The following is a 72,089-nucleotide window of genomic DNA, read 5'->3' as shown; positions in this document are numbered from 1 at the left end:
GAATGTTGTCCAGTTTACTGTCCACCATCTGCCCTTTGTTTCAAGTTGAAAACTCCTAAACATATTTATAAATTATATAGGGGTTGATTTATTAAAACTTGAGAGTGAAAAATCTGGTGAAGCTCTGATTGGTAGCCAATCAGCTTCTAACTTTAGCTTGTTCCATTAAGCTTTGACAGAAAAAAACTGGAAGCTGATTGGTCTCTATGCAGAGCTGCAACATATTTTGCACTCTCCAGTTTTAGTAAATCAACCCCTTAGAGTTCGGAATTAAAAGTACCATTTCAGTCTTTGCAGATGACACCAAGCTATGCAGTGGAATAACTTCTTTACATGTTTCCAACTTACAAGCCAACGTCAAAGCACTGTTTAATTGGGCAACTATGTGGCAAATGAGGTTTAATTTTGATAAATGTAAAGTTAAGTGCTCCATGGCTTGCATGTATCATACATTCCAGGAAGAGAACAACTAGGAAAGTCGATGGTGGAAAAGAATCTGGGTGTTCTGATGTATCATAGACTTAATATTAGCATTAATTATCGAGCTTCAGTTTCTAAAGCTAGCAAAATTTTGTTTTTTATTAAATGGAAGTCATACTTACCTAGGTGGATGCAGAATCTTCCCCCCGTTGGCTCTAAGACCCCTGTCTAAAGACCAATAATATTGTATCGGCCTAGCCAATCTTGTCAAGCACCACACCCCAAATATGGCATTTGGTAAAAAGAAAAGAGAAACGAGGCTTTTCCGGTGCTTGGCTACCCCACTCAGCAAACAACATTTTTTTTCATGAATCTATATAAAAAAATAAATTTATTGATATCATAAAAGAAAAATAATCATTATTTAAATCAATCAAAATATATATAATCCATACATCATAGTAATACACATAACAATATAATACATAAAAGAATCAACCCCCTCAATAAAAGGCTCAATCTCTCCCGTAGTATCACTGTATGTACAGTGTACCCATGTGCATATCAGAGGGTAGAGCTGTTCCCTCCCCGATGCGTTTTGCCTGAATGGCTTCCTCAGGGGTATTAGGTGAGGAGGGTTCAAAAGGAAGTGAAGAAACTAAATTGCGATTTCAGAGGAGATAACAGATATTTGTCTTATCCCAGGTAGATGGTCTGCCAGCATATCCATGGAAAGAGAATCAAATATGAAGAGGGGAAGACACGGCCAGGTACAATCACATCCAGAGTAGAGAGGGGAAGGGGAAAAATCCACCCAAATCCATGTGTCCAACTAGATCAAGGAGGAAAGGGCTGTAAATATTGCATGTATTGCTTAACTCCAAAACAGTTCCTTGTCCTCATAATCCCAGTATCAGGAAAGCACCGTGCTTCACCCCAACACAAACATAATCCATATACACCTTGTCCTGCTTCAATTCCTTGTCATGCACCAAATCCGCAATCCCAGGACCGGCTAGCACAGATTTGAGCACAATCTCAGCTGAGTCAAGACAAATGTTGTTTGCAGGCAGGGACCGCGGACCCCTATGGCATAGCAAAGATGTAAGTCTTTAGTGCTAGCTGTCCTATCTGTGGCATCTGCTCCCAGTACTACTTTTTCAGGCACTGCCAGCCCTCCTGGCTGCAGCTGCCCCTTTCCACTGCTCGTGCCACCACAGCCCTCTTGGCTGTTCCGTGTTCCTCCTGTAGACTTGCCTGGTAGTGTTCTCCCACTGTCCTCTCCTTGCTCCCATGCCTCCTTGCCAGGACACCTCTGTTTGTCTTTAGGGGGTCCTGTCCAGTATAAAAACATAAACATCTGAACTCATAGCAATGGCCACCGATCCCAACTCAGGACATGGCGGCGTGGTGTCAGCATGCAAGGCTCCTCCCTACGTGTTTTGTGCACACGCACATCATCAGGGGATCTATCTACCTGCCATTCCTTATCACACAGCAGGCTTTGACTTGATGTGCGGCTCCCAGGACACCTATCAGTCTCTACCATTGCCTGGAGCATAGACAAGATCCCTTCCCGGCCAACACTCACAGCAGTGGGCACAGGAGGACCTCATTCCCATACAGCCTGAGTGGCTCACACACATATCTTGGTTCACAGTGTAGACAAGGGGTGACGCAGAAGAAGGGAGTACCTGTACCTATTCCCAGAGAAAAAAAGCCCTGTATATAGCTAATGTTTGAAAAAATATATTTGTTGAAATATGCATACGGTTTTTTTAAAATTTCATATTATTTCTGTGCAAGAACATTTTTTTATTTGTTGATATTTAATAACACAAAGGTTTTATATATAACATGTATGTAGATGTACCTCTAAAAAGCCCCATGGGCACTTCGTTTTGGCTACACCAATATATTACAGCAATGAAGAACAACAACAAATAATATAAAACTTTTTAGGCTGAAAACACAGCAGTGAGGTTTAGGATACAGAAACATGAAAATCCAGTTTGGCTGAGGACACGTCAATTGTTTGCAGTAAGCATACAGAAAAAAAAAAAACATTTCCTTCCTTTAGAATGTCACATAAGACAGGCTCTGCATGTTTTCACCTAGGCTCTGTTCATATCTAGGCGTTCTGGAAGGCGGGTAGAATGCCATGGGAAATTACGGGAGTCCAAGGGCGTTCCGCAATATGCAGAGATTCAAGATCACGGGCAGAATCGTGGGGATTACGCCCATGATCCAGAACGTCTAGATGTGAACGGAGCCTTCAATGTAAATCTGTAGCTATGCCAAATAATCTGTAGTAATGTGATTAATACAAATCATTCTCAAAAACATCTAATATTATCAACTTAAATCATGGGTAATAATTCCCAGTTTAAAATGTTAAAGGTGAATGTAAAAGAGTATGTTGATTCTTTTTTTTTATGTTTTTTAAGATTTATTGTACTATAGGTATACAACGTTTGTTTTACAACTAAACACGTGATAAGGATTTTTAGAGCACTAAAGAGGGATGATACCAGACATTGTCTCCTTTTAGATTCTTTGGAGGAAGTTGTATGGATGGAGAGGAAAGAGTCACTGACCTGATTCTTTTACTTGTGTATGTAAATTTTAGCATGAGCTATTGAGCAAAAACAGTCTTTGTACAGCAGAAGGTACAGTGGAAACTGAAAAATTGATTGGTTAGGGGATTTCACAAAAGAAAAAGAGTTGTGGTGCCGTAAACCCTTCTCACAGGGCTGGTGTCACCACAATAATAACTACTAATACCAAGGAAAGAAACTTGTGAAAAGCAACAGAAACTCAGTTACCTGATCCTTCATTGAAAATAAAACACAAAATGACAAAATTATAAAAAAAAAAAAAAAACGCCCTAAAAACTATAGGCACAGAAGCCCACGAGCCCTCTGCTGCAATACACAGTCCACGTGTACCAGAAAGCTGCTGGGTGACTATACATGCATTATAGCAATATTATATTGCATGGAATAAACTAAATGTCCATCCAGCAGGTCACATATGCCAAGATAAAACTTCCCGATTAAACAGGGATGTAACGGAACTGCAACCCTCACTGTACTTGTGGACTTCCGTCAGTATACGGCTTCCTCCCAGTCCTTAACATAGATATCAGATTTTCCAGCCGCCCCCATACAAAGCTAGCCGACAACATAGCTTGTACTGCAATCTTCTCCTTTATTGAACAGTTTCACACTCAGTTTATTCACACATGAGCACATCCATATGCAGATGAAATTGTATACAGAAATAGAATTAACCTGAACTAAGTATACAGCCATCTGGACAGAACAATATGTGAGTTCATTAACATTTAACAATGGAACAGACAGGCTTAACAGAATCCACAACACATCTCATTCTCCACCACTCCTCTCTTGACCAACAGAAGCCCTAAAACAGCAGCCATTGGCGTGGGGAAAAAAAGCCGAGCTGGGCTGAGCCTGTCATTGTGCCATACTGATACAGGTACTCGTCAACGGCCCTTTGCTGCATGTGCAGCCACTGCAGCATTGCCAAAGTTGAGTTTCACCTGGTAGGCATGTCACAGATCAGGCGTTTTATTGGTAGGTGGAATTCCCGCTGAATTTCAGCCAACTGAGCTTTGACGGTGTATGACCGCCTGAAATGGCTACAGACTCTTCTGGCCTGCTTTAGAAGATCTTCCAACCTTGGGTGCCTGTTTAAGAAACTCTGCACCACCAAATTTAGGACATTAGCCAGGCATGGCACATGTCTCAGGTCAAGAAAAACAAAGAGATTTCCAGTCACAACTTACCAACCAGTCAGTGACCAAACGAATTGACCTGTCTAACAGTATGCGTTAAAAACAGGGGTTTGGTTGCACACATTTGCAAATACATGCGTAAGCTGCAGGCCCCGGCAAGGCACCCTGTTATCTGCAGTGCCTAACTCTACAATTTAAAGAGTCTCCACAATGGGAGCACATGCATTCTAATGGGATAGATGGAGGACAGGTGACTAGAGGGAGCCCACCCCTCCTTAAAGGCACAGGGTCACACTGAACACCCAGCACATCGCACAATGGCAGCAAAGGTGTCAGTGCATTGCCTGGTTCAATATAAATATCAACGATAATGCAAAAAGTGGTCACCACCTCCACCTATAACTGGTCTTAATGGTAAGGAGCACTGGAAGGGCGGATGCAGGTCAAGAAAAACAAAGAGATTTCCAGTCACAACTGACCAACCGAATTGACCTGTCTAACAGTATGCGTTAAAAACAGGGGTTTGGTTGCACACATTTGCAAATACATGCGTAAGCTGCAGGCTCCAGCAAGGCACCCTGTTATCTGCAGTCCCTAATTCTACAATTTAAAGAGTTTCCACAATGGGAGCACATGCATTCTAATGGGATAGATGGAGGACAGGTGACTAGAGGGAGCCCACCCCTCCTTAAAAGCACAGGGTCACACTGAACACCCAGCACATCGCACAATGGCAGCAAAGGTGTCAGTGCGTTGCCTGGCTCAATATAAATATTAACGATAACAACGATAATTTAGTACATTAGCCAGGCATGGCACATGTCTCAACATTCCCTGTCTAAGGGTTGACAGAAAGTTAGTTCCATTATCGCACACCACTATTCCTGGCTCCAGCTGGCGTGGCGTGAACCACCTCTGGGCCTGCCCCTGCAGAGCTGAAATAATCTCTGCTTTGGTGTGGCCCCTGTCCCCTAGACAGACCAACTGAAGCACTGCATGGCATCTTTTAGCCTGACTTATTGAATAGCCCCTTGAACGCTTACGAGGTACTTGTGGTTCATAGGACAATTCAGCAGAGAAAGACGTGGAGGAGGAAGAAGAGGAGGAGGGGATGGAGCTGACAAATCTGGCATCATCACTACAAGCTGCATAAAGTCAGTTGAGGCTGCTGAGAGGTCATGAGATATATCGGGGTAGACCCGAAAGGTAAGGAGTGTAGAGGAGCAGAATTATGTCCCTTTTGTGTGGTTTTTAGGTACTCTTGCCAACAAGCTGCGTGGTGGGAGGTTAAATGCCTTGTCAAGCATGTTGTACCCAAATAGCTGGTGTTTTTGCCATGCTTGAGGCAACGTTTGCCAATTGCAACAGTGCGATCGGCTGCACATGTGCTAAAAAGGCCCAGACAGCTGAGTTGTGGGAAGTAGGTCGGGAAATAAAAGCTCCAAAATGTGATGGAATATGGTGGCTGCTCTCTACTCTTCCGTAATGGCTGCCTCGTTGGGGTTGTTCTCACCCTCACTTTCCTCCTCTGCTCTATCCGGCACCCAAGTCACATCAGAGACCTCATCAGCTTCATCCCCTCCATCCTTATCATACTGTCATAAAAGGGCACTAAGGCACTTCAATATACTGACGTAAAAGTTGCAGTAAGGCACTTCAATATACTGCAGTAAAAGTGCAGGCCTCCAGTAGTGAGTGTACAGCTTGTATAACAGTGTAACCGCTGGCAACAAAAGTGAGTACACCCCTAAGTGACAATGTCCAAATTATGCCTAATTTGCTAATTTCCCTCACCGGTGTCATGTGACTTGCTAGTGTTACAAGGTCTCAGGTGTGAATGGAGAGCAGGTGTGTTAAATTTGGTATTATCGCTCTCACTCTCTTATACTGGTCACTGGAAGTTCAACATGGCACCTCATGGCAAAGAACTCTCTGATGATCTGAAAAAAGAATTGTTACTCTACATAAAAATGGCCTAGGCCATAAGAAGATTGCCAAAACCCTGTAACTAACCTGCAGTACGGTGGCCAAGACCATATAGCAGTTTAACAGGACAGGTTCCACTCAGAACAGGCTTCGCCATGGTCACCCAAAGAAGTTGAGTGCACGTGCTCAGCATCATATCCAGAGGTTGTCTTTGGGAAATAGACATACGAGTGCTTTCAGCATTGCTGCAGAGGTTGAAGGGGGGGTCAGCCTGTCAGTGCTCAGACCATACGCCGCACACTGCATCATATTGGTCGGTATGGCTGTCGTCCCAGAAGGAAGCCTTTTTAAAAGATGATGCACAAGAAAGCTCGCTAACAGTTGAAGACAAGCAGACTAGACATGGATTACTGGAACCATGTCCTGTGGGCTGATGAGACCAAGATAAACTTATTTGGTTCAGATGGTGTCAAGCAAGTGTGGCAGCAACCAGGTGAGGAGTACAAAGAAAGTGTGTCTTACCTACAGTCGAGCATGGTGGTGGGAGTGTCATGGTCTGGGGCTGCATGAGTGCTGCCGGCACTGGGGAGCTACAGTTTATTGAGGGAACCATGTACTGTGACATATTGAAGCAGAGCATGATCCCCTCGCTTCGGGGAGACTGGGCCGCAGGGCAGTATTCCAACATGATAACGACCCCAAACACACCTCCAAGATGACCACTGCTATGCTAAAGATGCTGAGGGTAAAGGTGATGGACTGGCCAAGCATGTCTCTAGACCTAAACCCTATTGAGAATCTGTGGGGCATCCTCAAATGTAATGAGGAGGAGCGCAAGGTCTCTAACATCCACCAGCTCTGTGATGTCGTCATGGAGGAGTGGAAGAGGACTCCAGTGGCAACCTGTGAAGCTCTGGTGAACTCCATGCCTAAGAGGGTTAAGGTAGTGCTGGAAAATAATCGTGGCCACGCAAAATATTGACACTTTGGGCCCAATTTGAATATTTCCACTTAGGGGTGTACTCACTTTCGTTGCCAGCAGTTTAGACATTAATAGCTGTGTGTTGGATTATTTTGAGGGAACAGAAAATGTACACTGTTATACAAGCTTTACACTCACTACTTTACATTGTAGCAGTGTCATATCTTCAGTGTTGTCACATGAAAAGATATGATAAAATGTTTACAAAAATGTGAGGGGTGTACTCACTTTTGTGAGATACTATAGATCTGTGTGGTACTGATCTGAGGCTGTTGTGCTGATGAACAAGTATTGGATTTGGATTAGAAAACTTTTCCTATGTGTCCCTAATTCAGACTGAAGGGTGGTAGGCACTGATTGCATGGATTTATATATTTATATATTATATATTTCTCAATATCAGCTGAGTAATTGAAGTCTATCTATCTATGGATTATCTAGAGACTACTGCCATCTAGTGTCCTAACTTATATATGAACAGCTGAGATAATGAATACGCCCTCTTAAGACCCTATGGTTGGTGCAATTGCACAGGATCAAGCCATACATCTATCTATCATTACATAAGGGATTCCGACACCTGCCCAGGAGTAAAGTTCTCCAGCCTGCCCTAAGCCCTCTGTAGGGCGTTTATCAGGTAGCATATACTAAACACAGGCACTATATACAGCATGGAGCATATGAATTGATTATAATATATGATTGTTTTCTATACTCTTTTAGTGCATTGTCTTTTCGGTCTTTTGGTGCCCTGAGGAAGCTACAAATTGTGAAACGCGTTGGCTTATCGGGGACCACCAGACTGCACTTACATTTAGATCTTGGATAATCCTGGTACTCTGTACTAGCTACCTTGGATGGGAGCAATCGATCTAAACTTTTTATATATGTATTTTGTTTTGTCTTTTTTTTGTACTTTTAAGTTGTTAATAAAGATGTACGTTTTAACAAAGCTGTGAATACTTGTGCACATCCCTTCATTCTAGTGGCCTATATAGTCCCACTTTTCTTTCTTTCTTTTGATTTTTGAATACAAGTACTTGGGACGACGGCCCATTCTATCACAGTATTTTTTGTTAGCTGATAGAATAGTTAAGGAAATCTCAGAGGAATAAGTACGAATTGGAAAATTGTCAAGCCTAACAAACAACCATCCGAGGAATGGGGAAATCCCCCAGGCTACCACACAACCAACGCAGTACATTAGATTCGATGCAACATTTACATTTGCCTGCATGCATCTAGCCAGCTAGATTTTGGGTCTCCTCTTTTGGTGGTTGGTGGAAAGATGCTGTGAGTAGGTGTTTGCACTAACTATGAAAGCAATATTGCATTGTTTAGCAAACCTGTAACTGATAGTGAGAACAGTGTGTGTGGTCTGTGAATCTTGTTTACCAGTCTACTTGAGAGCAGAGTGTACCAACCAGGAGTAAGGTTTCCCACAAGCCTATAATTTCTGAATGTTGGCAGATTAAATATTAGCATGTGCATGCTGTGTTGTTTATAGCTGTTACTATTGTACACATTGGAGGAAGCTTGGGGTTCTGATAATAATTGGCCATTCTGGTTAACTTCCAAACACGAGTAACCAATGCGGCTCCCTCGTCTATTTATTCCCTCTGTAACTCCCTGATCCATGACATGCTTTAATAGACATACAATGTCAATATAGGCAATTGAGAATTTTCAATTTAACCTGCAGTCACGCTCCTTCAGCACCTCATATGATGTTTTTATTGACCACACCTGGATCTCAAGCTCTACTCCATTGTTAATAGAATGAGAAAGATATTAGAAAAAGTTGATTAAAGAAGGTTGTTCCAATAAAAATGAAATGTTCTCCTTCTTCACACCTCCTGGGAACCATCCACAGTGTGCACTTTCTCTTTTGTAGGGTCTATAGTGTGGCTTTGTTTGAGAGCTTGTTAAAGGTTCTCCACCTTGTGCATTCTGTCGGGTCCCTGCTTTGAACTGTTTAGAAAAGAGTTGTCTTCATTAGGGATGATCGAACGGTTCGGGTCGACCATCGGTTCGACCCGAACATTGACTGTTCGAGGTTCGGCCGAATTTAGAACTTTTTGCTGAAAAAGTTCGGAATTCGGCAACCAGAACCGACCAAAATGCAATGGGCCAGGAAATGGGCTTTAAAAGCCCATGATTGGACCAGAACCATTAGTAAAAGTCAATTGAGGGGGCAGGAGAATGCTAGGAATGTGATTGGAGTGACTAGGGGGTCCAGAGGCCAATCATTAGTGAATACGCCCCCCAGTATATAAGATAGCCCCCGCCAAATTCCTAGCATTGTAATACAGGGACATGGAAGAGAGTGGAAGCAGTTCTGTTACTTCTGCTTCAAAAGTGTCATTTAGCAATTATTAGTGTGAGGAAAGGGATATCTAGTGTAGTTAGGGTGCTATTTTCCACTATAGTTAGCTTCAAAAATCAAGTTTCTGTAGGGAAAGTGTTAAGTGCCAGGGTGACCGTACTGTAGTGTAGGGTGAACTGACACTGACTGCTATGGCAGGGTGACCAAACCCTTCCATTTCAGGGTGACCGCTATAGAGAAAAGATCGTTTTCTCTTATGTGACTTACAGAGCAGCGATATGGCTTCTCTCCGGTCAGCCTGCTTTTTGCTGCAGGCGTTTATAGGGCTTTTTTGAGGACATGTTTGGAGTCAGGCATGACATCTGAACTTGTGTATAGGGGTATATATACACTCACATGTATGTATATATACACCTACACATATATAGGTGTGAAAAGAGCAGAACACTATGTTTGCGCTAATGAAATAATTAGCAGGCATATGGCTCCGCTCCTATCACACCTATATGTGTGTATGTGTATAATACATATATGTGTGTGTGTATATATACCCCTATACACAAGTTCAGATGTTTTGCCTGCCTCCAAAGACCCCCAAAAAATGCTGAAAAAAACGCCTGCGCCAAAAAAAAAAAAAAAACGCCCAGGTGTGTTATTGCAGGCGTTTTTTTTGGGCATTTTTTTGGGGTCTTTGGAGTCAGGCATGACATCTGAACTTGTGTATAGGGGTATATATACATACATGTGTGTGTATATATACCCCTATACACAAGTTCAGATGTCATGCCTGTCTCCAAAGACCCCAAAAAAATGCCCCAAAAAAACGCCTGCAATAACACACCTGGGCGTTTTTTTTTTTTTTTGGCGCAGGCGTTTTTTTCAGCATTTTCTGGTTCTGGACATGCTACAGAGCTGAAACTTCACAGGTACACTTTTTAGACCCCCCAGACACTAAATCCAAAGTCAAAATAAAAAAATCTCATTTTTTTTTTTCAATAATTGGCTCTCTAACAAAAATGACAATTTTTAAGAACTTTTTTTTGTGTGATTAATAGTCTCTGGGGCAAAAGACCCCCAAAAAATGCCCCAAAAAAAAGCCTGCAATAACACACCTGGGCGTTTTTTTTTGGCGCAGGCGTTTTTTTGGGCATTTTTTTGGGGTCTTTGGAGTCAGGCATGACATCTGAACTTGTGTATAGGGGTATATATACACACACACTTATATGTATTATACACATACACATATATAGGTGTTATAGGAGCAGAGCCATATGCCTGTTAATTATTTCATTAGCGCAAGCATAGTGTTCTGCTACTTTCACATCATATATGTGTATGTGTATATATACATACATGGGTGTATGTATATATACCCCTACACAGAAGTTCTGATGTTATGCCTGCCTCCAAAGTCCCCCAGAAAATGCCCAAAAAACGCTTGCTACAAAACCGGCAAGGTGTGAAAATAGCGGAGCCATATCCCTGTTCTATAAGTGACCTAATAGATACATTTTTTTTTCTGGTTCTGGACATGCTACAGAGCTGAAACTTCACAGGTACACTTTTTAGACCCCCCAGACACTAAATCCAAAGTCAAAATAAAAAAATCTCATTTTTTTTTTTTCAATAATTTTTTCAATAATTTTTTCAATAATTGGCTCTCTAACAAAAATGACAATTTTTAAGAACTTTTTTTTTGTGTGATTAATAGTCTCTGGGGCATGACCCAGAACCCTAGGCACTTTTTAGGGGCATTTATTGGGTTTTAGGGCTTCAAAATGGGGTTTTTTGATTACCGAATTTCGGGTCCCATTGATTTCAATGGAGTTCTGAAATCCGGGCCGAACATTTTGGAAGTTCTGGTGTTCTGGTCGAACCGAACTTTTGAAAAGTTTGATCATCCCTGGTCTTCATACCACATACCAGTGCCTACCTGGTAATCCCGGGAATCAGAACTGAACATAAACTGTGACTTTTCGTAAATAAAATGGTTTTGTGGAACTAGTTCTGGCAAAGCACAGCTTAGCCAGTTCACCCAAACCTATTTACCTCTTCCATTTGAGGCGTGCTTGGTATGCCCTCAGGTAGGTAGGAAGACTGTATTGTACTGACTGTAGGTTCCCTGCTCCTTACCAGTGATCTTTGATCACCAGTTTGAGGAGGATCCAATAGAAATCCTGCTTATATCAAGACAGGCAATTCTGGCGTAAGTGTACCTACTGTAATTTCAGTGCTATAACTAAAAAATGTTGTATTTATTTATAAGGGTAGAACCTGGTACGGAAGTGGAGACCTTTGTTATAAGGACAGTAATATCTCAGGGTCAGGTATCCCTGTCCTTGAATGCTGTGACCATATTTTTTTACTAGTTCACTAAAAGTTTAACACCATCTTAACTTTCACTCCAAATAGTTAGTTAAGGCCAAGGTGGAGCACACAAGCAATTTAAAGTGAAAGGTAAGATGGAAATAGGCTTTAATTATTAGTTGGAATATAAGCCTCAAATTTAATATTGTTGATGGTGGAGCAAATAACAGCTCACAGGAATACCCTACTCCACATTTCTTTACATAAGCTTGCTGTACCTCCTCATATGCCACGTAGGAATTTTCACTAGCCAATCAGGACTTCCTCAGTAGAACCTACTACCTTCTATGAGACCAGTTTGTCAACAGGCAAGCATGCTTTATGATAAGCAATATTGATTTATCGAGAATATGGAGGTGGAGTGAGACTGGCTTTTACCATTATTATCGGCCCAGTTAGTGAAAAGCTCTGTTTGGCCTTCATATATTACTGAAATCAAAACTTAGAGGTGAGCAGATTTGGTTTGTCACTGGGTGGAGTGCACTTTTCTTTGTACAGTTGGAAATGCAAGAAGAAGATTTTTGAATAAAAACAAAAATTTTTGGATTGGTGTTTAGTGGCTTTATTTACACTTTGGACTTTATTTTCACACTTTTTGGGAAACGTATGTGATCATTGGAATATTGTTACATGTATATGGGGGATTTATAGAAAACTGTATGTTTCACATATATATTTTCATTTGTCTTTTGAGCTTCATTTAGTTTATATATGTGATCTGTTTTATATATTTTTGGGCAGTACTACACTGATTTATTTTGTACATACATCCAATGTACAAACAGGTATTATCAGCAAAAGACCCAACAAAAGTCCTGGTGGATTTGTGCATATATTCCCCGGTATATATAGTTATTATTAAGAATACCTCCAGATCATGAGGTAGCATTCATCTTAGTGTCAGAGACCTGAAGACATCCTTTGTCCAACCAGCCTGGAACATAGCTTCTCACATGCAGAAATGGTGGTATGGCACTGGAAATCAGAGTCAGCCTATCTACTCCGCGCTTTAGTCCTTGGTAGTTTCAAATCTGTCATGCAACCAACTGGACCTTCAACTACCAGATGTGACCGTTGAATGTCTGGCTCTAGCCTATACTGGCTATTGAGCCCGGAGAAAAAAACTAGTTATAGAACCCAAGGACAGAAGGGACATGGGAATTGAATATCGTCACTGACACACACACACACACACACACACACACACACACACATCTGCACAGGTTGAACTGGATGGACTGTTGTCTTTATTCAACCTTAACTACTATGTAACTATGTAATTAGACTAACAGGAGCTGTTTATAAATTGTATTGCAATAAACAAGTTCACCTTCTAATACACTGGAAGGTGACCACTATTCACATACAGTAGCATAGACCTAACTATCACTGTGCATGTGAGATAATAACAATAGGAAAGAGATAAGTCTGTCACAAATATTTAGATACACAGCCAAGAAGCTATGGTCAGCTTCTGTTAAATTATTAGAACATAGCAATACTTGCCTAATAGTCTATATTTCCGGTTTGGGTAAAAATACAGCAGCAGTAGCAGCCCAATGTGACCCAATTCTCTGTCTCTCCCTCTCCACGTCTTTCTCACAGGGTTTCTAAAGTCAGCCTCCAGAGATAGGAAGTGTGCATGAATAATCTCTGTGAACATTAAGCAGCAGAAACACTTAGCGACTGTACAGGGCAGCAGATCCCTACAAAATTTTGTCAGAACTTTAATTTAATTGTGTATTTAATATCTGTTGGGAGTTCAACTTTAAAACATACCTAAACTCAAAAATAAAAAATGATATATTGCAATTTACAAGTCCTTAGATGTGGTGGATGCATTAGGTTCCTTTTTAACCGCTTGCCAACCGCCGCACGACTATTTACTGCGGCGGTCAGCCCCGTACAGGCAAAGTGACGTAGGACTACGTCACTAGCCTTTGAGCCTCTAGGGGGCTAACGCACGGCAGGAGGCGCGCTCCTGCCCCCGCTCGTTCCCTAACAAGTCCGCGCGTGTGACCGGCGGACCCGATGTCCACCGGTCACTCGCGATCGTCGGTTACAGAGGGAGAAAGGCAGGTGGCTAATGTAAACAAAGCCGCCTGTCATTCTCCCTTGTGTAACTGCAGATATTATATGATCCTGCTATGTAGGATCGTATATCTCTGTGGTTACACGAAAAGTCACATCCCTTTACAGTTAGAAACACGCCCCTAGGGACACATTTAACCCCCGCATCTCCAATAAAGTTAACCCCTTCCCTGCCAGTGTCATTTTTACAGTAACAGTGCATATGTATAGCACTGATTACTGTAGTAATGTCACTGGTACCCTCAAAAGTGTCAAAAATGTCAGTCAAGGTTTCGATCTGTCCGCCGCAATGTCGCAGTCCCGGAAAAAGAAACACAGATCGCCGCCATTACTCGTTAGAAAAAAAAACACCAAAAATGACAGAAATCTTTCCCTTAGTAAACGCAATAACTACTTTTGCACAAACCAGTCAAAATACGCTTATTGCGATTTTTTTTTTACCAAACATATGTAGCAGAAAACAAATTGGCCAAAAATGTTAAAAAATTTTTACATTTTTTTGGGGGGAATTTCATATAAAAAAATGTGAAAAATATTATTATTTTTTCAAGTGTCGCTCTTTTTTTGTTTATAGCGCAAAAAGTAAAAATCGCACGGGTGATCAAATACCACCAAAAGAAAGCTCTGTTTGTGGGAAAAAAAGGACGTCAATTTAATTTGGGTACAGCGTCGCACGAGCGCGCAATTGTCCATTAAAGTCACACACTGCCGAATCGCAAAATAGGGCCTTGTCAGGAAGGGGGTAAAATCTTCCGGGGCTTAAGTGGTTAAAGGCTTTTTTTTTTTTTTAGCTGGTGATCCTTCCAGTAGCACATGGAATGACAATGCTCACTACTTGCACTGTGAAAAGCAGTATGGTCTCTCTAGACCACATGTGTCAAACACAAGGCTGGCAGGCCAAATCCGGCCCTCCAGGCCCTTTCATGTGGCCCTCGCCCATCTCCTGCAGCTGCAGGAGATCTCCAGCCCCTGTACTTTTTGCTTTCCAGCAATGCCTACAGCTTCTTCACAGCAGCTGCACAAGATAAGGGTAGTTCACTGTGATGTAAGGGAGGGTGAGGGACTCAGCTTCTGATGGTGGTGTTGTTCTTAACATCTTATGGGTAGGGGGTGCTCTGGACATCTTATCTTACAGATACAACCAGCCCTTTTGAGGGCAATCATAATGCTGATGCGGCCTGCGATTAAATTGAGTTTGACACCCCTGCTCCTAGACTATGCTCCTGATTTGGACTACAAACACCTTCCCCTCTCCTCATCTCATTTTACAAGTTGTGCCAAGATTGCTTGAAAAGCTGATAACATCGTTTGAGATTTAACATTCTTTAGACCCCTTTCACACTTGTGCGACCTGAAAGTTGCGTGACTTTGAACTAACTTTGACGCGACTTGAAGCAATGCCTCTGTAATCTTGAGGTCTATGTATCTCAAGTTGCATCAAAGTCAAGCCAAAGTAGTGCAGGGACTACTTTGAAGTCACTGCGATTTGAAGTTGCACAGATGTGAACATTGGAAATTATGGGGTATGACTTGTCCTGCAACTTTTCTTTTCAAATAGTTTTTATTAGATCATAAAGATACACATTACATAACCATATTTAGGTTCGTGTAGCATAACATATTTGAACAGAACGTATTAGTGAAAGATTTAAAAAAATGTATCTCAACGAACACAAGGCCCACTCAAATAATAATACATTTGTTATTAATAATTTATCTGAAAATACATTAGATGTGAATATTTTTGCAGACAGTTAGAATATAAGGCCAAGATGGCTGAGAGGGCAAAACCCTGGAAACCAAATTTGGATAGTGTAGCTCGAAGCTATCCCTAATGCACCCTATCCAATGCTTTTTCAGCGTCTAACCTGAAAAACACTGTGGAGGTATTTTTGAGTTCAAGAAATCTTAGAAGAATAAATGTCCTCAGGTGCCATCTGCAGCATGTCGACCTCGCACGAAACCCACTTGATCGGCCTTAATCAGTGAAGGTGTGAATTTAGCTATTCTGTTTGCTAGGAGTTTCACATATCTATTCAGATCTGTGTTTAACAATGAGATAGAACGGAAGTTTTGAGGACAATCCAGAGGCTTCCTTGGTTTAGGGAGGGTTACAATAACCGCTTGTAGCATCTCTTTTGGGAAAGAGGCGGAAGATGCAGCATTAGTAAATAGGTCAGTTAGTTGGGTAGATAAAACATCTTGATATGTTTTATAGTATTCAGCTGTGAAGCCATCTGCACCGGGAGTTTTATTGTTCGGTAATGATTTGATGATCAGCTGGATCTCAGCGGAAGTGATAGGAGAGTTTTGTTCTCTCACAGCTTCCTCCGACAGTGAAGGGAGGGATACCGAGCTCAAGAAATCGGTTGAGGAGTCAGAGAGTCCATATTAACCACTTGCCGACCGCTCCACGCAGATTTACTTTGGCAGGGCGGCTTGGCTGCGCATAATGACGTAGATCTACGTGATTATGTGCACTCGGTCTAATTAGACACAGCGGGAGCCAGACCGCAGGAGGAGTGGGCATGATCACCACCGGCCTCCCACAATCTTCGGAGAAACTGACAGGAGAGCCGCCTGCCTATGTAAACAAGGCAGGTGGCTCTCCTGTCAGACAGGCACAATGAGGTTGCGTGTCTCAGCTAAGCTGAAACACGGATCTCTGTGTGCCTGTCACAGAGCCTTCCCCCCTACAGTTAGTAAGCACCATTTAGGCTCACACTTAACCCCTTGATCATCCCCAGTATTAACCCCTCCCTGCCAGTATTATTTATACAGTAACAGTACATATTATTTAGCACTGATCACTGTATTGGTGTCACTGGTCCCCAAAAAGTGCCCTTTAGTGTCAGATTTGTCCACCACAATCTCGCAGTCCCACTAAAAAAATCACTGATCGCCGCCATTATTAATTAAAAACAACAAAAAAAATTAAAAATCCAAAAACCTATCCTATAGTTTGTAAACGATATAACTTTTGCGCAAACCAATTAATATACGCTTTTTGGTATTTTGTTTTACCAGAAATATGTAGCAGAATACAAATTGGCCTAAACTGGTAAAAAAAATGTGTTGATTGTTGTCGTTGCGGAAGCAGTCTGTCCTTCGGGAGGTTCTCTCCTCACACGGCCATTCCCTTCAGCTGCTGGCTCTGCCCCCCATCATGCAACTTTTCAGTCCCAATTTGTCAGACAAGTCGCACAAGTGTGAAAATGGCCTTACTGTATCCAAAATGAAAAATCCTTTTTTTCATATTGGGATCACTCTCCTAATACAGTGGTGCAGTAAAATATTGTCTCGTTGTGTTAATATTTTTAGAAAGGCATACAAAATCCTGGTTTTAACTTTTTAAACATTTTTTTTCTATTTTAGGTTTCATGATGTCAAATCCCGCGAGTCAAGACGTACCTCCTCTCTATGAGACGATAATGAGCAGCGCTCCATCTGCGGTCCCATCTGCGGTCCCAGTGTCGGTCCCAGTGTCGAATGTACCTGTGGCATCTTTCTTACAGAACGTCAGTCCTCCACCCCCCATGTTCTATGTCCCTCCTTCAACCCAGGCCTGGAGTGTCCCCCCTATGGCACCACAATGGCAGCTGACTGCCATCATACCCCAAAATATGGACCCATCTTCACCTTTTTTCCAAGGATTTCTGAAGGGTAAACCAAAGGCTCTGGGAGTAAGTATTAAAGGTGACCAAACAGAACACAGTTTATACAGGGAGCCCAGTAAATTTTGAGAACCACATCTAAAGGTGTACCTGTCCTTTTGCAATAGACAATATGATGCATGGGGGGGGGGGGGAGTAGAGATGGAGATACAGGTATGTAGTACAGTACCCTAAATGGCCTGCAGATTTGTCCCGGGATCTATTCCCAATCAGGTGTGAAGCAGCCAGGCAAACAGCAGCTCCCACAGTCTCACAGCACAATGACCAGGCAGTGAGTATCTTTTTAGGGTTTTATGCTGGTTGAACATGGTTGGGGTGCAGAATAAACCTTGGGATGCTGCAAATTTATTGCACACAGTAGCAGAGGACACTCTCTAGTTTAACTTGACTCTTTAGGTTGAACTCCCTTCTGGACTAGCAATAAGTGAACAAACAACTCTGGGGTCTGCAAACTTCCTAAGCAGTCCTAAGCCAGCAATTCTGGAGCACATGCTCCAAAGGTTAAGAGATAACATTCACTAGGACCTCTCACTCTAGCCTATACTCACAATGTCCCCATGTACTTGAATGGCTTCATCCAATTTCACCCAGACACTTCTCCTGTAATGGCCGGAATACACGATTAGACTTATGAAAAAGTGTTCGTTGGTCGAAAACGTTGCCAACATACACGGGCCGAATATCGCCCGACCGTTGACCGCCGACCATCAAAACAGTGTTCAGCGTGATGATGTTGTACAGATTTCAAATGAACGACCTTAACACCGATGTATAGAATATCGTTTATTCGCAAACGAGACAACAGAATTTTTTTGTTTTTTTCAAACGGTATTTTCCGTTCACAATATCGATATCGGTCATTGATGGCTGGGCATTAACGAGTAGAATATCGGCCGATCGTTCGCTGAATGGAAATTTTCGGGCGATTTTCTTATCGTGTATTCCGGCCATAAGTCAGATCCTCAGTGAACCCTTTTGAATTTTCTCCAGCTCCACTCAAAAAACAGGCTCCCCAGCTCTCCCTGAGCTTGGGCCTTGATGAACTTCTGCAGACTTCATCTTATCTGCCCAGAAGGGCAGCAGCCCCTCCGACTGGGTCTTCTCCTCCAGATCAAAGACCCTGCTGTTTCAGGTCCAGACCATTTATGTACCCCCCAGCCACCTACTAGGTATTTTTTACCCCCCCCAAGGATTGGCTGAGACCACATCAATTTTCAGACCCAGGGTCTGCCTCTTCCAGCCCAATACATTCTAGAATCCATTAGAAGGCAGTAGAAAGTAGTTGAGTCTGCAGCCAACAAGACCTAGAACAGCCGAAAATAATCACACACAATGATTACAGAGGAGCTCAAGAACTAAATTTATCTGAACCTCTCTAACAACCTATTCTAGGAGGGTGATACAGGTAGATCTTAAGAGATACAGGACCCTGTGCCTACGCATGGCATATCTGTAACACAGTAATCAATTTATTAACCACGCTCCTTGCCTGGTTCTTCTGAACTGACTGAAAGCGGCCTCCAGCAGGCACCTCGCTGTCAATCTGTAGCTAACCATAGCCAATACACAGATGGGGAAAGAATTCCCCGCTGTGTGTGAAGTCAGCCCACTTACTATGAGGAATAAGGAAAGTAGGAGGCTGCACCATCACATAACCATGGAAAAAACATAAAAATAAAAGTAATAAACAATGTTTGTTACAAAAGTAATAGTGTTACATTTAAAATTATGTCTGCTTTAATGTAGTTTACTTGTGTAGCATTGTGTTCACAAATACTTTAAGCTTTACTTATAGCAGGGCCGGCCCTACCATGGGTCCCACTGGGTCCATTGGACCCAGGCAGAACTTGGAGAGGGGAAGCAAATTGACTCCCAAGATTTTTTTTCCAGCAGTTTTGTGTGTCATCAGTTTGCGGCGCGTTACGGGTGTCATTTCCCCATCTCATACTGCTGCGCGTAGTGTAAACTGATGAGTATAAGGAGACGGAGCGTCTCCTCCAGGGCATGTCCCTCACGTTATCATGGTGTGCGCAATGACGTCAGACATAAGCGAACTCCATCTCAGGCAGGGCAGGCAGGATCTTCTGGGGGGTTGCCGCGGCAGACACAGGAGTCAAAGGAGGAATGAGGACAGACAGTGGGTGTTTGGTGGACTGGTCTGGTCGAAGAAGATAACAGTATATAATATTTTCTATATTCTTTATTTAGATGTATATTAAAAAAGAATAGCGCACACATGAAAAAGAAATGACTATCAAATATGGAGACAATCCATAAATAAAAATGGGGATTTAGTCCCACCATATGGCCATATCGTGCTCAAGCCCACCACTGCGTCAAAGTACCCCATTATCAGTGGGTCCTACACTATCCATAAAAAAGGGGTGAATCCAGCCTCTCTAACCCTTGGAGACAACACTCCTTGCTGGGAAAGATGTGCAACTGGACTACAAGGGACTCCTCCTATATCTACTTGATAGTGGACACTGATAGAGTACAGGTGTGTGTGGGGGATGGGATGCTCAACCTCAGAAGTCTGGTCAGACCGAATACAAGGGTTAGAGAGGCTGGATTCACCCCTTTTTTATGTTTATTATGTATTCAGTCTGACCAGACTTCTGAGGTTGAGCATCCCATCCCCCACACACACCTGTACTCTATGAGAGTCCACTATCAAGTAGTGCATTAGCACATCTTTCCCAGCAAGGAGTGTTGTCTCCAAGGGTTAGAGAGGCTGGATTCACCCCTTTTTTATGGATAGTGTAGGACCCACTGATAATGGGGTACTTTGACGCAGTGGTGGGCTTGAGCACGATATGGCCATATGGTGGGACTAAATCCCCATTTTTATTTATGGATTGTCTCCATATTTGATAGTCATTTCTTTTTCATGTGTGCGCTATTCTTTTTTAATATACATCTAAATATAGAATATAGAAAATATTATATACTGTTATTTTCCTCGACCAGACCAGTCCACCAAACACCCACTGTCTGTCCTCATTCCTCCTTTCACTCCTGTGTCTGCCGCGGCAACCCCCCAGAAGATCCTGCCTGCCCTGCCTGAGATGGAGTTCGCTTATGTCTGACGTCATTGCGCACACCATGATAACGTGAGGGACATGCCCTGGACATGCCCTGGAGGAGACGCTCCGTCTCCTTATACTCATCAGTTCAAGCTTTCCCAGTCGTGAGTACTGCAAACTGCCCCTGGGGGTCTGCCTAGTGAGAGGGGACCACTCCGGAGAAGGTCAGAGGGATCCAGGAGCAAAGTAAAGGGGGTGCCAGTGTTGACCCTGAAGAGAAAAAGGGGGTGCCAGTGGTTGGGTCCTGAAGTGCAGTGTGTACAGTGTTAAGAGTTGCCGTAGTATTACAAGAGGCTACCTCAGTCAGGAAGGACTGGAGGGAGCAGTGTCAAAGACTTTTGAGCTAACCAGAGCATCAGAAATTAGTCTTCAGCACAGTCAAGGACTTTTGAGCTAAACAGAATGTCAGAAGTCAGTTTTCAATACAGTGCAGCAAGTCAGTGATTTCAAGCGCCAGCAAGCGTTGGTCGGCTTCCAGCCGGCGTCAAGTCAGCGCTGAAAGGAATTTTCCTCAAGTGTCCCAATTTGTACCTAGTTGAGCCAGAGGAGTATCCCACTCATTCCCTTCTCCCATCCCCATATAAAATAAAAAAACAAACCAAAGATGCCGGACTGTTCATTATCTCAGATCTCACACTTGGGCAATCAGCTTAAATGTGCTGTTGGTGTTACCGGTGACCATGGCAGACCCACATCCTGCAACATACTGTTTTATTATTTTTTATTAAAAAAAAGTATATTTGATGTGTTTGTAAGACTGCTTTGCAAATACGGTGTGACAAAGTATTGCAACGATCTCTATTTTATTCTCTAGGGTCTCTGCTAAAAAAAAAAAAATATAATAATAATGTTTGGGAGGGGTTCCAAGTTTCTAGCAAAAAATACTGATTTTAACTTGTAAACAACACATTTCAGAAATAGGCCTGGTCCTTAAGTGGTTAATGCTGAAGCATTACTTTATCATAATCAGCATGTGGAAGGGTTAATATACCTCAGACTACTGGGCCTGGTAGGATAACCTACACTAGGCCGCTGGTCTGCAAAGGTTAAAAACAGAAGACCCAGGCATTAGAGCATTAAACAGTAATCCAAACCTGCAGAACCAGGCATTACTTAGTTAATAGGAAAGATCCAGCTTTGCACAGTAAACACCTGTATACCAGCGATGTCCACGAGTCCCTCTGCAAACTGGGACTCTCCATCCTGATTGGCTGAGACACAGCAGTGGCACCATTGGCTCCCATGGCTGTCAATCAAAGTCAGTGAGCCAGTCAGCAGAGAGAGGGGGCAGGGAGGAATGGCAGCTTCGTGTCTGAATGCACACTTGGAGCTGCAGCTCAGCTTGGGTGCCCCCATAGCAAGCTGCTTCCTGTGGGGGCACTCAGCAGGAGGGAGGGGCCAGGAGCACAGAAGAAGACCCCGAAGAGGAGGATCCGGGCTGCTCTGTGCAAAACCAACTGCACAGAGGAGGTAAGTATAACGTTTGGTATTTAAAAAAAAAAAAAACTTTACAATCACTTTAATTGGAATCATGGGAAGTACTTCCCTTTTGTTCTGTCTTTAACCACTTAAGCCCCGGAAGATTTTACCCCCTTCCTGACCAGGGCCTATTTTGCGATTTGGCACTGTGTGACTTTAACGGACAATTGCGCGGTCGTGCGACGCTGTACCTGAACGAATTTGATGTCCTTTTTTTTCCCACAAACAGAGCTTTCTTTTGGTGGTATTTGATCACCTGTGCGATTTTTTGATCATGCGCTATAGACAAAAAAAGAGCGTCGATTTTGCAAATATAACAATATTTTTCACATTTTTTTATATGAAATTCCCAAAAAAAAATTTAAAAATTAAAATTTTTTAACATTTTCGGCCAATTTGCTTTATGCTACATATGTTTGGTTTAAAAGAAAAAAATCGCAAAAAGCGTATTTTGATTGGTTTGCGCAAAAGTTATCGCGTTTACTAACAAAGGGAAAGATCTGCGATTTTTTTTCGGGACTGCGACATTGTGGCGGACAGATCGGACCCTTGACTGACATTTTTGACACTTTTGGGGTTACCAGTGACATTTCTACAGTAATCAGTGCTATACATATACACTGTTACTGTAAAATTACACTGAGAGTGAAGGGGTTAACTTTTTTTGAGAGGGAGGGGTGGTGTGTGTCCCTAGGGGCGTGATTCTAACTGTGATTGGCTGTGGCTTGAGGTGTAGGAACAGTGATCAACGGTCCTACATAGTAGAACCGTATGATCACTGTTTCTACACAGGGGAGAATGACAGGGGGCTTGTTTACATCAGCCGCCTGCCTTTCTCCCTCTGCACCGACGATCGCCGAGTGATCGGCGGACATCGGGTCTGCCGGTCACACGCACGGGGGGGGGGGGGGGTCCGTGACCGCGCGGGAGCGGCAGCTCGCTCCCCAGAGCCTCACAGGCTAGTGACGTATATATACGTCACTTTGCCTGTGAGGGGCTGACCGCCGCAGTATATGTACTTGCGGCGGTCGGCAAGTGGTTAAAAGGGACATCAGGCCTGGTACCGGTGTGTGACCTCTGACATGAATAGAGAATCACAGAGAGTGCCATATTGGGGAAGCCTGTCTATAACTGGACACAGAGTTCTCTTGAGATTTGGGTGGATTTGCCCTCCACTCCTGTTTAGTGCTTGTCAGAGGTGGGGGACTTGAGTCACATGACTTGACTTAAGTCACCAGTTTGAGGACTTGAGACTTGCTTGACTAAAATTAATAAAAGACTGGACTTGACTTTGACTTGGTATTCATGACTTGAGACTTGACTTTGACTTGAGACATATGACTTTTTTAAGTTCTTAAATATTTGCATTTTCTCAAGATGTGTTAAAGCAAAATTAATGTGCCTGTTATGTTTCTGACACCACAGTCACTTAAAACACTTCAGTGTGTTCCGATTTTTTTAAGAATGGAAATACGTAATATGTTTTTAGTGACTGTGGTGTTGATGACCGGACAAAGGATTTTGAGCTGTTTGGGCATTCAAAGTGTTTCTTTAATATGCCAAGAAAAAAGCACTAAGCAGTTTTGTTAATGTTGAAAATAAAACAAAACCTTTCCTGACCACTGACTTTTAACTGATTCAACCTCCCTGGCAGTATTCCTGAGTGTGGCTCACACTCAGGAATACTGAGAACACACACTTTCAGGGTGAAATTTTAGTGCCAATAGCGGTAACCCCGAGCCACACTCGGGGTACCGCCAGGGAGCATCGCTGGATCCTGGTAGAGGTTACTTACCTTGTCCCGCGATGTGTCCCTTCGGCATACGGCGGCCGGATTTTCCGCCCGATGCTGTGAGCCCCGGCTTCCGTCTCCAGCGACGTGACGCTCGCAGGGGGTTGGAACCGGCGGCAAATTCAAATAGTATAATACACAAACACACTGATATATTGTAATCCTATTGGATTACATTACAAAATAAAATAAATTTACATTAGTTTGCCCCCCCGGCCCTTTCCTGCAGTTTTACTGTACTTTATATATATATATATATATATATATATATATATATATATATATATACACATATACACTTTAACTTATTTATAGTTATTTATTATATTATAATTAAGTGTTTCAAACTTTATCATACCCGAGATGTTATAAAGAAGAACGCACCGTAAGAAAAAATCATATGTAAATAGTTGGTTTGGGCTGCTTGTTCCTTAAAAATTACTAGCAAAATAATGGTACCGCTTTCAGCACCTAAAATTGGAAACAATCATACCTCCAGGGAGGTTAAAGGTGAAAATTGGGGTCGATCTGTATTTTGACTTGATTTGTGACTTGACCAAAATAAATGACTTGACTTGACTTGCTTGACTTCTAGCAGGGACTCGACTTGATTTGCTTGCTTTTCGCCACAGTAACTTGGGACTTGCTTGAGACTTGAAGGTTAAGACTTGAGACTTGCTTGTGACTTGCACATGTGTGACTTACTCCAATGTCTGGTGCTTGTTAGTTTAATTTTAGCTAGACCCTCTCCACTTCTTCTATGTTCCCTCAGTCAGTGTTAGTACTTCTAAGAGACAGGGCTTAGGAGGAAGGTTATGGTCTTTTTACACTTCAAAAGACTGGGAAAACATCCTCTGTACTGCAATTGTCCTACGTTAGGTTGTGTTGGATTCCATGTGTTAGGCTGCCTGTGGTTAGTGCCAAGTCAGCAGGTGACCATACTGGCTGAACAGAATGGGTCTAAATATGTAGGTTAAAGCATTTATGAACAACATAAAAACCCATAGGTTGACACTGAGCTGGATATAAGGCTGTACAGGGATCCCATCAAAGGACACATGAGGGTCAAATTGATTTCTGACTTTTGGTACAGCCAAAAAGAATGAGAAAGTGTTCTTTGAGAAACTTGAACTTGCCTTAAAAGAATCCCCATCTGGATTGAATCATCAACTAGGCAAATCTATTAATTTATCTCTAGCAGACCATTAGATATCAATGGCACTTAGCAGAGTATTGTGTAAAGCTGCAATAAACTAATTAAACCTCATTCTTTCCCCCCTTCAGATTCTGGTCATTGTGACAGCCATCTTGGAGATTTGCCTCGGCATTGCATTGGTCTTCACCAAACTTACCATCACACTTCCAAGTGGCATTCCATTTTGGGGCCCTGTTTTTGTGAGTAGTATTACAATTTGCTGTTTGTGTTGTATTCCACTCGTGCAAAAAAGCACCGGCCTGCAGTACCACCTATTGGCCAATCATAGATTAGCTTTCACCAACGTAGCAGGGGAGAGTTTGAATCAAAGTGAGATGTTGTTGCCTGTGTCCCCATTGGGGAGTTTCCCCTCACTTCCTGTCCTGGTGACCACTGTCCTTTGATCACTGGGATAGGAATGAAGTTTAATTTCTGAATAAGAACAAAGACAAAAAGAACAGCATGAAAAAGTTCAAACTATTTCTTATGCTATCCAAAAATAAATGTGACTGGAGTTTAATTTAAGATGATCTTAAGTGAACATTTTCCATTTAAATATGCACATGCATCCAGCATATTAAGTCCCTGTTGTGTAATTAATGCGGATTGTAGCCAGGAGATGGCTAGTATTGCCTGACTTATCAGGAGACACTTTGCAGCATTTACTGTAGTGAGACTGTTCCTCTCTAGTACTGTAGTGAGACTGTTCCTCTCTAGTACCAAGCTTAGACTCTATGTCATCACATCCTGCCAGAAGGGTGAATAATACCAGAGAGTGAAACAAAGCATGTTGAGATCTGTAGTTCAAGGAACCAGGGTTTACACTCAAGTCAGACTGTAATGGATTACAAGTACCAGGTGGCTGAAGAGGAAAAGGAGAATGCTGGGAGAGGTAATAAAAAGCCTGGCTACAGTAACACACTCAAATATACTGCGTTAAACGTACAGTAACTCATGAATATATACTTTGTTAAATGTGCAGTTATAATTGTGGTTAAAGTTGTTGTGAGTTGTATAACTTTTTTTTATTAAACTGACCAATTAAGTTTTGTTATAACACTCCTACCTCTTTAGAGGACCAAAGATTTGAAGTGGGGGAGAATGTAGCCAGGACCTGGCTAGTATTGCCTGCCTTATCAAGAGACGCTTTGCAGCACTTACTGTAGTGAGATTGTTTCTCTCTAGTGCCCAGCTTAATATGTCATGTGCTTGACACCACCATGAAAAACATGCTGATAACCTTTCAATCCTCCTTAATGGCTAATCTCTCTTCTATCATTCAAAAATTCTCATGTGACATGACACAAATGGGGAACAGAGTGTCTTATATAGAAAACAAAATGGAGGAATGCGCAGATACAGTGAATGAATTAGTAGATGCTTATACTGATCAGAGAGAAGACACCTTGTGGATCAAACATAAGCTAGCAGATCTTGAAGATCGCTCACGCCGCAATAACGTTAAAAAAAGGGGCATTCCAGAATCTATTCAACCTGCTAAATTGCAACAATATACAACCACTATGTTTTCATCATTGGAGCCAGAATTAACCCCTATGGAATTGACCATAGACAGGATCCACAGGCTTCCTAAGCCGCGTCATTTGGATGACTCTGTCCCTAGGGATGTGCTGTTCCGCATACACTTCTATCCAGCTAAGGAAAAACTCCTACAAATGTCCAGAAGATTAGGTACACTGCCTGCTCCGTATGCAGATATACAGCTATTCGCTGACTTGTCCCAGCAAACATTACAACAAAGGAAGCAATTGAAAACCTTAACCAAGGCTCTTTCAATCCACAAAATTATTTACAAATGGTGTCACCCTGAAACCCTGCTAGTCACGTTCAATGGGATCCCTCACACAACATCGACCATTGAAGGTGGTATGAAGCTTCTCCACTCCTGGGGCATTATCCCAGATCCTCCCAGAGGATTCCAAGATACTCCTCGGAAGTTTCCATCCCCCCACTCCAGGCAACAGCAAGGGCCCTCAAGACAAAAATTTCATCCATGATTTGAACCGCTTCCCCCACTGAGCATACAATAGTCCGGCCAGACTACTACCCCATGACCAACTTTCTACTACTATCCTCTGTCCACTTCAGGTGGAGTACCCCCACTCCCTCATCAGCAAGCCTAGAATAGGATTCATCTTGCTGATTGTTCTACACCGATTGGCGTCCTTGTTCATCACCATACCGAACAGTTAAAGTTATTTTGTGTCTACTTCTACGCAGTTTTTCTATTGTTTTGTTATTTTTCTGTTCTGTTTTGTTTTTTTATCTTTTTTCATCGCTTCTGGGGACAGCCACACCAGATCCTTTGGGCTGTGAACCCCTGGTGACCACTGGAGAACTGTCATCTCTACAACCACTACAGCCTTGACATCGGTAACTTCCACCTCCTCTTAGTGCGGACATTCTCATCCGGCATCAATCCAACTAAGGTAACCAATAGTCTCCCTTAAGTTCTCCCGGTCCACAGAAGATCACATCTCATTGAGGAGAAGTTAACCTGCTATCACTCCACCGTGTGAGAACTTTTCTCCTATCACACCACTTACAAGCCTCCATGTCTTTTAAACTCATATCGCTAAATGCTAGGGGGCTGAACCACCCGGCTAAATGCGCTTCCTTATGGGCCACCGCCAACTCTCTCCAGGGAGATATTATCTGTGTACAGGAAACACAATTTTCCCACTCTGCACCCCCGAAGTGCAGCCACAAGCACTTCCCCACTATCTATCAGGCATGGGAGAAAAAGAAGCGCAAAGGAGTTCTCATTGCTATTAGACAATCCCTGGCCTTCCAGTCCCATGAGGTTATTCTGGATCCCAAAGGCCGTTTCATCATTCTACGCTGTTCAATTGACAATAGACAATACGCTATTGAGAATTTATATGCACCCAATCACCACCAAATGCCATTCATCCGCTCAGTTGTCAACAAGGCAAAATCTCTCCAATTTGGTAACCTACTTCTGTGTGGCGATTTTATTTTGGCACCGGACAGCAGAATGGATTCCTCTGCCACCCTTAAATGTCATAATGTTTCCCTTTCCAGGTTTCTGTGGACCAATGAACTATATGACATGTGGAGGTGCTGTCACGCGTCGGAGAGGGACTATTCCTACCTCTCCCCGCGTCACGGCACCTACTCGCGCATTGACCTGTGTATTTCGGATAAAAAGCTATTAGAATGTATCTCTGCCGCAGAGCTCCACACTGCCACTTGGTCATACCACTCCCCATTAGGTATCACGGTTTCTCATGGCCCACCTGCCCAATCTACCTTTGTTTGGAGACTGCACAATCACCTCATTTCCAATCCAGTATATGCGGGTGAAGCCCAAAAACATCTTGACAACTACTTATCCGATAACCTCAAAACGGATTTGAACCCAGTGGTCCTGTGGAATGCTCATAAGGCTGTTTTGAGAGGGGTGTTCATGCAACTGGGAGCTAGGGAAAGAAAAAGGAGGACGCAGCTGTCAGGAAGGGCATTCCCATAGACAGAATGGCTCTTCTAGACAGCTTGCTGTGCATAGGCTACGCCCATTGCACAAGTGCGTGCACCTGTTGCTTGTATGGTCATCAAGGGGGCTATTTAAACTGAGCCTGTGCTGTGCTTCAGTGCTGTCTTGTCTACAGCGTTTCTGTGTAAACCTGCTACCTGTAAACCTGCATCTGATTACTGTTATCGACCCGGCTTGCCTTGACTTCTCCTGAACTCTGCCTGCATTGACCCCAGCTTATCTTTGACCACGCTTCTGCCTGTACATCTGCACCTGATCCGTCTGCCAGTGTATGACCCGGTTTGCCTGATCCTGTTTCTGCCTACTATCCTGCTGGACTGCCTGCTGCTAGTCTCTGCCTACTTTTCACTGGTGTCCATCCGGCATTCCTGCTCCGCTGCAACCCGCTGACGAACTTGGCCTTCTCCTGTCTCCTGCTCGGTGGTGTCCATCCGGCATTCCTGCTCTGCTGCAACCTACTGACAGACCCAGCCTGCTCCTGTCTCCTGTTCAGTGGTGTCCATACGGCACTCCTGCTCCGCTGCGGTCCACCGACAGTCTTCCCCTGCTTGATCCTGACAGTTCGTCCGGCTAAGCTACTATCAAGACCAATAGGCACTCGTGCCCCTCTGCACTCCTGTGCTACCTGTCTGCTCTATCAGGGGCCCCGAGTCAGAGGTGTAAGAGAGGCTTTCCTCACCGTATCAGGCTCTTCTACCAGGTACGTGACAGCAGCGGATAGATGATATCACGAAAAATGTATCTTCCCTAGACTCGCAAAACCAACAAAATCCTTCTACATTTCTTCGTAATCAAATCTTCACACTAAGACAGGATCTCAGAACCTTCCTGCTAGAAAAATATAGTGATAGTCTCAAAAAATGGAAAGCTACCACGTACCACTAGCAACAAAGCCAACAAGGCTATGGCTCTTCGCATCAAAGGGCAAAGACTTAAAACTAGGATCCCATATATGCTCCATCCCAAATCAAAGGATAAACTCCTTAAACCCAATCTCATAGCTGATGCCTTTAGTTCCTACTACGAATCTCTTTACAACCTTAAAGATGACCAAACGACACACCAACCCTCTCCCACCGAAATTCAGAAATGTCTTGACCATATCAAATTACCATCTATTCCTTCCCATAGCATGGAGGCCCTCAATCAACCCTTCACCACCCGAGAAATAACTAATGCCATATCCACCCTTCCTAACTTGAAATCCTCAGGGCCAGACGGCTATACGGCTGAATATTATAAGTTGTTCTCGCACTCCTTGACGCCTCTCTTTCGTGAGGTCTTTTAATTCGGCTGCCTTCTCCTTCCCGAAGGAAATGCTAATTGCCATGATTGTGACTTTGCCTAAACCCGGAAGGAACCAAACAAACCCCAAAACTTCAGGCCCATATCGCTCCTGAATATGGATGTGTAACTTTACGTCAAGCTATTAGCTAATAGGTTACTAGACGTTCTGCCTACCATAATCCACAAAGACAAGTCCGGCTTTACCAAAGGTCACCAGGTGTCAGACGCTACCAGACGTGTCGTCAACACCACCCATCATGCGGGCTTGTCCGGAACGCCTTCTCTGCTCTTTTCCTTGGACGCAGAGAAGGCGTTCAACAGGGTCCATTGGGGCTTTCTCTCGTCAGTTCTTCACAAATTTGGGCTCCAGGGTTTCTTATACAATGCAATAATGGCACTCTACTCAGAGCCATCGCACCACGGAAGCAATTTCCACCCCGTTCAATATATCAAACGGTACAAGAAAGGGGTGCCCCCTTAATTTTCAATATGATCATGGAACCCCTAGTCGAACACATTCGCTCCAACCCTAGGATATCAGGGATCCTATTAGCCAACAACACAAAATTAGTCTCTTCGCAGACGACGTAATCCTCATGATTACTAATCTCACCACCTCCCTGCCGGAAATTCAGAGGACTTTACAATGGTTTGGGGAAGTCTCCCTATACAAAGTCAATGAGACAAAATCTCATATACTCAATGTTGGTGTGGATTCTACAAGCTACAATCTTCTGCAACAACAATTCCCATATGCATGGGCAGATCATAGTCTATCTTACTTAGGTGTGCAACTGACCGCATCTCCTAAAACACTGTTTAAATATAATTACATACCAGCACACGCAAAATTACAAGATAACCTCAAAAAACTGGCCTCCACTGAATTCTAATGGCCAGGAAATTATGATAATGTGGTGGTATAGTGAGAGACGATGTACCCGTACCATACAAGCAGGCAGATGGGTATGACGTCTCTCACTATACCACCACGTTATACTTAATTCTCGGGTTGGATTAACTACAGTTGTGGCCTGTTGAAGGTGCATACATGCACCTGTACATGTGAGTGTGATTTATTTCTTTTTATAAATAAAAGTTTAATAAGGATTTCAGCACTATTGTGAGTTTTCTTACATCTGCATATGACGCTGCATTGAGGGACACGATTTACCGACTAAAGGCGCCTCTATCAGGACAAGCCATACAGATCTGGATGGACACATACTGAGATCCCCTGCATATACACCTTATCGTATATATGTTAAGGTGAGCACCCACTCACAAGGGGGTGCAGGGTTGCCATTTAGCTGTGACACTCTGGTCACTCACCATTGGGAAGCACTAGCCACTTTAAGGTGGCCTGAGTCAGGGGAGTGGTGTGGAAGAGTGCTGACTCACCCTGGTCCGTGCTCCTGTCGGACTCCCCTCCAGGCGAGCACGGGGTTGAGGCCTGTGAGGCCTCGTGGTGTCCTCACGCCTGTGACCAGAACAGCTTGGGAAGGTTGCGGCTCAGCTGGGTTCCCAGATTCTTCAGTGTTCGGGAGGCAGAGGCACTGTGTCCTAGCTTTCCCATCTTCCGATCTGGTTTAAGACTCCCCTAAAAGCCAATTTAGGTCCCCATTGCATCGGAGCTCTCTATTCAAGCCGCCATCCGTCTCCCTGGTCAAGCCATGCCCCCAGTTTTGATTTTTTGTGTAACCCTTACTAGATCCATTGGTGGTGGGTGGGAAAAATGTCCCTTGCATTGGTGGCCCTTACAGATACAGATAGTTAAAAAGATTATTGGTGGCATGCCATTGACTCTGCCAAATGGTATTGGCTCCAGAACTAAGCAGACACCATTAGATGGGGGGTCATCAAATCAAGGAACCTCTAGCAATTCCTGGAAGAACTCTAGGGTTCCATGGAACCTCGGTTGACAATGGCTGGTCTAGAGAGTTTACTTGAAGAGTTTGTTTAGGTTAGTTTCCATTTTAAGGGGTTTTAATACAGTTACAGGTTTACAGTAACCCTGCATTTTTGCTTATTGAGGAAAAAGTGACAGATCCTTTTAAAGCCCATCTCTTCTACTACCAATACTTACTTTACTGCTGGATCCCTAGCTAAGTAGTACTGTGTAAGCTCATTGTCAGCTTGTGTTGGAGCTTGCATTAGGTTCAGGACCTTCTCCATATTCCCATGTAACAAAGGCAGGGACTGGTGTTTGGCAGGTGAGGTTAAATTTTAGTCTTATCAGACCACCTTAAATGCACCTTGAAGATTCTGAGGCCACATAAGAAAAGGTGTTATGGTCAGATGAGACTGAAATTGAATTATTTAGGCTCAACACCAAATGATATATCACAAATTCAATACCGCTCACTATCTAAATAACACCATTCCTACAGTAAAGCATGGAGGTGGTAAAATCGTTGGGGTTTTTTTCCCTGCAGCAGGGACTGGAGCACTTGTCAGGATAGAAGGAAAAATGGATGGGGCAAAATACTGTCAAATTCTTGAGGACAATCCGCTGCCTTCTGCCAGAAGTTGTCAATGGGAAGAAGGTTTACCTTCCAACATGACAGTGACCCAAAGCACACAACAAAAATAACCACACAGTGGTTGAAGGAGTAAAAGTTGAATGTCCTTGCATGACTTAGTTAGAGCCCAGACTTAACCCTCCATGTGTGGAATGATTTGAAGACTGCAGTTCACTAACAGTCCCCATCAAATTTAACTGAACTTGAGCAGTTCTGCAGAGAAGAGTGGGCAAATATTGCAAAGTCTAGATGTGTAAAGTTAGTAGAGACATATCCCACCAGACTAAAGGCTGTAATTAAAGCAAAATGTGGTTCAACAAAATACTAGCATAAGAAGGGTGATCTTTTTTCCAACTCAGTGATTCTGTTTTTGATTTTTTTGATTTTTTGCTGACATGTTGGGGTTATATCTTTCACTTGGCTAGTATATGTTGCACAAAAAGAAAATACAACTGGATAAAACAAAAACGGTGTCTGTCTTCATTTCAGGCTGCAAAGCAACAACATGTGATTATTTTAAAAGGGAGTGATTCTTTCCTATGCCCACTGTACCTAGGGGTGATGTGTAGCTTATTATGAATGCCAGTTCTAGTTACACATACCTGGAGACAACTCACTGCACCTTCCTGGGTACTTGGCACTTACACTTAGCAGGGGGTCCCAAAATTAAATCCCCAAAATCCATGCACAAAACATCTGTCGTGACAAAAAAGCTGCACTCTGCTGGCGATGAGGACGGCAGGGAGGACGGCGGGGGATCGCAGGGAAGGTGAGTAACATTCTGGGGTAATCCCGAATGTGGCTTGGGGTTACCGCTTTTGGTACTGAAAGTTAACCCCGAGCCACACTCGGGAATACCGTCAGGGAGGTTAAAGTGGACGTAAACCCTCACATAAATATATGATGAAACATATCTCCCTACATAAATTTTACATGTAAATCTGCTGTATTCAGCTTTCAAGACTCTTTAGAAAGTGCACATTGTGTTAGAAATTTTTCTCCCTCTTTCAGCAGTGGGAGGGGAGTCTGGGCATACACTGTGTGTGAGCTGATTGGAGGAAAGGCACACACCTCCCCTCCACATAGGCAGAGGAACAAAGAAACGTGAAGAGCTGTACTGTGAAGAGACAAGCTCCCTGCTAATCTACCTCTAAGTGATCTCCCTGACACAAACTTTCAGCTGCTTTTATCTCCTGTGTCAGAGAACTTGTCAAAAGTTATCCTGCTGATAACAGAGGCATGAAGTAGCAGAAAGACACGGGACATAGGGCATTGGCGAGAGATAAGTAAACACTACAGCTACAGTATAAGTGCCCAGGTCAAATTTCATGAGTGGGATTTACATCCACTTTAAAGCGGAGCTCCAGTCCCCCAAATAATCTTTTACTTAAAAACGCCTCTGTATTTGTCTAAACAAATACATTAACATTTGAGAAAAGTCATATGCGTTTTATTTTTAGTTTATTTAAAAATATTTTATTACTGACCAGATCTCGGAAGTAGGCAGGTTCCATTTTAGCTGTGGGAATCTGAAGCCCTCCTGTATTACTTTCCGGGATTTCCGGGCCTGCGCAGTAACATCACTGCGCGGCTCTCCCTCTTCCTGACCGGTTGTTATAGCAATGTCAGCATCGGTGAAAAGTTCCCGCCTCATTGCTCATGACAGGAGATAACGCGAGATTTCATCAGTGGGCGATTTGCAAGAATTCCTGGGATACATGACGCTGCTATACCAGGAGCCCTTGCAAATTGCCTAGTGACGTAATCGCCTTCTGCGCTACGGCAGAAATAAGAAAAAAATGTATTTGCATAACAAAAATAAATACATAAATAATTTTTTTTTACATTGTGAAATGCATGCTTAAAGGGTAGATGATAGAAAGTGACTAAATACTGTAAAATGGGTGGAACTCAGCTTTAAGGTATTTCAGTAAATTAGACTGCATTTAGGCCACTAGATGAAGCTGGCAGTATAGAAATTTCTCTAAAACAATATAGTGAAATTTTATTCAGTTTGCTTAGATGCTTCTGACATTTGTGCAACTAATGTTTTAGAATAATATGCAGATGTGTTCTTACTTTTTTTTTCTTCTGTTTTTGCAGTACATCATTGCCGGATCTCTGACACTTGGCGCTCAGACAAAACCCAATATCTGCTTGGTAAGTTTTTTTCTTCTTTTTCATGTTTTACATTGCTGGAAAGTAACATTGCTACAAGGTATGTATACATTTTCTCCAAACATTGAAGAAATTATTATATAGCTGTGCTAGACTGATTCATAGTAAGTTCTAGGGATCGACCGATTATCGGCAAAGCCGATATATCGAGGGCCGATATGCACTTTCCCCGATATATCGGAATGGGCCCCGGAGGTTTACCGATATTACCAATATTTCGGAAAGTGCTGTACCGGAGTGATGCCTGCAGCTAGAGGCATCACCCCGGTACCGGCGTCCATAGCCAACGGTCGGCTGTCTTGTAATGACAACCGATGCGGCTGAGAAGCCGCTCGGCTGTCATTACAAGGAGCGGGAGAGGATGCCCCTCCCTACCTATCTGTTTACTTTAAGAGTATATTTGTCTGTACATCTGTATGGTCTTGATGAAGCTTTGAGCGAAACACGTCGCCCTGGAACAGACAAATTTCTTCACTTATGCGATTCCGATATGTATTCTACTCAATGCCTTTATGTAAATGACCTTTACTACTCAATGCCTTTATGTAAATGACCTTTACTACTCAATGCCTTTATGTAGCTGACCTTTACTACTCAATGCCTTTATGTAGATAGGCATTGAGTAGTAAAGGTAAAGATAGGAAAACTTTGGGAAAAACAGTATCGTGAGTACCGAGGGATCTGCCTAAGAGAGGGAACCACTCCAGAGAAGTCAGGGGATCAACGAGCCAACTCACCCAGAGTGTTACAGTAAAGGGGGTGCCAAGTAGTTAAACCCTGAATATAGGGATAAAGAGGGTGCCAGGAAGGGCCCTGAAGTTGTTCAGCAGTGCAGTCTACCTCAGAGTAAAGCTTGCCTCAGGATAGAGTTGACCTCAGGAAGCTTAAGGAAAACCTTTCACAGTCAAGGGCAAAGTGAAGCAGCGGTCTAGCCACGACTAGCTCAATTTCAGTGTACTTAGCATTACTCGGCGTTAACCAGCATTTATTCAAGTCATCCCTGCCTATTGTGCATAGTTCTATTCAGTTGGAGTACCCCACTCATCCCTTCTCCTATCCAAGTTCCAAATCAAATATGAAAAACGAAAGATACTGGACTGATTCTTGTCTGAGGTAAAACACTTGGAAAAATGCAAAAATGCCAGAATGTTCTATTGTTGCTAATGGTAACCCAGGGGAATCTGTAACCAGCAGCTCCCTTAGGAGTAGTGCTACATATAATAGATGTATCCAAATGTTTCTGTAGCGCTACTCCCTTGGGAGCTACTAGTTACGGATTCCACTGGGTTACCCATAGCAACAACTTGACAATATAGCATATTCAAAGTGCTTGGCTTAGTCAGAAAACAGTCTAGGGGTTTTGGTTTTTGTTGTTTTATTTGAGAACTTGGATGGGAGAAGGGATGAGTAGTATACTCCACCTGAATAAACTATGCTCAATTGCTGAGACTGCTGAATATAGCTGAATGCGGCAAGACCGCTGCTTCACCTTGATACTGCAGTGAAGAAAAATTAGATGAGCTGTACTGTACTTTAGATCAGTGGTCCTCAACCCTGGCCTGCAGGGCCCACTAACAGGCCAGGTTTGCAAGATAACTGAAATACATCCCAGGTGATATAATTTGCTGCTCAGTGATTGCAGTTCTCTAGTCTGCATCTCCCCAAGGTAATACTTAAAATCTGGCCTGTTAGTGGGCCCTGAGGACCGGAGTTGAGGACCACTGCTTTAGATCACTCTTCAGGGCCCTACTTAGTACCCCCTTTGTTCCTATTCTTCAGGGTTCAATACGGCATCCCCTTTACTGTAACACTCTGTGTGAGCTGTCCCCTTGATCCTCTGACTTCATTGGAGTGGTCCCCCTTCCTGGGCAGACCCTTTGGCAAGTCCCCTGTACTCACGGACACTGTTTTTCCCAGAAGATTCTGCCAGCAACTCCACTCTCAGCTCCACTGGGTCCTCTGCTGCTCAGCTCCACACCTGGTTCACTAGGCCGACTGTCTATGACCACTTTCCTCATACAACAGGAGAAGAGACAGCCGTCAGCCTTCTCCTGAGACTCTGCTTCCCACCAAAGACGCCCTGTCACATGTCCCCTCAGCTTTTAATTAGCAATCCCAAGATGCACTGCAAGAGTGCCCTCCAACTGGGACTCCCACAAAAGCCAATGTGTCACTGGCTGGGTTTCCTCCACTGTCCAACACATTCCCTTATTGGATACAGTGGGGACACTCCATCAGACCCAGTGAATCACACCTGGAAACATGCAACAGGCAACCTAACAGATCAGGCTCCCCTGATAAGCAGAAGGAGCATATTATGCTTTTACCTAACACCTATCTAGGAGGGTGCTATATCTCCAATAAAGATTAAGAGAGGAAAACGTAGAGTCTCCCAACATGGTTCATCCAAATGGAAATTTACATTGCAGCAAATGTACAAATGATCCCCTGGACCTGGAGTCTGGTAACAAAAACTTCAGTTAGGTAGGGCCAAAATACCCCCATGAAAAAAGAAAATAATCTCAAGAAGAAAATCCAATACCTGACAGATGAATAGTCTTGTGAAGTGCCCTCCTGCACGGATTCCACATGGATGGTCCTCAAATAGCTCCTAGCGCGCCAAACAAACAATCGCTGATGCCGCCTGATAGTGGCGCCAGCCAATTACATCAGCGACAAGCGCCACATGACGTGTGGCGCGGTGTGCATTCCGAGGAGAGGACGCAATCAACCAGAGGGAGTGTGTCGTCTCCAGGGAGGTCCTTCCTCTCAACACCCAGGCACAGGTAAAGGCAGACTGGTAAAGTCCACAGTACATGGCCAGGGACTACGAATCAATATGAGGTAAAGGCAGACTGGAACAGTTCATGATTTATGGCTGGGGACCATGAAGAAATATAAGCACAAATAAAGGCAGGCTGGAGCAGTCCAGGGTTTGTATCTGGGAACCATGAAGTAGGATGAACACAGGTAAAGGCTTTACTGGATCCTGGTACATAGACAGTCCATAGATGCAGCCTCTTACAGAGTGGTCCAGCATTCATTCCATAGGGCTCCAGGGACATGCAGCCCCTCTTCTCTCAGCTCACAGATCCATACCCACAGGGGGGAAAGAACAATCTCCTCGGTGCTCCAGACTATTTACCAGCAACCTAGCTCCAATTGGGCGCACCTCCCCAGGGATTGGCTATGCTCTGCTTAATATTCAGCATTTAAATCCACTCACCCTGTCAGGAATCAGGCTGGAGGCTGAGGTGAGGGGAGGGCTCCCCTTGCGGCTGAGTGCAGAGTACCCCTGGAGATGGTAACAGAGGGTGTTATGCCCAAAGATGCACGGGTTGCCTGCAGGTGAAGCTGCTTGAAGAATCAGATCCGCAGTGGAGAAGGTGGTCACAACCAATGAATCACTGGAAATGCAGGCAGGTCAATGCAAAGCAAGGTCAATAGCCAGGCCGAGGGTCAAAAACTTGAGGTCAATCAAGAGAAGAGGCAGGTAGAGTAGTCGGGATCAAGCCAGGGTCAAACACGGGAAGGCAATGAGGACTAGGCAGGAGCAAGTCCATAAAGCAAGCCATGTTCAGACCCAAGAGAGAAGACAGAGCAGGTCAGGGATAGCCGGGTCGGTAACAGGTAATCAAGTTCAAGGCTCAAGGAACACAGGATAGCCAGTGATAGCCAGTGCTGACTTTATATAGGCCAGTGGATGCTGGTAATTAGGACGTACCACGGCATTCGCCAAAGCGCCGTTGCATACGCCAATTTGCCATTGCGCACCTTTCGCTAATGCACATCCGCACGTTATCTTGGGTATCTGCCAGTTCTCCTCGAACCTCTTCCCTGACACACCTTAAACTCCAGAAACTTCTCCTAGAGGCAGGGGGAAGTAATCAAACTCTCAGCCTGTGAAGCTCTGAGCAGACCATACCAAACAATCACTGCTTCTGTGATTACAGCAGAAGCCAAGACTACATTTACCTAGCAGCCTAATTAGAAGGGTGCTACATTCATGTAGAACCCTATAGTCACTAGGATTGTGAAACACAAATTTATTTTGCTTGATACCGTTATTCATACTCTCTGATTCAGGATCTGGGAAAATCCAAATCTTAAAGATGTATCCAAGACTAGGCCATTCAAATTTCGTCTGATTCCTCCTGAAATGCAAGGCTCTACCGACAAATAAAATCTCTTTGGGATGGAATGATCCTTTGTAACTGAATTAAAGCGGTATTAAACCCAAAAGCAATTGTGTATTATATTGCAGCTTACCAATTCTTCGATGTGATGGCTGCATTCGTATTTTTTTTTAGCTTTCTTTCATTTCCCCCTGGTGATCTGGCTGGTAAGTCTGTTTTTCAACAGAACAAGCTGTCCTGCAGATGTAGAAGGTAAATGGGTGGTGCAAACTGCAGCCCTGCAGCTGTTGCGGAACTACATGTCCAATGAGGCATTGGAAGAACGACAGTTACGTAGCACCCTCCTAGGTAGGTGCTAGAGGGGGAGTATCGTTTTTGGCTCTGTCTGCCTATCAGAGGAGCAGCAGGTAAATTCTATATTGCTTTCTGCTTACCGGAGAGCAGGATCTGTGAGTTAGGTCTGCTCATGGTGCTCAGTGTGCGATTCATCTGGTCTAGGGGAGTGTTTCATGCTGGTCCAGTGGGATGGCACATTGGACAGTGGAGAAATCCTGACAAATGTGTGCACAGTCTTTGATACAGCCTCATTGATTGGCACAGACTGATAGTCTCGGTGCATTCTGGGATGTGGTATAAAAGCCAGGAGCACATGTGCTCGGGGTCTTTGGCTGGTGAATAGAGTCCCGGAGGGAGGGTGACGGCTGCCTCCTCCTCTGCTTTGGTGGCACGTGGTCACAGGCAGTCGGCCTGGTAAACCAGAAGGAAGGAGCTGAACCCAGAGGTCCAGGAGAGCTAACTGGAGGGGTTGAGACATTGGAGAACCTGAAAAAACAGTATCGTGAGTACAGGGGCATGTCAGCGGGGACTCTGATGCATGGGTCAGGTGGCTCCGATTGCCGGCTGACACCCGCGATCGCTCCCCGCTGAGAGAGAAGGACGGTCAGCTGTTGTAAACACAGCTGACCGTCCTTCTCCCTGGGATGATCTTAGAGCCCATGTGATCCTGCTATATAGGATCACATGTCTCTATGGTCATTTCAGAAGCCACGCCCCCCACAGTTAGAACCACTCCCCTAGGCTCACATTTATCACCTTGATCACCCACAGTGATAACCCCTTCCCTGCCAGTGTCATTTTTACAGTAACAGTGCATATTTTTAGCACTGATTACTGTAATAATGTCACTGGTCCCCCCAAATGTGTCAAAAATGTCAGTTAGGGGTCTGATCTGTCCGCTGCAATGTCGCAGTCCCGCAAAAAAACGCAAATCGCCGCCATTACTAGTAAAAAAAAATAAAATAAAAATGACATAAATTTTTCCTGTAGTTAGTAGACGCGATAACTTTTGCGCAAACCAATCAAAATACACTTATTACGTTTTTTTTCTTTTTCTTTACCAAAAATATGTAGCGGAAAACAAATTGGCCTAAAATGTTAGCCCCCGTTCACATGCAAGCGATCCGACTTCGGGTGGCGACCTCCGAGGTCGCGGTGCGAGCAGTGCGCCGCGACCTCGGAGCGGCCGCCACGGACTTTATAACATTGAAGTCTATGGCGGTCGCCTCCTGGTCGCCCCAAAGAAGCTCCGGACCCTTTTTCTAAGTCGGAGCGACTTGTGTCGCTCCTATTAGAACGGGTCCGCAGCTTCCCTATGGGAGGCGACCTGTGAGGCGACCAGGTCGCCTCACAGGTCGCCTTAGTTTGAACGGGGGCTTAAACAAATTTTGATTTTTAAATTTTCTTTTTTTGGGAATGTTATATAGCAGAATGTGAAAATATAGTTTTTTTTTTTTTTTTCAAAATTGTCGCTCTTTTTTTTGTTTATAGCGCAAAAAATAAAAATCGCACAGGTTATCAAATATCACCAAAAGAAAGCTCTATATCGTTTGATTACAGCGTCGCACGACCGCACAATTGTCCATTAAAATAACGCAGTGCCGAATCGCAAAATAGGGTCTAGCCAGGAAAGGGGTAAAATCTTCCGGGGCTGAAGTGGTTAAAATCTGCTACTACATCTAACACTCCCCCCCCCCCCCTCCCCAGACTGACAATGCTGCTGTCCAGAGGCGTCCCCTGCGCTCCTTCATACAGAGTGTAGGCGCTCTAAAATAGAAAGTGTGTTACTGGCCAGATCATCAGGTGAAAACAGACGGGGGATGCCAAAAAAAAAAGAAAACCAATTCAGCCACCACATCTAATGATTGATAAGCTGCAATATATTTCATTTTTGGTTTTGAGTTTAATACCGCTTTAACACTTTGCAACCTATATGAATAGGGTTTTTAATGGTATTGTTGTATCATTAGGTTATTCTTCCTTTTTTCTCTTTACAGATCAAAGGCTCTCTGGGACTGAGCATTATCAGCTCCATTTTTAGCATGGTAGCTGTGATCTTAAACATTGTTGATTTGGCAACCGTCCGGTACTACAGTGATTACTATTACTGTTACTATAATGGGTACTATTATGATAACTCTTCATCCCAAAGGCTGTGCCAAGAGCGACTTGTAAGTGTTATTCTGGTGATTATATAAATATAATATAAAGTGTTTTATGTATGTTTATTTCTTTAACCACTTCTGGACCGAGTCCATTTCCGACCCATGTTGTTTACAAGTTAAAATCTTTTTTTTTTTTTGCTAGAAAATTACTTAGAACCCCACATATATATAATTATAGAGGGACCAGACTTATTTGGTGTGGGGTGAGTGTAGCACCCTACAGGTAGGTGCTAGGTAAACGTATAGTGGGCCTCGTCTGCCTAACAGCATGGGCTGTGATTTAATAGTTAGGGTGTCATGGTTTCCAGGTGTGCCTGCTGAAGGGGGAGTCTCCCCACTGGTTCCTGTGAGAGGCTTCTCATAGGGCGGTGGAGGAAACCCAATCAGGGGACACATCCAGGCTTGTAACTACCCAAAGAGGCAGATTATGCTGCAAAGGATTCTGGGAGTGGGTATAAGTTTGGGGGTGGCACATGACACAATGTCTTTGGTGGGAGCAGAGTCCCAGGAAGGAGAGTGTGGCTGTCTCTCCTCCTGTCTGATGAAGGTGGATGTCTCGGGGTGTCGCCTAAGTGTCCAGAGTGTGCTGAGTGAGCTGAGGGAATCTGGTGTGCTGAGAGCCTGCGGAGAGAGAGATATAGGGGGGGTCCAGTCCCAGGAAAGCCCTCACAGGTCGTGAATACTGAGGATTGCCCCTGGGGGTCTGCCTGAAGTTAGAGGGGACCACTCCGGAAGTGGTTCTGGGATGCAGTGCCAGCTAGATGGAAAGGGGGGTACCTAGGTTGAGGACCCTGAAGCTACATAGGGGGTACATAGTCAGTGGACCCTGAAGAGTTCAAGTTAAAGGGGGCACCTGCAGTTTGGCCCTGAATTGTACAGAGTGTGTCAGTTGTAAGTACAGCCATACAGAATTCTACCTCATATACTACCTCAAGCGATTCAAAGCTGGGGACAGTATTCAGTGACTTCCACAACACAACAGTGTCAGGAGTTATTCAGTTCTCAGTCCTGGATCTTCTGGACTAATAGTCGAGGATTCAGCACTTCTGTGTTCTACAGGATATATACAGCGTTAGTGTGCGTTGGCTGGCGCCGGCTGGCGTCAAGGAAGCGCTAACAGGACAACCAAATCCCAAGTGTACATAGTTGAAGCCTAAAGGAGTATCCCACTCATTCCCTTCTCCCGCAGTAGCAGCACAGTGAGCAGTCCTAAAGTGATTAATTACTCATTAAAATATCAAAAACATAATGGTGTGATGGCAAAATGAAATAAAGAAATTGGTATTAAATTGATTGTAGACACAACAAACTGGCAAAAGGCATATATAAAACCTGCATGGCTTGATATGAGATACAGTGGCTCACAAGTGAAAGGAGTGACATTACGGATGGGATGAGCATGGATTTAGAATCTGTGTGGGTTGAACTCGATAGGGAAGAAGATAAGGGAAAAGTAGTTGTGGGGGTTTGCTATAAGCCACCTAACCAAGGGGAGGGGGTAGAGCTGGAATTTTTAGCACTAATGGGTAAAGTGGCAAAACTGGGATCAGTCATCATATTGGGGGACTTCAATTATCCCGACATTGACTGGGAAGAGGGGACTGCACACTCACAGAAGGCCCGTCTATTCACGGAAACCTTACAGGACAACTACATGTCACAGTTGGTGGATTCCCCTACCAGAGAAAACGCAGTCCTGGATCGATCTATTGATCACTAATGACCCAGACATAATCTCGGAGGTAGGAGTCCAGGACAACCTGGGCTCTAGCGATCACAGGATGATCACATTTAGTATAAATAACAATATAACAAGGCAAGTGGGGAACATAAGAACCCTAAACTTCAGACGGGCAAACTTTCCAAAATTGTACTCATTGATGGAAAGGGTAAACTGGGACCAAACCCTGGGATCCCTGACCACAGAGGAAAAATGGGAATGCTTTAGGAACATATTAAGCAAATGCATCTTGCAGTGCATTCCTATGGGAAATAAATTTAGAAGAGACAAAGCCAAACCTGGCTGGCTAAACCGTAGTGTTAAAAAACTTATTAGGGGAAAAAAATTGGCCTTCAAGAAATATAAATCAGAGGGCACAGTATCGGCCTTCCAGCAATACAAGGAGGCAAATAAGAAAAGTTAACAAGAAATCAAGATGACTAAAATCAACTTTGAGAGACAAATAGCGGAGGATAGTAAAAAAAAAACCAAAGAAATTCTTTAAATATATCAACAGCAAAAAAACTAGGACAGAGCATATTGCACACATAATTAACGATGATGGGAGGATGGTTACAGAGGACACTGAAAAAGCAACCGTCCTGAATACTTTTTTCTCGTCAGTCTTTACGCAGGAAAAGGAGGGGTACACTGACCAGGACTGTATGGTTAGTAGTAATACACAGGACTTGCCACTATGGCTAACAGAGGGTGAAATCATGGAAAGGCTGGATAAACTTAACACAAACAAATCACCAGGCCCGGATGGCGTACATCCGAGAGTACTCAAGGAACTCAGTAAGGTTATATCTAGACCACTGTTCCTGATCTTTGCTGACAGTATTAGGACAGGAGATGTACCAGGGGATTGGAGGAAGGCTAACTTGATTCCGATATTCAAAAAGGGCCAGAGGCATATCCCGGGAAATTATAGGCCTGTCAGCTTGACATCAATAATATGTAAACTTCTGGAGGGGATGATAATATCGTAGAGTATGCTAAAGACAACAACATCATCAGCAGTAACCAGCACGGGTTTACAAATGGGCGTTCTTGTCAAACCAATCTCTTAGCATTCTACGAGGAGGTGAGCTGTGAGCTAGATAGGGGCAGACCAGTGGATGTGGTGTACTTGGATTTTGCTAAGGCGTTTGATACAGTTCCCCACAAGCGCTTAATTTATAAAATAAGGTCTGCAGGTATCGACAGCAGGGTTTGCTCTTGGATACGGAACTGGCTAAAAGGCTGTGTCCAAAGGGTGGTAATAAACAGCGCATACTCAGACTGGTCTGAGGTAGTAAGCGGGGTGCCCCAGGGCTCAGTCCTGGGACCAACCTTGTTCAATTTATTCATAAACAGCATTGAGGATGGGATCAGTAGTTCGTTATCAGTTTTTGCAGATGACACAAAATTGGCCAGGGCAATAACTGCACAGCATGAAGCAGATATCCTACAGAATGACCTGGACAAAATTACGGAGTGGGCAACGACATGGCAAATGAGGTTTAACGTGGAGAAGTGTAAGGTTCTGCACTTGGGGACTAAAAACATAAAAGCACAATACACGTTAGGAGGGGAACCCTTGGGGGAATCAAAAATGGAGAAAGATCTGGGAGTCTTGGTTGATGATAGATTAGGCAACAGCATGCAATGTCAAGCGGCAGCTTCCAAAGCCAACAGAATATTAGCATGCATAAAGAAAGGGATGTATTCCAGAGATAAGACTATAATCCTTCCACTTTATAAAACTCTGGTCCAACCGCATCTGGAGTATTCTGTCCAGTTCTGGTCGCCAGTCCTCAGGAGGGATGTGTTGGAGCTGGAGAAAGTCCAGAGAAAGGCAACTAAACTGATTAGGGGGTTGGAGGACCTTAACTATGAAGAGCGGCTGCAATCGCTCGATTTATTTTCCCTGCAGAAGAGACGTCTGAGAGGGGACAAGATAGCAGTTTATAAATATCTTAATGGGGATCTCAGCTTAGAAAAAAAGCTGTTCATTCGAAGGAATTGCATGAGGACTCGAGGACATACAATGCGATTAGAGGAGAAGCGTTTTAACCTCAGGCAACGAGGAGGGTTCTTTACTGTTAGGGCTACAAGATTGTGGAATTCTCTACCACAAGAGGTGGTTTCTGCGGGTAGTTTGGTGACTTTCAAAAGACTCTTAGACTTACATCTCAAGGATCAGGAGATTAAGGGCTATGCTAGATGATTACAGTCACACACACCTACACAGGTTGAACTGGATGGACTTTTGTCTTTATTCAACCTCACCTACTATGTAACTATGTAACTATATGTAACAAGTGAGTACATGCAATACAAGGTGAAACCCAACGCGTTTCAGAATGATATTCCTTCTTCGGGTGTATCAGATGTCTTGAAATCACCTAAAAAGTTATAATTCATCAAAATAGTCAGTATGCTTTGTTTAGAGATATATAGAAGTTTGACGAATATTAGTCAAACCGATTCATTCAAATCAAACATGACCAAATATAAGGCCAATGAAGGCCCAGATGATATACTTACATTATCAAAGCCAATGAAAAAATATAACAATCAAGATTTTAAAAGCAAGGGACCGGATAATTGGCAGCAGCGAAGAGAAGGTGAACAAGGGAAGGTGGTCCCAGGGTTCCTGCCGCAGAACAATCTCCCCAACAAGATCCAAATCCCCAAAGCAAAGCCAGCATATGGGGGTACAACCAGATTAGATTAGAGACTCTGTTAAATAAAAAAAATCATCAATACAGCTCAGAAAAACCAGTGCGGCTGAAGAACTAGGAACAAACATGTTCTTCCAGATCATGTCACAAAAAAAAAAAAAAAATTACATATTTATATATAGCAATATTTCCAGGAATTGGGCCTGATGTGGGTCTGCCATTGTTACCGGTAACACTTCCAACACATTTAAACTGAATACCCAAGTGTGAGAACTGAGACAATGACCATTCCGGCATCTTTGGTGTGTTTTGTTTATTTTGTAATAGGGATGGGAGAAGGGAATGAGTGGGATATTCCTCTTGCTCAACTAGGTTTAATTGGGGCACTTTATAGAAAAATGCCTGTTAGCGCTGTCTTGACGCCAGCTGAATGCCGACCAACACTTCCTGGTGCTTGAAGATACTATTTTGATGAACTGTGCTAGAAGTTCGACTTTAACATTCTGGTTAACTCTGAAGATCCAGGACTGAAATACACTTGACATTCTGTTTAGCTCAAAAGTCCGGTGAACAGCTCCCTCCAGCGCTTCACTAACTGAGGTAGCTCCTTTCTAACTGCTTGTGCTGCTGCAACCCTTAACACTGTACACTACATGCTGTACACCTAACTCTTCAGGGCCCAACCGCTGGCACCCCCTTTACACTTTCAGGGTCCTCTAACTAGGCACCCCCTCCGACACTTCAGGGTTGTCTGACGAGGCACCCCCTCTGACACTTCAGGGTCCTCTGACTAGGCACCCCATCTGACACGTCAGGGTCCTCTGACTAGGCACCCCCTCTGACACTTCAGGATCCTCTGACTAGGCACCCCCTTTACCGCTAGCTAGCTCCTGGATCCCTGGGACCTTCACCGGAATGGTCCCCTTTATGCTAGGCAGACCCCCAGGGGCAGTTTACAGTACTCACAAACTTGGAATGCTTTCCTGGAACTGAACCCCTCTTTCTCCGCTGGTCCTCGGCACACTCTCTGCAGCTCAGCTCAGCTCTCTCTGTACTCTCAGGCAAGCCACCAGAGACAACCGATCCTTCTGACAGGAGTAGAGACAGTCGTACTCTCCCTCCTGGGACTCTGCTTCCCGCCAAAGACGCTGCGTCATGCGTTCCCTCAAAACTTATATCCACTCCCAGAATCCTGTGCGGCAGAATCTGCCTTCTAGGGTAGATACAGGCCTGAATGAGACACTGATTGGGTTTCCTCCACTGCCCAATGAAAATCCTCCCATGGAGCCAGTGGGGCGACTCCACTTTTATCAGCCACACCTGGGAGACATGACAGCCCGGCTGAAAATCATGGCTCTGCTGTTAGGCAGCCAAGGCCCGCTATACTTTTAACTAGCACCTACCTTATAAGGTGCTATATACTGTATATATATATATATATATATATATATATATATATATATACACAGTGCCTTGCGAAAGTATTCGGCCCCCTTGAACTTTGCGACCTTTTGCCACATTTCAGGCCTTAAACATAAAGATGTAAAACTGTAAGTTTTTGTGAAGAATCAACAACAAGTGGGACACAATCATGAAGTGGAACGAAATTTATTGGATATTTCAAACTTTGTTAACAAATAAAAAACTGAAAAATTGGGCGTGCAAAATTATTCAGCCCCTTTACTTTCAGTGCAGCAAACTCTCTCCAGAAGTTCAGTGAGGATCTCTGAATGATCCAATGTTGACCTAAATGACTAATGATTAGGGATGATCGAATGGTTCGGGTCGACCAGCGGTTCGTCCCGAACATTGACTGTTCGAAATTCGGCCGAATTTCGAACTTTTTGCTGAAAAAGTTCGGAATTCGGCAACCAGAACCGACCAAAATGCAATGGGACAGGAACTGGGCTTTAAAAGCCCGTGATTGGACCAGAACCATCAGTAAAATGTGATTGGAGTGACTAGGGGGTCCAGAGGCCAATCAGTAGTGAATACGCCCCCCAGTATATAAGATAGCCCCGCCAAATCTCTAGCACTTTAATACAGGGCTGTGGAAGAGAGTGGAAGCAGTTCTGTTACTCCTGCTTCAAAGTGTCATTTAGCAATTATTAGTGTGAGGAAAGGGATATCTAGTGTAGTTAGGGTACTATTTTCCACTATAGTTAGATTTAATAATCTAGTTTCTGTAGGGAAAGTGTTAAGTGTCAGGGGACTGTAGTGTAGTGTAGGGTTAACTGACTCTGACTGCTATGGCAGAGTGACCAAACCCTTCCATGTCAGGGTGACCGCCATAGAAAGCCATAGAAAAAAGATTGTTTATATTAGAATTGCTATAGGACAGAATAGTGGCTTCGCCCATGTCACATCTGGCCGTTTTGTTTCAGGCATTTTATTGGGCTTTTTTGTGGACGTGTTTGGAGGCAGGCATGACATCTGAACTTCTGTGTAGGGGTATATACACACACACACATGTATGTATATATACACATACACATATATTGGTGTGAAAGTAGCAGAACCCTATGGCTGCGCTAATGAAATTATTAACAGCCATAGGACTTCGCTCCTTTCACACCTATATGTGTGTATAAATACATATAAGTGTGTGTGTATATATACCCCTATACACAAGTTCAGATTTTATGCCTGCCTCCAAAGACGCCAAAAAATGCCCAAAAAAACTCCTGCTACAAAAACGCCTAGGTGTGTTGTTGCAGGCGGTTTTTTTTGGGCATTTTTTGGGCGTCTTTGGAGGCAGGCATAACATCTGAACTTGTGAATAGGGGTATATATACACACACACACACTTATATGTATTTATACACATACACACATATAGGTGTGAAAGGAGCAAAGTCCTATGGCTGTTAATAATTTCATTAGCGCAGCCATAGGGTTCTGCTACTTTCACACCTATATATATATATATATATGTATGTGTATATATACATACATGTGTGTGTGTATATATACCCCTACACAGAAGTTCAGATGTCCTGCCTTCCTCCAAACATGTCCACAAAAAAGCCCTATAAATGCCTGCAACAAAAAGCTGGGTGTGAAAATAGCGAAGCCACTATCCTGTTCTACTGCAATTCTAATACAAACAAACTTTTTTTTTCTGGTTCTGGACATGCTACAGAGCTGAAACTTCACAGGTACACCTCTTATACCCCCCCCCCCCCCCCGACACTAAATCCAAAGAAATCTTTTTTTTTTTTTTTTCAATTATTTTTTCAATAATTGTCTCCCTATGTTAAGAAATTTCAATTTTTAAGAACTTTTTTTGTGTGATTAATAGTCCCTGGGGCATGACCCAGAACCCTAGGCACTTTTTAGGGGCATTTATTGGGTTTTAGGGCTTCAAAATGGTGTTTTCTGATTACCAAAGTTCGGGTCCCATTGATTTCTATGGGGTTCTGAAATCCGGGCCGAACTTTCGGGAAGTTCGGGAGTTCTGGTCGAACCTAACTTTTCAAAAGTTCGATCATCCCTACTAATGATGATAAATAGAATCCACCTGTGTGTAATCAAGTCTCCGTATAAATGCACCTGCACTGTGATAGTCTCAGAGGTCCGTTTAAAGCGTAGAGAGCATCATGAAGAACAAGGAACACACCAGGCAGGTCCGAGATACTGTTGTGGAGAAGTTTAAATCCGGATTTGGATACAAAAAGATTTCCCAAGCTTTAAACATCCCAAGGAGCAATGTGCAGTATCAGACCACTGCAAATCTACGAAGACCTGGCCATCCCTCTAAACTTTCAGCTCAAGGAGAAGACTGATCAGAGATGCAGCCAAGAGGCCCATGATCACTCTGGATGAACTGCAGAGATCTACAGCTGAGGTGGGAGACTCTGTCCATAGGATAACAATCAGTCGTATACTGCACAAATCTGGTCTTTATGGAAGAGTGGCAAGAAGAAAGCCATTTCTTAAAGATATCCATAAAAAGTGTCATTTAAAGTTTGCCACAAGCCACCTGGGAGACACCAAACATGTGGAAGAAGGTGCTCTGGTCAGATGAAACCAAAATCTAACTTTTTGGCAACAATGCAAAACATTATGTTTGGCGTAAAAGCAACACAGCTCATCACCCTGAACACACCATCCCCCCTATGAAACATGGTGGTGGTGGCAGCATCATGGTTTATCCTGCTTTTCTTCAGCAGGGACAGGGAAGATGGTTTACAATTGATGGGAAGATGGATGGAGCCAAATACAGGACCATTCTGGAAGAAAACCTGATGGAGTCTGCAAAAGACCTGAGACTGGGACGGAGATTTGTCTTCCAACAAGACAATGATCCAAAACATAAAGCAAAATCTACAATGGAATGGTTCACACATAAACATATCCAGGTGTTAGAATGGCCAAGTCAAAGTCCAGACCTGAATCCTATCGAGAATCTGTGGAAAGAACTGAAAACTGCTATTCACAAACGGTCTCCATCCAACCTCACTGAGCTCAAGCTGTTTTGCAATGAGGAATGGGCAAAAATTTCAGTCTCTCGATGTGCAAAACTGATAGAAACATACCCCAAGCGACTTACAGCTGTAATCGCAGCAAAAGGTGGCGCTACAAAGTATTAACTTAAGGGGGCTGAATAATTTTGCACGCCCAATTTTTCAGTTTTTTATTCGTTAAAAAAGTTTGAAATATCCAATAAATTTTGTTCCACTTCATGACTGTGTCCCACTTGTTGTTGATTCTTCACAAAAAATTACAGTTTTATATCTTTATGTTTGAAGCCTGAAATGTGGCAAATGGTCGAAATGTTCAAGGGGGTCGAATACTTTCACAAGGCACTGTATGTGATCCTGCTATATAGGATCGCATGTCTCTATGGTCATCTCATAAGCCACACCCCCTTGAAAGTTAGAATCACGCCCCTAGGGACACATTTAACCCCTTGATCACACATACTGTTAACCCCTTCCCTGCCAGTGTCATTTTTACAGTAACAGTGCATATTTTTAGCACTGATTACTGTAGTAATGACACTGGTACCCCAAGGGTGTCAAAAATGTCAGTTAGGGGTCCAATCTGTCCGCCGCAATGTCGCAGTCCCGCAAAAAAAAGTCGCAGATTGCCGCCATTACTAGTAAAAAAAAACAAACAATAAAAATGACATACATTTTCCCGTAGTTAGCAAACGCAATAACTTTTGCGCAAACCAATCAAAATAGGATTATTGTGATTTTTTCTTTTTTACCAAAAATATGTAGCAGAAAACAAATTGGCCTAAAATGTTTAAAAAGTTTTGATTTTTACTTTTTTTTTTTTTTTTTTGAGAATTTCATAAAAAGAATGTGAAAAATATTGTAATTTTTTCAAAATTGTCGCTATTTTTTTGTTTATAGTGCAAAAAATAAAAACCACAGAGGTGATCAAATACTTCCAAAAGAAAGCTCTGTATGTGGGAAAAAAAAGGACGTCAATTTCATATGGGTACAGCGTTGCACGACCGTGCAATTGTCCGTTAAAATAATTTTTTTGCGATACGCCCTGCGTTACTTTAACTGACCATTGCGTGGTCATGTGACGCTGTACCCAAAAAAAATTTTCCCCACAAATAGAACTTTCTTTTGCTGGTGTTTGATCTCCTCTACGATTTTTATTTTTTGCGTTATAAACAAAAAAAGAGCGACAACTCTGGAAAAAAACAAAACAATATTTTTTAATTTCTGCTATAAAACATACCCAATAAAAAAAAAAAAAAAAAAAAAATAACCACTTCTGGACCGAAAGGACTTGCCCCCTAATAACCAGGCCATTTTTTGTGATTCGGCACTGCGTTACTTTAACTGACAATTGCGTGGTCGTGCGACGATGTACCCAAATAAAATTGATGTCCTTTTTTCCCAAAAATAGAGCTTTCTTTTGGTGGTATTTGATCACCTCTGCAATTTTTATTTCTTGCGCTATAAACAAAAATAGAGCGACAATTCTGAAAAAAAAAAAAAAAAACAATATTTTTCACTTTCTGCTATATAACATTCTCAAAAAAAAAAAAAAAAAATGTAACAATACATTTTTTTTTTTTTAGGCCCCTTTCACACACGCTGTCCGTTTGTCCGTTTTTTCATCCATCCGTTGACGGATGAAAAACGGACATCAATGCATCTCTATGTAAAAACGGATGACAACGGATGAAAGACGGATAACAACTGACGAAAAACGGATAATAACTGACGAAAAACGGATGACAACTGACGTTGTGTGAAAGGGGCCTAACATGTTAGGCTAATTTGTATTCTGCTACATATTTGTGGTAAAAAAAAATTGCAATAGGTGTATCACGTCTACAATCTAGGGAAAGGATTTATGTCATTTTTATAGTTTTTTTTTTTTTTTTACTAGTAATGGCGGCGATCTGTGATTTTTTAGCAGGACTGCGACATTGCGGCTGACAGATCGGACCTCTAACTGACATTTTTGACACTTTTGGGGGGACCAGTGACATTACTACAGTAATCAGTGCTACAAATATGCACTGTTACTGTAATAATGACACTGGCAGGGAAGGGAATACCATTGTGGGTGAACAAGGGGTTAAATGTGTACCTAGGGGTTTTTTCTAACTGTATGGGGGTTGGGCTTGTGAAATGACCATAGAGACCTGTAATCCTATATAGAAGGATCACAGGCGCTCTGTGATCATTCCAGGGATAAGAACGGTCAGCTGTGTTTACAATAGCTGACCGTTCTTTCCTCTCATCGGGGAGCGATCACCCTCTAGCCTCCTGCTCACGACCGCCGTACAGTATATCTGCGGCCGGCGGTCATAAAGAGGTTAAGCAGCAGTTATGAGCATTTGAGGTTAGAAGTGTTTTTTAAAGATAACGTCCCTCCCAAATGCCCATAACGCATGAAAAACAAGTAAAGTATTAACTATTTCAGCCCTTCTGTAAAAGAAGAGAGAGCAGTGTGCTTGTAGATAGCGGTCTTATTTTTTGTGCTTCACTATGGGTCCAATCATGAGCATGTGTGAGGAAATGCTGCTGCTGATGCTATTGCTGAGGCTCTGAAGACAAAGAAAATGGTGTGAGAGGACCAGAATTTGTCGCTACTGGACTCATCCATTGATGCAGACAGCAGTTTTAATGTTTTGGCGCGGTTTAAATGGCGCGGTTTCAACAGCTGCAGGGCAGCCAATCAACAAGCGTTTAACTAGTGTGCCCTTAGAAGCCATCACAGCCATGCCTACTAATGGCATGGCTGTGATTGGCCAGTGCAGCATGTGACCCAGCCTCTATATAAGCTGGAGTCATGTAGCGCCGCATGTCACTCTGCTCTAACTACTGTAGGGAGAGGTTCCTGATGCTGCTGAGGGAGAGATAGGAGATAGGAGATTATTGTAGGCGCAGGCTGGAGATTGCTTTGAGGGAGTATAGGAAGAATCTTCTTTAATCAGACAGCGATGTACATCAATTTTATTGTGTGGGGGTGCTGTGCATGATCTTTTTGCCCTGACCTGAGCCCAGTGAGGAGGAAGGAGAAAAAAAAACAAAAAACTTTTATCAGTCTGTTAGGTGGGCGGCGTGTAGCAGCCATGTGCATACGTGTCAGCTTAATCTGTTTTTTTTTTAAAAAAAAAAACGTTTTTTCCTTCATATTTTACAGTGACATACAGCGTTTAGACACTGCTGTTCTAATCTGCTATTCAAAAAGCACCAATTCAAGGGAAAATTAATTATTTTTCAGTTTTTAGGGAAAAATAATTATTTTTCAGTTTTTCATTCAGGCTCCGTTCACATGTAGGCGTTTTGGGGCGTTTTTGGGGCGTTTTTGGGGCGTTTTTCTGCTCCAGGATCAGCTCTCAAAACGCCCAACAAGACAAATCCTATTCATTTCAATGGCCCCTGTTCACATCTGAGCGTTTTGAAGCTGTATACAAAACGCCCAAAGCTCAAAAAAGTACATGAGCTTCTTTTTGGGCAGATTACAGGCGTTTTCCATTGATCTCTATTCAATCTAAAAACGCCTGCACAAAAATCGCGGTAAAAATCGCGGTAAAATCGCGGTAAAAAACGCCGCAAAAATCGCGGTAAAATCGCGGTAAAAAACGCTACGCTCAGGTGTGAATGTAGCCTCAAATGTGTTTTTATTCAATAGCGGAATAGAACAACAACAGTATCCAACCTGTTAGGTGGGCAGCGTGTGTCGTGTAGCAGCCATGTAATGCAAGCTCAGTGCATATGTGTCTGTTTAATCTGGATTTAAAGAAAACAAAAACGTTTTTTCCTTCATATTTTACAGTGACATACAGTGTTTAGACACTGCAGTTCTAATCTGCTATTCAAAAATCACCACTTCAAAGGGAATTTTTTTTTTTCATTTTTTCCTTTATATGTTACTGTGAGATAAAGCCTTTAGACACTGCTGTGTTCTAATCTGCTCTTCAAAAATCACCAATTAAAGGGAAAAATAAAAAATTGTAATTTATACGTTACTGTGAGATACACCCTTTGGATACTGTTCTATTCCGCTATTCAATAAACACCCATTTAGGGAAAAAAAAAATTGCGGCCTAGTCTGCATATTTTACTGTGAGATACACCCATTGGATACTGTTGTTCTATTTTGCTAGTCAATAAACACCCATTTAGGGGACAGAAAGATATTAAATTGCGGCTTAGTCTGTATCTGTACGTGTGAGATACACCCTTTGGATACTGTTGTTCTATTCTGCTATTCAATAAACACCCATTTAGGGGAAAATTAATAATTTTGCAGCGTTTGCTGATTATGTTACTGTGAGATACACCCTTTAAATTTGTTTGGTGCATCTCCTTCCACCCCCAAGGATTGCAGGGCACTTCAGTTTGCCTCCTGTTGCTAACTCCTCCTACTCCGCTTCCTCATCCTCATCCTCTACCGCCTCCGAATACAGGGCAGTGATCATTTCCAAGGCTTTCAGGGCAGTCATTCACAAGTGGCTCCGAGTGTGGGTTTCTGCACCCACAAATGTCCGGTACACAATTGTCCAGCAAGGGCACAGTTCTGGAGGATGACAAGGTGGAGGATGAGGAGGAGGAGGAGATGGAGGAGGAGGAACCATGTTCACAGCAGGGTGGCACCCAGATAACTGATAAAAGATACTACACTTGATCTTAGCCAAAAGATCGATGCTGGTGGCATTCCGACCTGACAGCGGGGGGCACAGTGAAAGCACAAGGCGAAGGCCGAGGAGGAGGTCCCTAACGCAGCCAGGGCACCGCTAGCACCTCATAAGGCAGGGTTAGCATGTATGAAATGTGGAAAAGCTTTGTCGGCATGCCACAACAACCAGGACCACCAGCTGTTTTTTTTTTTTTTTTAAGCCCGTGGTGTGTGAACACACTCAGACTATCACCCGGTGGGTGCATAAAAAAGTGCACACCAAAAAAAATGGAACACAAAAAGTGCACAGGGTGTACACATGGTCCCTGACCCTGATTCCCCGGGGCGCAAGGCTCCTGACAGGGACTGGGGTACTTCACTGGCTAACCTGACCGAAACCAGGCAGCCCCGTTCTTTAGGAGGTCTGCTGAAACAGACCACCCCAAGTACTAGGTGGGGCTCTCCCGAAGAGAGACCCCATGAGAGAGAGCGAACCAAGCCAGAAGGCCATATCCACCCCCTCCCAAGACTTTCAGGGACAGGCCCAAGGACCTACACCCTACTAATCACGCTGTGCAAAATAAAGTGTACCGCCACAATAAAAAACACAAAACGTGAGACACACAACACATAAAAGTGGGGAAAGGGATAGTGGAGAAGTGCAAGGTTAGTGCCACGTTGCAATACTATGCCATGCCCTTTGGCCAGGAATAAAAAAATTCCTCCGGTCCTGACTCCTGACCAAAAGGCCCAACCCTAGAGGCAGGTGTGAAAAACGTGTGTAGGAAGTGCAGTGTCCTTGGTGCCATACTCATAGTGTTGCCATCCACCGTGAATTATGGCACCCCTGTACTGCCATTTCAGGGGCACATACACCACAGGCTTTTCAGAATCCCGATCCCTGGCAAGACCAGTGCAGCCCCGTCCCTACCAGAGGGCCTCAGAACTTAGATAGCTTTGGGAGAGCCCAGCCCACAACCAGGGACACATTCCTATTCCAAGACCAGACTCAACCCAGAAGGGAGAAAAAAGCCCCCCCGCCGCCATCACCATTCCTTACCATATACCATTAACCATATACAGTTCCTTACCGTTCCTTAGGTACTATACACGTACTGAATGACAGGTCTGCCCCCTTCAACTTCTGGGTCTCCAAATTGGGCACATGGCCTTAGCTTGCCCTTTACACCTTGGAGGTGCTGGCCTGCCCTGCAGCCAGTGTATTATCTGAATGGGTATTTAGCATGGCTGGGGTCGTTATCACAGTCAAGCGCAGCCGCCTGTCCAGAGCCAATGTGGACAGGCTCACATTCATTAAAATGAACTAGGCATGGATCTCACAGGACTTGTGCGGAATAGACATGTATACCGGCCTTACCCAGCCATTGTATTTTTGATCTTTCTCACTCTTTTGGGGTGTAACCCTAATTTAAAAAGAAATAAAATTAAAAACCAGTGGTAGCTACCTCATCCTCCTCCACCGCCGTCGCTTCCACCTACACCACCCCATCCACCGCCACCTCAACCTCCTACTCCATATGGGCCTCGTCCTCCTAGATCAAGATGATTATTTTTTTAATTTTATGTTTTTTATGTTATTTTAAGTTATTTCTCTATCCACATTTGTTTGCAGAGCACTTGCCATGCTCTTAAGAAGATGTTGCTGCCATTTGCAGCCCTCTAGCCCTTTCCATGTTTTTTTTAGAGCCATTTTAGTGCTCAAAAGTTCGGGTCACCATTGACTTCAATGGGGTTCGGGATCGGGGTCAAGTTCGGGTTAAGTCCGGGTCATGAACCCGGACTTTTTTTTTCAAGTTCGGCCGGACTCGCTGTACCCTGACTTCCAGGTGTTCGCTTAACTCTATTCAAGACTGAAGGAAACCGTATACTGACGGAAGTCCACAAGCACAGTGTGGGTCATGGTTCCATTACCAAAAAATCTTCAGACCTAAAATGATTTTTTTGGGCATGTAAACAAAAAACAAAAACAGCTCTGGCAGCGAAAGGGTTAAAGGGACCACAACCCGAATAATGGAGAAATATACCTGCCATCCAGGACACATCCCCCGTCATCCTGCACAATATACATTATAAATAAACTACAAACTAAAAATAATATATATAAGAATAAACCATATAAGAATAAACTACTGATTTACTAACAGTTTTTTTTTTTCTACAGAATGGTAGTTATGCTGTTATTTCTTTTCTGCTTGTGATAAATTTGCTGCTCTTCTGTGTCACCGTTTCCACCTCTGCTTTTGGATGCCGGTCTCTCTCAAAAGTACAAAGTGTCACCCAGGTAAGAGACGTACGGGATTACTGTAAAAAAATAAAGTGTCAAGTCAAAGCCCCAGCATAGTCATTCAACCACCAGCGTTGGAAACCCCCTTTGCTTTGAGATCCTTGTCCCAGCTCTACTCTGTGGCCATAACTAGGATTGTGTTTAGACATCACCCTTCTCTAGGTACTCATGAATGGTAACATCACATGCTCCACCTCTTTAAATCAGATGATTTGTTTTTGTAACAAATATAGAAATATTAATAATGGAGAGGTTGGGTTGGAAACTTAAAAGTCTACCTGTATGTATTGGACACCTTCCAGTGGGGATACCTGTTACTGTGACAACTTTAAGGCTAAAGCCCCGTACACACGTACCGATTGTCGGCCGTAAATATTCGGCCGCCGACCGATCGGCCGATTGTAGGCTTGTTAGTATGGTGCTTCCGACAGCCGACAGCGCATTTTCGGCCGAACAGAATCTGTCGTGCAGACTTTAAAATATTTGTTGGCCGTCACCAGAACGGCTGATTGTTCACCAGTCAGTACAGATTTCGGCCGACAGACAGCAGATTAGCAAGACTGGGCATGCTCAGAAAAGAAAAAAGACAAGGAAAGTTAACCATCACATGACATCACTTCTGTAGTCGGCTGTTGTTGGCCGACAAAATTCGTGTGCAGTCTTTTGCAGTTTTCAACAGACACGACAGCCCTGGACAAAAGACGGCCGATCGTTCGGCCGACGATCAGTACGTGTGTACGGGGCTTTAGTTTACACTTTGTATGTGGACACCCCAGTCTGGCTGCTTTTCAGAGGTGGCACAAAGGTCTGTTTGTGGTGCGGCATTACTGCTGCCAAAAGTTGACATATTTATGTGAATGATACCGTGCTGCAAACACAAGCCAAAAGGTAGCCATTCAGCTGTCTGGAAAAGATAACGGCATTCAGGAGGTGATGGTATCCATCTGCATAGCTCCCAACTGTCCCTGATTTCGAGGGACTGTCTCTGATTTGGAACAAAGTCCCTCTGTCCCTCTTTCCTCCTTATTTGTCCCTCATTTTGATGTGATCTACATAGTTGTATATAAAATGCACTATTTCTCTATCAAAAAGGGTTTCCCACTGCTAAATCTTTCATCCAATTTCTAAATTGCTGCATTTGTAAATTTTAAAAGCCAATATAAAGGAATAGTAGTGGTAAAAAAGGACTTGTGGGCTTAACCAATCATTTTTTTGTATAATTCTCCTTTAAGGGGCGTGGTAGGGGGTGTGTCCTATGCCTACATATTTTTGCTAATACGTGTCCCTCGCTCCCATTTCAAAAAGTTGGGAGGTTTGCACCTGCGCCTGCACTGCTGTGAAAAGTGACCCACCACAGACCACTCTTAGGGTAAAAACAAGCCCTAAGAGTGGATCTCATCTCACTTTAGAGATATTTTCTCCTTCTCATCCACAACTTGTAGACATTATACTTCTTTGTACCTATATTTATGTAGCCATATAAAGAGTTCTAAACAGAAGAAAACGACAACTAATAACTGTTGATATTAACTTCAACAAAGCATTTCTTTGAGTCATCAGAATAGAGCAGATAAGCTTAGCTATCCTTGTGCGATTTGAAGTAAGGCTTGGCGAATTTGGACCCCATGGAGTCTACCATTAGTAATGTGCAGGTTATATCCTACCTCAAATTTTTTAAGTACAAGTCCCTATGTCCACTTTTTGGACATTCGGTGATAGTAGAGTGTGAGAGCACACGAGGCTCGAATTAGTGAGTACTTGGATTGATTGTATAATCTATATGGGAAATTGCAACATAAGTCCAGACCCAACAATGCAGACGAGCTGAAGGCCGCTATCAAAGCAACCTGGGCTTCCATAACACCTAAGCAGTGCCACAGACTGATCGCCTTCATGCCACACCACATTGATGCAGTAATTATTGCAAAAGGAGCCCTGACTATTTGAGTGCATACTATACTGTACAAGGACATACTTTTCAATAAGCCAACTTTTCTGTATTAAAAATTATTTTTTTTATTTGTCTTGTTTTTTATTTGTAATATTCTAATTTTCTGTGATAATGAATTTTGGGTTTTAACTACCTGTAAGCCATAATCATCAAAATTAAAAACAAGAAATGCATGAAATATATCACTCTGTGTGTAACGCATCTATATAAAATATATGAGTTTCACTTTTTGAAATAAATTACTGAAATTAAATAACTTTTTGATGATTATTTTTTTGAGCTGCACCTGTAATCCACCATATTCCCTGGAAGGAACCAATGTAAATGGCATAACTGCTTTAACAGTATATGACCTAAGGGTCTTAAAATACTGTTGATTTGGGAGCAATTGAAAAACGTAAATTGTTACTAAACCCACAACAGTAAAATCAGTCTGTATATGCAGTAAAGCATGCTTGTTATACTCACTGTGGAATCTAAGGGGTTAATCCTCCGCATTGTTAAAAAAGGGTGTATCTTCTCTGATCTTCCCCTCCTTCCACTGTCCCCAATCCATCTCCTGATAAGACGAAGCCTTTGGAGTCACCCTGCACATGCTCAGTTTGGTGTGTATTGCTAGAGAGTTTTTTTTTTTTTTTTCATGGAAGGGTGCATGTGATCAGGACAGGGCCAATCAGCACTGTCCAGACAGAGGGTCAGGTCCTGCAGTATGAGGAGAATGAAAACTCGTTCTACAAGTTTTAACTAGACACTGATAGAAGTTGCAAGACTGCTATATACTGCTGATGAGAAAAAAAGTATTTAGCAGTTTATATTTACTAAAATGGTTTCATTTTTATGTTCTGTGGGAGATCAGATGTAGTGAATGCAAGGTCCTGAGTTTAGTAACACTTTATTCTAAATATGCCAAAAAAAATAATATTCAACAAGTCAAAAGTCACCAATGCTGATTCCTTCCTTAGTCAACCAAAATGTCTCATGAATGCAACCCTTGCATAGTCCATAGAATAATGGAAAATGTGCATGAACTTGTGCATGAACTTTACCAAGTAGTCAAATATAAATTCAGTACAAGATCAGCACAAGGAAAAATAGTTCAGCTGCTGGCAATAGAAGGAACACAATCCTCATCGAAACATATAAAAAGGAATTGCAGCGTTCATATAAAAGTGAATCATAAGGTAAAGTCCATAAAGTCCATAAAAAACAGTCCTAGAAATCCAAGTTAGTACCTGTAATACCTGGCATGTGGAATATCTCAAAGTTCATACAGTTCCTCAATATTGGATACGTGGGTGTCACGAACCGGCAGGACTGATAGTGGATCCTCTGGACCAGAGAGGCGATGGCGCGGGTTGTACTAGAGGACCGGTTCAAAGCAGTTACTGGTCTTCACCGCAAGGCGGGATGGATTTAGCTGCGGCGGTAACTACCAGGTCGTGTCCCCTAGTAACAACTCGATCTCTCTGGCAGCTGATATGGCGTGGTACACAGGGAGTAGGCAAGAGCGTAGTCGGACGTAGCAGAGGTCAGGGCAGGCGGCAGAGGTTTAAAGGCGAGATGTCGGTAGCAGCGGGTTCGGCAACAAGCAAAGCAAACAAACACAGAAGGGAACGCTTTCACAGAGGCACAAGGCACAAAGATCCGGCAGGAAGCTGTGTGAGGAGAAGGTATTAATGGGCAGTGCACAGGAGAAGCCTAATTAAGTCAGCACTGCCTTTCACAAACCTTAACTCTTAATAACCAGTTTGGGCCAGGCACCAATCACCTGTGCACAGGTCCTTTAGATCTAAGAGTACCGGTGCGTGTGCGCCCTAGAGAGCGGGGACGCACACGCCGAGACGCAGGAGGCCAGCAGGGGGCCTGGAGCGCTGAGCGTAACAGTGGGGAAACATAAAAATAGAAGAATACAAATCTAATGGTGAAGTACGTTCAGAAACTAAATGCAACATACATGGGGAGGTGCACCTGTAATGGACCCAAAAAAGTTATAGTGCTCAATTCCTTCACCCCACATGCAGTGCAAACTCATGCCTATCCTCTTCATGGATGGAGCAGTGTTTTTAAACATCCAAGAGGATAGGCATGAGTACTTCTGTGGAGGTTGTTGAGAAGAAGAGAGAAGCCATAGGGAAATCATCAGTGAGAGATCCAGGCATCCATTGTGGCCATGGTGGAGAAGACCCTCTTAAAGGGGCATACACATACGTGTAATAGATGGCAAGGGAAAGGTGTCACAAGTTCAGATATGTAATAACTGGATCAGGCGATTGGAGCACCACAACGTCCACCTACGTTTCCAACACCAAAAAATGCACTACCTCAAACAAGTTCCAATATTACCAGATCTTCCTGGAACCAATGCCAGTGCTGAGATAGGTTCTTTTTTACCTTAGAGGACTTTTTTTTAAGCATAGTAATACAATGAATAGAACAAGGCCTCATCTTGTTTATTATTAATTTTTTTTGTGGATTATATTAATGTCTAAGAACTTTCCTCCCGAAATTTGTCCTCATACCCTCTAGCCTTAAACCTTGGTCGATAAATTTTGTCTTCTTTCTCAAAAATAATATCCTTTAATTTATGTTTTTTTTTTTTTTTTCTGAAGGTGTACACGTTACAGAATGGGGTCAACTTTCCCATGAATCCTGGTGCCGTTCCCATTCCTATTCCTGTAACCAACGCTTATGCTCAATCACCACTGCCACCACCGACTTATTCAGTCAATGTAGTCAAAGGTTGACCAATCCATTAATGAAGATCACCTGTCATCTACATATTTTATGGATAGTTCTGCTTTCTACCGGATTGCTTCCTAATTATGAATCACTAATTCAGCAATATCAATAAATTCTTAGGTTGTATTTCTAAAAGTGATTTCTATTGCCAAAAATATTTCTTAATATGTTGGACTAACCAGGTGGTGGGACTCGACCTGAGAGATGGGGATTGTATACTTCACCTTTACCAGTACCATTTGTCTACTCTCAGTCTATGTTAGTCCTTCATTTCATGATGTTATCTTTTTTATATTTAATCTTTCCCCATTTCCTTACATATGACTATTGTTTGCTCATACTGTAGCTATAGGTAGCAGATTTTGTAGAGTTTAGCTAGGCTAATTTGGGAGCACATCCAAATATATATATATATATATATATATATATATATATAATGTATTACATTGTTGCTTTCTGTATGCTACAATATAATCATCTTACAATAATTTTAGTGTGCTGGATTATTTATGGCTTTATTGACAGAGATGTATAGTAACTAAGTAGAACTACTTCACTACTGTACTTAAGTACCGAAAGGCGGTATCTGTACTTTCCTGGAGTCGAATTTTTTTCTCCTACTTCCACTTTTACTTCACTACATTTTTCCAATGATTTCAATACTTCTACTCCGATATATTTTTTTTGTGCTGCATAGTTACTCGTTACAATTATAAAAATTACCACTGCCAGAACAGTAGATGGCAGGTTTCATGAAGCTCAAAACATTGTGTATTATCAGCGCATACGAAAATAAATGTATAAATAAAAGCTGCATTTGAAATAATAAAAAACAATATGATGTTCAAACTTTTGACTTCTTTCTTTAATAACTACATAACACAGTACTTGTACTTTTACTTTCAGTACTTGAGTAGCAATTTAAAAAAAAAAAAAAACTACTGGCACTTTTACTTTCAGTACTTGAGTAGCAAAATTTTTTTAAAAACTACTTGTAATACTTAAGTACAAAAAATGTTGAATACTTTAGTACTTCTACTCAAGTCACTTTTTGATCGAGCACTTCCACTTCTACTCAAGTCACTTTTTGATCGAGCACTTGTACTTTTACTCATGTATGGGTTTCGAGTACTTTATACATCTCTGTTTATTGATAGTTCAATGAGACCTTTTAGAGCAGACCTTATTTGACTTATGAAAAAGATAATTGATGCTCCAGCGCTTGAGGAGTTGTTATGCAATTTGGATAGCTAAAAACACGACTTTAGCTGGTATTGTCATCGTCCTGCTGTGCTGCCACTCAACGGATCGGGGAAACCAAAAGAAAACTGAAAAGAAAGAATACAGAGGGCACCCCAGCCTAGCGCATTACCTTTGGAACAATTTATTTGTTAAAATCTTATGTACATCATACTCACAAAAATGGATAAAAAACAGGCAACAAAATGGATCAATAAGTCCACTGGAAATGTCAACTGGGCGTAGTTCACTGGTACAGACCGTGGTTAGATGTAGACCTCTAAATACAGCTTATGTTTTTCGGGGGTGTCCCCCCCTTCCTCAGAGCTAATTTGAGGTACAAATGGCTGAGCTTTTTATAATTGATAGGTCACATGGCTTCTAGGATAAGGCCCACCCTTTTTTTGGGCTGGTCAATTAATTGTCATCACATGATTTTGGATTGATTATTCCTAATGCTGGGGGAAAATTAGAAAGAAATAATAATATTGCATTGAGCAATCTGTGTGTGATTGGCTCATTGATTTTCTCAGAAGTCTGCACTTAACCCTCCTCTTATGTTAGGGTCAAAACCGACCCGTTTTCATTTTTGAATGTCTATAAGTATCACATAAATTTGTTTATTGCATCAAGATTTTTTTTACTTTGTCAGGAACCTCTATTTAAACAATGTAATAGAAAAAGAATCCTTTTCACTAAATTATAAAATACTGTGGTGAAAATTAAGACGTTCATGGTGTTAGGGTCAATTCTGACCCAGTTATAATATAGGATTTTAGGACACTAATAAGTGCCAAAACTAAAATCATAAACACTCTCTCTGCTTAGTAACACTGACAGCCAATCACCTCTCAACCCTGTGATCTGTAGTTAGGGAGGGGCCTATCTCTTTGCCTGCTTGTCTGCTTCTCTAAATAAAGTAACATAGGACCAATACATTTCAGAGTTGCTGACTTTATTTTACCATTTTTTTTAATTTGAAAATGAGAGGTATGCTATCAAAAGAAAGGTCTAAGGGGTCACACCAAAAATATTAAAACCAATCTTTTCAAGGGTAAAGAAGCCTAACAAGGTAACCAAGAGGTAAGAAACAAATTGGATGATAAATAATTGTTCAGAGGGTATTTTATGGCTGATTTAAGACACGGGTCAAAACCGACCTGTTAACATCATGGATAGTAACAGAAAGCTAACATAAGAGGAGGGTTAAGATACAAATCAGATTTTTGGCATCTCCTGTAATGAAATTGTAATTTTTGGGAAATCATGTTTAAAGGGATGCAGACCCTGCAACTTTCCTCATTGGAGCCCCACAGGTGCAGCAGCTGATTGATAATTATAAAACCACTCAGATTCACTCAGCATATGGACACAGGCAAACTGCTATTACTTCAGAATACCAAAAGATAGGAATCTGCAACAAAGTTTGTAAAAATCCTTGCAACGTACACAGATTACCCAGAGGGGAAATGTTTTTTTCTCAACAAAACTCTTCAAATAAAAAAGACAGAACATTTTGAAAAAAAAAAAAAAAAAAATCCAAATACATTTTCTTTATAAATTTAAGCCAAAATGTATTCTGCTCATTCTTTTTGGTACAAAACCAAAATCATTGTATATTATTTAGTCTGTATTAAAGTTATAGTGTCTACAAATGATGGTATATATAGTATATTTAAAATGTATCAACCCTGATGTTCTTGTTGCCCATCTTCTAAGGCCCTAAAATGTCAGGACAGTACAAATTCCACTAAATGACCCCTTTTTGAATAGTTGAGTCCAAGGTATTTTAGTAAGACCCATGGTGAGCTTTTTGAAGTTGTAATTTTTTGCCACAATTTTTTGGAAAATAATAAAGTAAAGCACACAGCATGGACATATACACAATTACACCCCAAAACACATTCTGCTATTACTCCCAAGTATGGGGATACCACATGTGTGATTTCTTTTTTTGCTTCTGAGATGCATCTAAGAAGCACCTTTGGACTTTTAAGGGGGAATACATTTTGTATTTGATTTCCTGTCCACCTATCACACTTCTTGAGATCATGAAGTGCCAAGACGGGAGCAACGCCTAAAAAACTATCCCAGTTTGCAAAGTAGACCCCCCAGCGTATTTAATTAGAGGCATGGTAAGTAATAGGATCATATTTTTTGCCACACACATTTTCTTACACACTTCATGGACATATTTTGAATTACTACCCAAAACACATTATGCTACTCCTCCCCAGTAGTGATCGATCGATATCGGTTTTTCGTTGCCGATACCGATATTTTGGCCAATGCATATAGGTATCAGCTGATATTGGCCGATATTTTTGGACATTTAAATTTTTTTTTTAAGGTACTTTTGTGGAGGGATCTGGGGGTCTAAAAGACCCCAAACCCCTCCTCCGCACTTAAAAACATTCCAAACGCCAAGTTTGGCTGTTTTGAATGCTGTAATTTTTTGGAATCTGTACCCAGTACAGTACCCGGAAGTGATGTCACTCATGACATCACTTCCGAGTTTTTACATGGAGACCCGATCAGAGCCGAATGCGGCTTTGATCGGGTCTGCGGCGGCCATGCAGGACGGTTGCCCGGGTCTTCCGGTGGGACAGGAGACCCGGGTGAGCCGCGGAAGGTGGTGGGAGGGGGGGGGTGTCCCCTCCCGCTCCTTGTAATGACAGCTGAGCGGCAATGGACGCCGGTACCGGGGTGATGCCTCTAGCTGCAGGCATCACTCCGGTACAAGCACTTTCCCAAAATATCGGCAATATCGCTCACCTTGATGGCTGATTCCGATATATCAGAGAAAGTGCATATCAGCCCATGATATATCGGCTTTGCCGATAATCGGTCGATCCCTACTCCTGAGTATGCCACATATGGGAGACTTTTTTGCAGCTTCGCATAACGGTGAGGAGCACCTTCAAGCTTTCAAGGGTAATAAATTACACATCTGATTTCCTGACTACCTATCATGAGTTCAAAAGCCCTGGAGTGCAAGAACAGTAGAAACTCCCACAAAATGACCATATTTTGGAGAGTAAACACCCTATGGTCTTTTTTAAGAGGCATGGTGAGTCTTTTGAAGATTTTTTTTCTGCCATAAACTTTTGGAAAATGGGGAAGTAAAATGAAAATATCTTAGTAATTTACAACTTTGTGTAAAAAAATTAATTTCTACCATACAGCATGGGCATACTAAGAATGTAAAGGACACAAGTTAAAGTGGGTATCTGGAACTTTAGGGGCACAGAAAATAACGAGAAAAGGTGTACATAGCAAGATTTCAAAATTATAGTTACAGTTGTAGTACCCTACTAGAAAGGTGCTAGGATTAGATACATAGATTTAGTGCTAGCTTACTGTGTTCTGTGAAGCTGTGTTTTGATAGGAAAATTTAGCTTGTCACACTGTATTCAGTTTGGCTGCAATTGCCATGATAGGTAAATTTAGTTGCTCACTGTATTCAGTCTGTTTACTCCTACATAGGTATGGAGCTATGCAGATGGCAGCATGAATATTTATACAGCCCTGGCCAATCCCAGGGAGCTGGGCTTGATGGCATGATTAGTCAATTAGCCCTCCATGGTAGTGCTGCCATGTGCTTGCTGTTCGTGAGACCTCAGGTGGGTGACCTAGGGGCCTGCATGCTGAAGCTACAGAGAGCTGATTGAAGGGCTGTCTGCTAAAAATCTAGTCTGGTATCACTGGAGAAAGGTGTCGCTTGGAAGTTGGAAGGAGGCAACCAGCTTTCCCTGGACATTTTGTAAGTACAGACTGATAATAGATGTTAGAGACTTTTGGGCTGTGGCCACAGCAATTGTCCTCAACCTGTGAATCGTTTCTGTTTTTTTAGTATCCCACTCAATTCCCTCAACCCTATCCAAGTTCTCCAAAAATAAAAAAAACACCCCAGACTGGTTATTGAGAAAAAGTGTGGTTGAGATTGTGTGCCTGGCTGCGGGACAATCCACTGCGGTAAAACCTGGGCACATTTCAAGCGGCTCCTGCGGGAGTAAGCGCTACACAGTCATAAAACCATGGGTAAAAAAAGGTTCCTGGTTGATCCAATGCAGAATCACACTCACCTCTCATCAGCATAACCATAATTGTAGACAACATGTAGTAATATAAAGACCAGAGGGGTACAAAAGAGAAGCAATACATGCAGGAACATACACATGTGCGAAGTGTGTAGTGTTAGAGAGTATCCTGAGATTCCTGTCAGCAACACCAAACCCCAAAAAATCAATCAACATTGTATCAAAAACAGTGTATTGTAATGCTCGCCTCTGTATAAGTGGTCAGGGAATATAGCTTAATGTAACATCACGTCTAGCAGTTCCCAATTCTATAGGCCAAGCAAGCCTAGCACTGGTATGTGGCTGCCACCAGGAATGCCATGTTCATTGGCTGAGGGGTACAGTAGACTGAACAAAGGGTAAACAAAACAGTTCCTGTGGGTTCAGGAGTGCAGTTGTCTGTTGACCAGTTTCCCACAGGAACATAGTCAGTGGGACATGCAGATGGGTCGGTTCAGGCAGCATGCAAAGACAAGAGTAAGAAAACAGACAAAGGATCAGTCCAGGCAGTAGGCAGAAATGTGGTCAGTAAACAGGCCAGGCTCTGTACGGGCCACAGACAGAGGCAACACTGCACTGATGTGAAGTGATCAGGAATACTGTTGCTGGCTGAACTGGCTCTGTTGGAACTGTACAGATGTAGCAGTAATCATGGACACTGTTGACTACTGCACTAGGTCTGGTGACATTGGCACTGGTGGGGCCGTGGTCAGGAACATTTTTGCTGGCTGCACTGGTCTGGTGGCATGGTCATTGGTTTGGCAGCATTTGGGAACACTATTGATGGGTGCACTGGGCACCTCGCACTGGTTTTTGCGGTGATCAGGAACACTGTTTCTGGATTACACTGGTCTGGTGACACAGGGACTGGTTTAGTGGTGATCAGGAACACTATAGATGGCTGCATTGGTTTGGCAACACTGACACGGGTGTGGTGGTTATAAGGAACACTGTTGATGTCATACACTGGTCTGGGGATACTGGTACTAGTGGGAATAGCGATCAATGATGCTGTTGCTGGCTTACATTGGTTTGATGACAAAAGAACTGGTGTGGCAATGAACAGGGATATTGTGTCCTGGCTTACACTGGCCTGGCGATACTGGAACTTGTGTGGTGTGGATCAGGAACACTGTTGCTGGCTTACACTAGTCTAGTGACACTGGGACTGGTGTAGCAAGACACTGGGACTGGTGTAGCAATTATCAGGAATACTGTTAATGGCTTACACCAGTGTGGTTTGATGCAATTGTATGATTCTGATCAGGAAATCTATTGCTGGCTACACTGGTCTGGTGACACTGTGACACTATGACTTGTGTGGAGGTGATCAGAGACATTGTGTCTGGCTGCACTGTTATGGTGACAGTGTACTGGTGTAAGGGTGTTCAGGGACACACTGACTGGCTGTACTGGTCTGGTGACATTGTACTGCTGTGGCTAGTGATCAGAGACACTGACTGGCTGCATTGGCATACAGTAAGATGTAGCACCCACCTAGGCAAGTGCTAGAGAGAAAGTATAGTTTTGGGTCCTCTTTGCTTACCAGAAACTGCAGGTAAATCTATATTTTTCTTTGCTTACCAGAGAGCAGGATCTGTTAGTGAGGTGTGCTCATTGTGCTCAGGTGCAACTCGTTCTGTCTGGAGAATGTTTCATACTGGTCCAATAGGGAGGCATACTGGACAGTGGGAGGAAACCTGACAAATGAGTGCACAGGCTTTTGATACAGCCCTGGTGATTTGGCAGAGGGAAAGTGCCTCTGTGAATGTTGGGATACTGTATAATAGCCAGGAGCACATGTGCTCGGGGTCTTTCGGCTGGATAGCAGAGTCCCGGAGGGAGGGAGCGGCTGCCTCCTCTGTAGAGGGGTCATGAGGCCTCAGGTGGTCGACCTGAGGGCTTAGAGAGTGCAGGTGAGGAGCTGAACCCAGAGGTCCAGGGAAGATGACTAAAAGGGGAGACACTGGAGGATCTGACTCTGCAGTACAGTGAGAACAGATCTGCGTCAAGGGGCCTGACCTAAGGGGGCCACACCTGCAGCTAGAAGAGTCAGTGGATTGGTATCAGTAAAGGGGATGATAGTAGTGAGTGTCCCGAAGATAATGTAAGTTCACCAAGTCTATTGCTAGAAAGAAAAGAGCAAGGAGACTTAACCCTTTCCATACATGTGGCAGTATGGATTAAGTAGTGCAGCTGCTTCCACAAACCACCTGGTGAGGCAAAGTGAGAGTTGTCCATATCCAATATGAATAGTTACAGTTAGAGTATCCCACTACTCCCACCCAAGTTCCAAAATAAACACTAGAAATCAATACCCCTGGACTGTTTATTGTGTGACGAGCCATCAGGAGTAAGGAGGGATGTGTGAACTGTACCTCAAATGACTGTGTGCTGGTAATCAGAGGAGGCCCGAGAAGTCATCTTACAGCAGGCCCTATGGGGACAGTGCTACAAATATAAGAGCAGCCAGTGTCCCTGAGCACCACCATAGTGACACTGTACTGCTCTGGTGACAGTGTGTAAAAAAAATGATCACAATCCTAGAGTAGTGCACTGTCACTATGATGATATTGTATCATGATAATGATCAGAGCCACTGGCTGGCTGCTCTGATAACACTCTGCTGATCCCTGTAGTAAACACTCTGTTTCTTTTCACATACACTACTATGTAAACATAAACAAAAAAAGAGGGTGCACCAGCCTAGCACATTATCCTCAGTAGGCTTTTATTAATAGATAATTAAAAAATGTCTACTCACAAACAAGTGATGTAAACCAGCATATTAAATTCGACAGACAACGTCCATAGTGTTGGAGTCCACTGTCTAAGTCCAGGAGACCGGCTGACGCGTTTCGAGGCTGTGCCTCTTCCTCAGAGTCTGGGGGCCATGACTGAACCCATGGTATATATAGCAAATATGTTTCAAATTAACCTCAAGATTAGGGGAGGGGAAAGTACCTCCCCCATAGGTGTGGCCACACAGATGTCTTTAACAATATCCTGTTGTTCACTGAGTAGTCAATATACATAAACAATAATAATTGCATCAATATTAAAAGTGACCTACATCGGTATGCACATGACTATAAAAAGCATGTAAACCATAAATAACATATATATGATAAAACATGGATAAATGATAATTTTCAACAGTATTGCTTAGTGTTAGCAACAGTATATAATATTATGTATATACATTGACTTAAACCGATCTACACAAAACATGGTGATCAATGCAATGCAAACACATCAAAGAGAGGGGGACAAAAACAAGGAGGTTTGCCAATAGACAATAGTGAAAAATTGTGAGTTAAGCCCCGTACACACGCACCGATTGTTGGCCGTAAATTTTCGGCCAATGTCCGATCGGCCGATTGTTGGCTTGTTGGTATGATGCTTCCGACAACCGACTGTGACTTTTCGGCCGAACAAAATCTGGTGGGCAGGCTATAAAATTTTTGTTGGCCCTCAGCAGAACGGCCGATTGTTCCTCAGTCAGTACAGATTTCGGCCGACAAAAATGTGATGATCAAGACTGGGCATGCCCAGAGAAGAAAAAACACACGAAAAGTTGACCAGAACATGACATCACTTCTGCAGTTGGTTGTTGTTGGCCGACACAATTCGTGTGCAGTCTAGAGCACATTTCAACCAACACAACAACACTGGACAAAAGGCGGCCGATCGGTCGGCCAACAATCGGTGCGTGTGTACGAGGCTTTAGACATCAGTGGAAATGGTCTGAAATATCTTACTCCTAGAAACTATCACTGAGAGCGGAAACAAATTAGAGACAGCCATTGTTTACAAGTGTCATTGCTGGGATTAACCAATTCTGGACCGGAAGCATTTACCCCCTTAATGACCAGGCCCTATTTTGCGATTCGGTACTGCGTTACTTTAACGGACAATTACGTGCGGTCGTGCGATGCTGTACCCAAATAAAATTGATGACTTTTTTCCCCCATAAATAGAGCTTTCTTTTGGTGGTATTTGATCACCTGTGCGATTTTTTTTTTGCGCTATAAACAAAAAAAAGCGACAATTTTGGAAAAAATAAATATATTTTTCACATTCTGCTATATGATATTCTCAAAAAAAATTTAAAAATCAAAATTTTTTAACATTACATATAAGCATATTTTGATTGGTTTGCGCAAACGTTATCACATCTACTAACTATGGGAAAGATTTATGTAATTATTATTTTTTTTTACTAGTAATGGTGGCGATCTGCAATTTTTTGCAGAACTGCGACATTGCGGCGGACAGATCGGACCCCTAACTGACATTGACACTTTTGGGGGGGACCAGTGACATTACTACAGTCATCAGTGCTAAAAATATGCACTGTTACTGTAATAATGACATTGGCAGGGAGGGGGTTAACCCTGTGGGTGATCAAGGGGTTAAATGTGAGCCTAGGGGAGTCGCTAGCTTCCTCGCGCGACCGACGTAGGCCTACGTCAGTTTGCGCAAGAGAGCCACCCTGCCGCAGTAAAAAGGCGGCGGGTGGTCGGGAAGTGGTTAACCAATTTCACTGACCCTGTACCCCAATGTATGATCCGCTGTGTCTGCTGTGTGATTAAACAAAGAAGCTCATTTGAGTCACTGGAACAAGTGCACCCTTTTTGTAGATTCCCCTTTTATTCCTGATCTGGGGACTAATACTATTTTTGGATTTTACTTTCATTTAAAGAGATTGTAAACGATCACCTTTTCAGTTTACAATAGAAATGAAAAGGCAAAAACTATTTTTTATTAGACCGAAAAAAAAAATATACATTATTATTACCTTTTTTTTTTATAAGTGATCACATTCCCTCTGTTCTCAGCTGCATAAGAGCTGGGGCAGGAGAAGAAACAGCAGCACACTGAACTTCCCAGTGATAGGCTGTTCAATGGGGGCGTGTCAGTACAAGTCTGATCACAAAGTGAGAAGGTAAATCTTCATTTTTTCCATGTAATTTTAGAAAAAATGCGTAAAAGAGATAAACTTAAAGATTTTTAAGCACA

At 42.9% G+C, this 72,089-nt stretch overlaps 1 protein-coding gene across 1 annotated transcript; it reads left to right on the top strand.

The window, feature by feature from the left end:
• The first annotated feature begins 17,251 nt into the window (after positions 1–17,251).
• LOC309562870 (uncharacterized protein) lies at positions 17,252–62,146 on the top strand. Its single transcript, XM_082267188.1, has 5 exons — positions 17,252–17,555; positions 25,188–25,298; positions 34,549–34,605; positions 56,937–57,056; positions 61,620–62,146. The coding sequence occupies exons 1-5, from the start codon at positions 17,253–17,255 to the stop codon at positions 61,752–61,754; spliced, it is 726 nt and encodes a 241-aa protein (XP_082123314.1). The 5' UTR covers position 17,252; the 3' UTR covers positions 61,755–62,146.
• The last annotated feature ends 9,943 nt before the right edge of the window (positions 62,147–72,089 follow it).

This window comes from Pelophylax lessonae (assembly GCF_965119305.1).
Source record: "Pelophylax lessonae genome assembly, chromosome: 9".
NCBI lineage: Eukaryota > Metazoa > Chordata > Amphibia > Anura > Ranidae > Pelophylax > Pelophylax lessonae.
Note: the sequence above shows the minus strand (reverse complement) of the source record. Positions and strands in the feature narration are given on the sequence as shown.

What these genes read in the sequence shown, in the direction of transcription:
- LOC309562870 (XM_082267188.1), top strand. Translation starts at nt 17,253, where the DNA reads ATGATGTCAAATCCCGCGAGTCAAGACGTACCTCCTCTCTATGAGACG. An exon ending in GTAAACCAAAGGCTCTGGGA is followed by an intron (nt 17,556 to 25,187) that starts GTAAGTATTAAA and finishes TCCCCCCTTCAG; the next exon opens with ATTCTGGTCATTGTGACAGC. An exon ending in CATTTTGGGGCCCTGTTTTT is followed by an intron (nt 25,299 to 34,548) that starts GTGAGTAGTATT and finishes CTGTTTTTGCAG; the next exon opens with TACATCATTGCCGGATCTCT.